Source organism: Chenopodium album, chromosome 26, assembly GCF_948465745.1.
Source record: "Chenopodium album chromosome 26, dcCheAlbu1.1, whole genome shotgun sequence".
In the NCBI taxonomy this organism is placed as follows: Eukaryota; Viridiplantae; Streptophyta; class Magnoliopsida; order Caryophyllales; family Amaranthaceae; genus Chenopodium; species Chenopodium album.
In genome coordinates this window covers 26,232,620-26,304,708 of record NC_137859.1, presented here as the reverse complement: position 1 = coordinate 26,304,708, position 72,089 = coordinate 26,232,620, and the positions used below count along the sequence as shown (strand labels likewise).

General features: G+C 40.2%; 1 non-coding gene and 1 pseudogene across 1 annotated transcript; one reads left to right on the top strand and one right to left on the bottom strand.

Moving 5' to 3' along the window:
• Nucleotides 1-17,698: 17,698 nt before the first annotated feature.
• Nucleotides 17,699-17,804, bottom strand: LOC145618798 (small nucleolar RNA R71). Its single transcript, XR_014108043.1, has one exon. It is a non-coding gene; the product is annotated as a small nucleolar RNA R71 (small nucleolar RNA).
• Nucleotides 17,805-49,001: 31,197 nt separating this feature from the next.
• On the top strand, nucleotides 49,002-49,100 carry LOC145618807 (small nucleolar RNA R71; annotated as a pseudogene).
• The last annotated feature ends 22,989 nt before the right edge of the window (nucleotides 49,101-72,089 follow it).

Sequence of the window (72,089 nt, the reverse complement as noted above, 5' to 3'; positions counted from 1 at the left end):
CTCAAGCGTGATTCCTCTACTTGGTCCACGGGCACAAGTTAAGACCTCCACTAATGTTAGTTTGTTGCAATTGAAACCTTCAATTGACCTTCTACGGAGAAGAGCGACATACTAACCAAGCACCACACGCGCCACCAAGGGGTGGCCGGCCGTGAGTCCAAAGGGGAGGAGAGGGACCCGTGAGTTAGAGAGAGGATTGGGGTTTTAGGATTGGTTGCCTTGATGTCAAAATTCACAGTGTATAAATTATGACTGCTTACTACAAACCCTAGGCATGGATCTTATTTATAGATCTCATCTCTAAATAAGAGCCCATGTCAAAAGCCAAAAACCTAATTCCAATCTAACTATGCTAGCCCAATCCAATTCATGATTAGTTAATTTCTCATGAGGCCCATTAATGGGCCTCTTACTTGCTTAACCCAATACCCTTGTGTGTGACCAATATAGGATCCATTCTAAAGGGCTTTGGACTATTTGACTAGCCCAAAGATCATCTCTCATAGTCTAGCAACAGAGGATGACGCCCCAATAGAATGAACTTATTATCTCCATAATAGTGATCCTTGATATATCAAGTAATTGCACTTATCGAAGACACAATTCCTTCAATCTCCCACTTGTCTGAGAGAAGTGCGCAATATTCAAATTCCTTAAGTCAATGTGTGTCAATTTGATAATATGATTGCATCTTATGTCGTGAAATCTGAGTTAGAATTACAAAACAAATGGTTACTATGTAACACATTTGAGCACGGCCATGCATTTTCTTAATTCCCCCTCTTCAAGGGGCCAAGACACATTCCTAATTAAATAGGTAGACTCAATCCAATCTTATGGCAACCAAAGCTCCCACTCAACTTTTGAAATAACTAGGAAACACCCTTTATAATCTCCAATTACGGGAAGACGTTTGAATGTACCATAGTTATAACATCCATTGAATGAGATCAATGTTCCACTCATGTCAAAGGAATCCACTAATATATCCGGAAGCTCTATACTTGAACTTCAAAGTAGGTCAATAGTTCGATTATGCATCATTCATGCATATCCATGTGACTGACCAAGCATCACTACGCTCCTATAGCCCATGAAACTGCGTTATCCAATCAATCTTAACATGCTAGTCCATTATTGGAAATCATTTATGTCCAGTTTAATGATTCCGAACTAGGAACTTAAATAATATATGAATTTAGTTCACCTGTGGGGTTTCATTCAAAAGGTCATTAACCTAGTGAGCCCATCAATTCATAATTATTTTGGACATTTTATTTAATCTTGTAACCACGATTAAATAAGATTGAAACTTTGTTTCAATTAATAAACATAATTCTGCAAGCTAATGTATTTACTTTTGTAATATGCTTTCTCAAAACATACACAACTAAAATTACATAACTTGCTTCAATCCAAAAATCTTAGTATGACTCTCATACCTTGGTTATGGAAGGGGTTTATTAAGTAGAGTTCATGAGACATTCTCATAAACATGAATTTTGCAATTTCTAAATTTTTATAATCATTTTCATCTCCATACACTAAGAATTTTCCTTCGCCTTTTCGCAAGGAACTTTGGAATTTCTAATTTGTATTCCAACGTTACATTGGATTTCGATTAAAATCTACCATCACTTGTTCTAAGAACACGTGAATCAAATAGACGAGTATAGTCCATGACATACATGATGTATCTTTTGCAAAATGCATAAGGATCATCACTCAAAATCTTAATTTCATCAACCTTTCTCAAGGTATTAAATCATTAAGCAATGTGCCATGTTACATGGGATTGAAACTCCTTTCAATATAATGTTGAACCTAATAAGAATCTTATCAATATAAGCTTCTTAACCAAAAATCAAACATCCTTCGAAACCTATCTCAATAGATCTTGAATCCCAAATTTACTCATCATCCTCTTCAAGGTTTTTTCATACAAAATGCATTACCCACCACTTGACTCTTCAAGCGATGAATAATTGCTCTTTATACTAGACCATGAAGACTTCATAGCTCCCACTATAGGTCTTGTACACATAAGACCTTTTCTTCATTTTACGAGAACATCAAACGATTTGATTAACTCACAAAATTAAGAACATTAACTCCCTGATGCTAACTTCAATCCATTATGGATCTTTTAGGCATCCCTAGGATTATTGGATCTCCAAACTTTTGACTATATCATATACAAATCTTATTTCATGAACAATTTCAAGAAAGTGTTTTGAAATCCATCTACCAAATCTTATAAGGTAGAAATCACTAAAGTATCTTTAATAGATCTTTGTAACATGACTAATGTAAAGGTTTCATCGTCGTCATAGTCATACTATGAATTTGTTAAATCCTTTAACAAGTCTTTGCTTTAGTTAGAAAACATTTTTCTTTCTTGTCTGCTTTGCTTATATTGGGTTTCACCCAATTTAGGCAAATTACTTAAGTGTCATACACTTGCTTACAGACTTAGAATCTATTTCAGATTTCATGGTTTTAAAACCCCTTGGAGTTATAACTTGTCAAATCATCCTTATTACTTGCATAATCATCATGTTCTAAAATAAACATTTTAGGAATCTTAGTCAATATGAAATCATATTTCTTTAGCTAATTTTTACATATGCTAGTCATCATTGTGGGTTTGATGCAACAATTGAAACTCATACAACAACTTTGTTTAGCTTTCAATGAGAAACGACAATTGAGGATGTGCACTTGGAATGTACTACCTTCGACACATGGTTATTAATCCCATTACACATAATGAGACCACGCGTTGTCATTTGTAATATGAGGTGAATCATGCTCATATTGTTGCTTTTATTCGATAACTTCTCAAGTTTCTTCGAGATTTTCGAAATCACTTTTCTTGAACTCTTTCAAGGCTCTCAAACTTTTCGAGGTTCTTATACTCCCACTTACCTTTTGAGGAGGCATATTTAGCATATGGTGAACCAACCATGGTTTTGAACCATGTTTGGTTGTTGCTTTTCTCAAACTCTTTTGAGATTTACACTACACCCACTTGACCTTTTGGAACAATTTCCATAAGGGCATCTACTTGAGCAACAAACATTTTGTGCTAAGTGTGGTTTGTGTAGTAGTACCCCGCGCTCTATATAGGAATCGAACGTGTATTAAACGGTTTAATACATCTTTTATTCCTTGCTTTGTAGAAAGACTTAATAAAAACTCTTCTTATCCATATCACATATGAAGCCTTTGCTACATTTGATTTGACGTATGTAGTTTATTTAGTTTTATAGCTTATCTTAAAAGTATATCCCTTGAAAAATGGTTAGAAGATAGGTATTTTACATCCATTATCAAAATATATCTCATCTAGATTGATGGCTTCTTTCATAAACACTTCACAAGGTTTTCTTTCGGAGTTTGTTGTAAAACATTTTCACAACTCTTGGATGTTTATCAAGGTCTTGGCTTAAATTCTTATTATTACGATCATATCACAATACTTTGAATGTGTTGCCAATACATGTCTCGACTTAAATTTTCACAATTACAATCATATTGTAGTGTAATCATTATCTTGTCAAATTGATACTGAACTTCATACTGAACATTTTGAACTTTTCAAAATTTTCACTTCCATGCTTCAACTAAGTATAAATAGTGATCGTATCACAAATGAAGTTTCATTGTCCGTCTCTAGTCTTTGAACCTTTGGTTTTCTTACATCGATATGTATTCGACCTTGAGTTCACATCATCATTTCTCTAAATGGTGACTTTGTCAAAATTTCAAATTAGAATGATAATTACATATATCAATGGATTCATAATCCAATGATATTGAAAGTCCATCCCTTTGGATCTTCCTCATGCAATTTTCATTTTCATTCGAATTAATCGACATATTAGAGACAATTTATATAGAAATGGTTTAATTATTTCTATCATATAGAATGTTAAACTTATTTAGCAATTCAAAGCACATTATGACTCAATGAAGCATAGAATAACATTTATTCCATGTTTTTGAATCTTCGATGTTTAGTCATTACTAACATTGAATGGTGTTTTGATAATGGCAAGAATGAATAACATTTATTTAATTCTAGCCAATTTATTAGTGGTGAAATACTGGTTCTACTTGTAAAGTTGCAACTTTTGCTTCCAAACTTGTAGATTCTACTTGTGAAGTAGCAACATTTCCTTATAAACTTGTAGATTTATTCCTCCTTTAGCTAATTTCTTCCTTTAGTTCAACCAAATTGTGCAATTAGTGATCTAAACAAGACATCATATGTCCAAGAAGTAACAATATGCTAAATCAATTTCTATAATATTATTCTTAAATTGGAACATTTCCATTATTTTACCTTCCAACTATATGAGGTAGTATCTAATCAATTGGAATTGGTCTATTTAATTTGAAACATTTGTTGTTCATAACAACTTTTAGCATGCAAGTAGTTCTAGGTTTGAGAAGTAGCAACTTGTTTGCATTTCTTAGCCTATAACATCTTAATGCAATCCTCATATATTCCTAAACCTTTCCCTTTGAGCCACTTAGAACATTTCTCTTAGGTTCAAAATGATACCTTGCTCAACTACTTTAAGCTTTTTTCATGATTTTGCTAAGTCTATTCAATCATGTTTCATATTTGAGTTTAATCAAATATTAAACTCTATATGAAATGGATGAAAAATAGTGTCATTTGATCAACTTTTGATCAAAGATATTTCCAATCACTTTCTTGTATTCAATCATATTGAAGATAAGAGATTTTATTGGTCTTTTATTCTTGTCTTTTAGAGGGTTTGCACCTCCCATCTAATTATATCCCTTGAAAAACTTTTCAAAATGAAGATGTGTTGGCATTTTACTCAAACATTTTGAATAAAACCAACCTTAGACACGTGACATGGATTTCTAAAACTTGCCTTTTAGAACAATCTTAGCAAAATTGGAATATAGGTTTATGAATTATCTTTTAAACTTTTGAGAACGTTTCTCAACTTTATTTTCAATCGAGGAGATTATATATAATAATAAAATTAGAACGATATGTTACTTATAAGTAAACGCAAAATTCAATTATGTTTATTAAATTTAAAGTACCAGAAGCGAATTAAATTGGTAACTTTAAAGCACTCTATTCAATTTGAGTGATCCTAACTTGAATTAAGTGATTCCAAGATCCTTTATTTGTGCAATAATTGACCGGACTGAGGCCTTGCCATCAACCATTACATTTTCAAGGTGAGTAAACTCTTTACTGATTACAACTCTTGTAACTCTTGGTTGAATTATTAACCATCACATGTTTAATTATTACCCTTAGCTTCAAGGTTCTAAACTTTATCTTTAGGTAACCTTGTTGAGTATAACCAATTAAAAGTGTAGAATTTGTCCTACCCCCACTCCCCAATGAAAATTATGATGCCCAGCTTTGGCATGACCCATCATAAATGTCAAAGGTTTCATCGGGTTTTTAATTGGAAAAGCTGCCTCAATATTACTGGGATCTAGATTTATTATGTTGTGATTATATAGTGAACTCTAATGCATCGTCAAGCAACATAAATAAAATCTAACAGGCATAAAGTACTGAATGCATAAATAAGACATAGCATGGCCCCTAATCCTAAGAAAACTAATAAAGTAAATGCTCCAACTTGAATCTTCATGGATCTCATCCACCTTGCTCCTTTGGGCCTTCACTTAATGGGCTTCTTGGATTAACTGCAACCTGTAATTCTACTCTATTCTATCTACTAATTAAATAAAATAAAATAAAATTACAAAATACTTTATCGGTTCGTAGACCGTACTAAGATTACAAAAATCCATCACGATGCGCAGATCGTATTTAGTAATCTACAGGGCCATACTAGTTATAATATAGCAATAAACAACATCATATATTATAAAATTGCCACATAATAAATCACTCATCATGCTTTCCTAAACTACAACATCGAATGTTCACAATTAAGGAAACATGGCATCTAAATATCTCATATTTTAATTAGTGCAATTAGATAATATCATATATTATTCATGATCATCAATAAAATATCATATATTCTAAAAAAGTCATGAGATAGAATCAAATCTTATTTTAATCTTAAAAGATAAATCATATTTATCCTTAAAGATTATCCTAACAAGTTAGGAAATTCTATCCTAATTACTAGCCAATCACAATATTTTAAATCAATCATATCCAAAAATAATTATGGGATAATCACATTATTTAAATCAATTATTATCATTTTGGAATATGCTCAGAATATCCTAACAAATCTTATCCAAAATTAACCACTTTAATTAGGATAATTCCCAATTTAACAATTTAAATATGGATAATATCTAATATAACAACTTTTGAATATTTGATTTTATCCTAAAATAAAAGATTTTATCCAAATAAAACCAATTTTACCTTTTAAAATAAAAGATCATATTTTCAAAATATTTTAACTTATCCAAAATAAAACTGATTTTATCCCAAAATAATTCATAATTATCTTGAAATAAATTTTCAAAAACTGTATTTTTTTTTTTTGAAAAACCGTGTACGCTGCCGAAGCAGCGGTGCAGTAGCAGCGGCAGTAGTGCCGCGCAGCCCTTGCACGGTGCTGCTGTCGTTGCCCTTGCTGATCCGACGTCCTGCCCCACCCCACCCCTCCCTTCGGACCACCTGCAGCGGCAGCCGCCGTGGCTGCGCCACCCAGCCGCGGTTGCCGCTGCTAAAATCCTTTTATATATATATATATATATATATATATATATATATATATATATATATATATATATATCAATTTTAAACAACAACTTTTGTTAAATAAAATTCACGTGGTCCATGATAAATTAAAACATAACTTTTATGCTAATTCATCCAATTAAAATTAAATTCGCAATCTAATTTTAAAATCTAGGGTTCTTCATGAAAATAATCCCTAATTTAATTTAACTTGTAAATCGAATCATTGATCATGCAAAATTCATAATTTATACATGAAATCAACTAGATTAAAATCATGAAGCATGAAACAATCGAAATCGAACAAAATCAAGCACAAAAGAAAATAAGATTTTAGGGCTAATTAGGTTCGAAAATTTTCGAAAAATTAGGGTTAGGGTTTTGGGATACAAACCAAGAAAAATTTTCGAAAATTTTCGAAAAATTTTCGAAGAGCGACATACTAACCAAGAACCACCACATGCGCCAACAAGGGGTGGCCGGCCGTGAGTCCAAAGGGGAGGAGAGGGACTCGTGAGTTAGAGAGAGGATTGGGGTTTTGGGATTGGTTGCCTTGATGTCAAAATTCATAGTGTGTAAATTATGACTGCTTACTACAAACCCTAGGCATTGATCTTATTTATAGATCTCATCTCTAAATAAGAGCCCATGCCAAAAGCCCAAAACCTAATTCCAATCTAACTATGCTAGCCCAATCCAATTCATGATTAGTTAATTGCTCATGAAGCCCATTAATGGGCCTCTTACTTGCTTAACCCAATACCCTTGTTTGTGACCAATAAAGGATCCATTCTAAAGGGCTTTGGACTATTTGACTAGCCCAAAGATCATCTCTCATAGTTTAGCAACAGAGGATGACGCCCCAATAGAATGAACTTATTATCTCCATAATAGTGATCCTTGATATATCTAGTAATTGCACTTATCGAAGACACAATTCCTTCATATATGACCCTAGAATGTATCCCCTATGGTCTCAAGGCTTTTCGCCACCGGGCCCCGTAACCTTAAAATTCCTCAAAATTCGTGGATTATAGCCTTCAATTTTGGAATTTTTTGACCTTTTTTCGCCAGGAAATAAAAATTGTCGAGATATTTACCATGGTTCCTAATACCCTCGGGGAGTCCAATTGAGTGGGTGGAACTATCCAATATGTCTTTAAACAGTCAATTCACTCGTTCCAAACTTGCACCGATAATGTGACCTCAAGCCTACCACGGACATTTATGGCAACATATAAGGGTCATATATGGTTCCAAACGTCTTTATATGACCCTAAGATGTATCCCCTAGGGTCTAAAGACTTTTTGCCACAGGGCCCCGTAACCTCAAAATTCCTCTAAAAGCATGGATTATAGCCTTCAATTTTGGAGTTTTTTACCTTTTTTCGCCCAGAAATAAAAATTGACGATTTGTTTACCATGGTTCCTCAATCTCTCCGATAGTCCAATTGAGTGGGTGGAACCGTCCAATATGCCTTTAAACAGTCAATTTACCCATTCCAAACTTGCAACGATATCGTGACCTCAAGCCTACCACGTACATTTATGGCAACATATAAGGGTCATATATTGTTCCAAACGTCATTATATGATGTTTTGACCACTGGGCCCCGTAACCTCTAAATTCCTCAAAAAGCGTGGATTTATAGCCTTCAATTTTGGAATTTTTTGACCTTTTTTCGCCCGGGAATAAAAATTGCCGAGACGTCTACCAAGGTTCCAAATACCCTCCGGGAGTACAATTGAGTGGGTAGAACTATCTAATATGCCTTTAAACAGTCAATTTTCTTGAACCTAACTTGCACCGATATCGTGACCTCAAACCTACCAAGGACATTTATGGCAACATATAAGGGTAATATATGGTTCCAAACGTTATTATATGGCCCTAAGATGTATCCCCTAGGGTCTCAAGACCTTTCGCCACTAGGCCCTGTAACCTCAAAATTCCTCAAAAAGCGTGGATTATAGCCTTTTTTGGAATTTTTTGACCCTTTTTCGCCCGGAAAAAAAAAATTGCCGAGATGTTTTCCATGGTTCCTAATACCCTCTTGTAGTCCAATTAAGTGGGTGGAACCATCCAATATGCCTTTAAACAGTCAATTTACTCGTTCCAAACTTGCACCGATATCGTGACCTCAAGCCTACCACGGACATTTATGGCAACATATAATGGTCATATATTGTTCCAAACGTCAATTATATGACCCTAAGATGTATCCCTCAGGGTCTCAAGACCTTTCGCCACCGGATACCGTAACCTCAAAATTCCTCAAAAAGCGTGGAATTTTTTGACCTTTTTTCGCCCAGAAATAAAAATTGTCGAGATGTTTACCATGGTTCCTAACATCCTCCGGTAGTCCAATTGAGTAGGTGGAACCATCCAATATGCCTTTAAACAGTCAATTTACCCGTTCCAAACTTGCACCGATATTGTGACCTCAAGCCTACCACGGACATTTATGGCAACATATAAGAGTCATATATGGTTCCAAACGTCATTATATGACCCTAAGATGTATCCCCTAGGGTCTCAAGACTTTTCGCCACCGGGCCCCGTATCCTCAAAATTCCTCAAAATGCGTGGATTATAGCCTTCAATTTTGGAATTTTTTGACCTTTTTTCCCCCGGAAATGAAAATGGCCGAGATGTTTAACATAGTTCCTAATACCCTCTGGGAGTCCATTTGAGTGGGTGGAACCATCCAATATGCTTTTAAACAGTCAATTTACCCGTGCTAACCTTGCACCGATATGGTGACCTCAACCCTACCACGGACATTTATGGCAACATATAAGGGTCATATATGGTTCCAAATGTCATTATATAAACCTAAGATGTATCCCCAAGATCTTAAGGCTTTTCGCCACCAGGCCCAGTAACCTCAAAATTCCTCAAAAGGCGTGGATTATAGCCTTCAATTTTGGAATTTTTTTGACTTTTTTTCCCGCAAATAATAATCGTCGAGATGTTTACCATGTTTCCTAATACCCTCAGGAGTCCAATTGAGTGGGTGGAACCATTCAATAGGCCTTTAAACAGTTGATTTACCCGTTCCAAACTTGCACCGATATCGTGATCTCATGCCCACCACGTACATTTATGGCAACATATAAGGGTCCTATTTGGTTCCAAACGTCATTATATGACACCAAGATGTATCCCCAAAGGTCTCAAGATTTTTCGCCACAGGGCCCCGTAACCTCAAAATTCCGCAAAAAGCGTGGATTATAGCCTTCAATTTTGGAATTTTTTGACCTTTTTTCGCCTGGAAATAAAAATTGCCGAGATGTTTACCATGGTTCCTCATACCCTCAAGGAGTCCTATTGAATGGGTGGAACCATCTGATATGCCTTTAAAAAGTCAATTTACCCGTTCTAAACTTTCACCGATATAGTGACCTCAAGCCTACCACGAACCATTATGGCAACATATAAGGATCATATATGGTTCCAAACGTCATTGTATGACCCTAAGATGTATCCCCTAAGGTCTCAAGACTTTTCGCCACCAGGCCTCGCAACCTCAAAATTCTTTAAAAAGCGTGGATTATAGCCTTTTTTCGCCCGGAAATAAAAATTGCCGAGATTTTTACCATAGTTCCTAATACCCTCCGCGAGTCCAATTGAGTGGGTGGAACCATCCAATGTGCCTTTAAACAGTTAATTAACCCGTTCCAAACTTGCACCGATATTGTGACCTCAAGCCTACCAAGGACATTTATGGAAACATATAAGGGTCATATATGGTTCCAAACGTCATTATATGACCCTAAGATGTATTCCCTAGGGTCTCAAGATTTTTCGCCGCCGGGCCCCGTAACCTCAAAATTCCTCAAAAAGCGTGGATTATAGCTTTCAATTTTAGAATTTTTTGACCTTTTTTCGCCCGAAAATACAAATTTCCGAGATGTTTACCATGGCTCCTAATACCCTCCGAGAGTCCTATTGAGAGGGTGGAACCGTCCAATATGCCTTTAAACAGTCAATTTACCCGTTCTAAACTTGCACCGATATCGTGACCTCAACCCTACCACGGACCATTATGGCAACATATAAGAATCATATATGGTTCCTAACGTCATTATAAGACCCTAAGATGTATCCCCTAGGGTCTCAAGACTTTTCACCACCGGGCCCCGTAACCTCAAAATTCCTCAAAAAACGTGGATTATATCCTTCAATTTTGGAATTTTTTCGCCCGGAAATAAAAATTGTCGATATGTTTACCATGGTTCCTAATACCCTCCGCAAGTCCAATTGAGTGAGTGGAACCATCCAATATGCCTTTAAACAGTCAATTTACCCGTTCCAAACTTTCACCGATATCGTGACCTCAAGCCTACCACGTACATTTATGGCTACATATAAGGGTCATACATGGTTCCTAACAGCATTATATAACCCTAATACGTATCCCCTAGGGTCTCAAGACTTTTCGCCACTGGACCCCGTAACTTCTAAATTCTTCAAAAAGCGTGGATTATAGCCATAAATTTTGGAATTTTTTTACCTTTTTTCGCCCGGAAATAAAAATTGCCGAGATGTTTACCATGGTTCCTAATACCCTCCGGGAGTCCAATTAAGTGGGTGGAAACATCCAATATGCCTTTAAACAATCAATTTACCTGTTCCAAACTTTAAATAGTCAAGTCACCCGTTCCAAACTTGTACCTATATCGTGACCTCAATCCTACCACGGACATTTATGGCAACATATAAGGGTCATATATTATCCCTAACGTCATTATATTACCCTAATATGTATCCCCTAGAGTCTCAAGACTTTTAGCCACCGGGCCCCGTAACTTCAAAATTCCTCAAAAAGCGTGGATTATAGCCTTCAATTTGGAATTTTTTTACCTTTTTTTGCCCGGAAATAAAAATTGCCGAGATGTTTACCAAGGTTCCTAATAATCTCCGGGAGTCCAATTGAGTGGGTGGAACCATCCAATATGTCTTTAAATTGTCAATTTACCCGTTCTGAAGATGCACCGATATCGTGACCTCAAGCCTACCACGGACATTTATGGAAACATCTAAGGGTCATATATGGTTCCAAATGCCATTATATGATCCTAAGATGTATCCCCTAGGGGTCTCAAGACTTTTCGCCACCGGGCCCCGTAACCTCAAAATTCCTCAAAAAGCTTGGATTATAGCCTTCAATTTCGGAATTTTTTCGCACAGAAATAAAAATTGCCAAAATGTTTACCATAGTTCCTAATACCCTCCGGTAGTTCAATTGAGTGGGTGGAACCATCCAATATGCCTTTAAACAATCAATTTACGCGTTCCAAACTTGCACCGATATCGTGACATCTAGCCTACCACGGACATTTATGGCAACGTATAAGGGTCATGTATGGTTCTAAACGTCATTATGTGACCGTAAGATGTATCCCCTAGGGTCTCAAGACATTTCGCCACCGGCCCCCCTAACCTCAAAATTCCTCAAAGACCTTGGATTATAGCCTTCAATTTTTGAATTTTTTGACCATTTTTCGCCCGCAAATAAAAATTGCCGAGATGTTTACCATGGTTCCTAATACCCTCCGAGAGTCCTTTGCGTGGGTGGAACCATCCAATATGCCTTTAAACATTCAATTTACCCGTTCCAAAATTGCACCGATATTGTAACCTCAAGCCTACCACGGACATTTATGGCAACTAATAAGGGTCATATATGGTTCCAAACGTCATTATATGACCCTAAGTTGTATCCCCTAGGGTCTCTAGACTTTTCTCCACCGGGCCCCGTTACCTTATAATTCCTAAAAAAAAAGCGTGGATTATTGCCTTCAATTTTGGAATTATTTCGCCCGAATATAAAAATTGCCGAGATGTTTACCATGGTTCCTAATACCCTCCGGGAGTACAATTGATTTTGTGGAACCATCCAATATACGTTTAAACAGTCAATTTACCCGTTCTAAACTTCCACCGATATCGTGACCTCAAGCCTACCACGGACATTTACGGCAACCTATAAGGGACATATATGGTTCGAAACGTCATTATATGACCCTAAGATGTATCCCATAGGGTCTCAAGACTTTTCGCCACCTTGCCCTGTAACCTCAAAATTCCTCAAAAAGCGTGGATTATAGCCTTCAATTTTGAATATTTGACCTTTTTTCGCCTGGAAATAGAAATTGCCTAGATGTTTACCATGGTTCCTAATACCCTCCAAGATCCAATTGAGTGGGTGGAACCATCCATTATGCTTTTAAACAGTCAATTTACCCGTTCCAAACTTGCACTGATATCGTGACCTTAAGCCTACCATGGACATTTATGGCAACATATAAGGCTCATATATGGTTCCAAACGTCATTATATGTCCCAAAGATGTATTCCCTAGGGTCTCAAGACTTTTCGCTATCAGGCCCCGTAACCTGAAAATTCCTGAAAAAGCGTGGATTATAACCTTCAATTAAGTGGGTGGAACCATCCAATATGCCTTTAAACAGTCAATTTACCAGTTCCAAACTTGCACCGATATCGTGACCTCAAGCCTACCACGGAAATTTATGGCAACATATAAGGGTCATATATGGTTCCAAGTGTTATTATATGACCCTAAGATGTATCCCCTAGGGTCTCAATACTTTTCGCCACCGGGCCCTGTAACCTCAAAATTTCTCAAAAAGCGTGGATTATAGCCTTTAATTTTGGAATTTTTTGACCTTTTTTCGCCTGGAAATAAAAATTGTCGAAATGTTTACCATGGTTCCTAATACCCTCCGGGAGTCCAATTGAGTGGCTGGAAACATCCAATATACCTTTTAATAGTCAAAATTACCCGTTCCAAACATGCATCGATATCGTGACCTCAAGCCTACCACGGACATTTATGGCAAGATATAAGGGTCATATATGGTTCAAAACGTCATTATATGACCCATAGATGGATCCCATAGGGTCTCAAGACTTTTCACCACCGGGCCCCATAACCTCAAAATTTCTCAAAAAGCGTGGATAGCCTTCAATTTTTGAATTTCTTGACCTTTTTCCCCCGGAATAAAAATTGTCAAGATGTTTACCATGGTTCTTAACACCTTCTGGGAGTCCAATTGAGTGGGTGGAACCATCTAATATGCCTTTAAACAGTCAATTTACCCGTTCCAAACTTTCACTGATATCGTGACCTCAAGCCTACCACGGACATTTATGGCAACATATAAGGGTCATATATGGTTCCAAACGTCATTATATGACCCTTAGATGTATCCCATAGGTAGGGCTGGCAAATGGATCAGGTCGGGTCGGGTTCGTGTTCGGTTCAGCTACCCCCCAACCCGAACCCGATCCATTTATGTTTTCGGGTTGAAAACCCCAACCTGAACCGGATATTTTCAGGTTCGGGTCAATCTGAAATTGACCCACTTTGACTTGTTTTTTTTTTCCTTTCTATTTTGGGTTTTAAACTTTAAATCGGGTTGCAGATTATCGGGTTGGGGGTTGGCCAACCCGAACAACCTGATTATTTCAAACAACATAATTTTTTAAAGAAACAACAATTCAATCCATATCATTCTCACAATATAAAAGAAATTAATCAAAAACACAACAGTAATACAAGTGAAAATTTGGGTTAAATTTGTAACAAAAAAAGGCAAACAAGTGGCTATTAAGATGAACTTCCCATATAGATCTATTAATGATAGTTTTATAATAAATTTGCATGAACTCCATACTTATTTCTCATCATTATGTATTTATGTATAAATGAAAAAGATGAATAAAAAAATTGAAAGAAACCCATAACAGTAGTAACGAGTAATGATTATGCATGTACATTGTAGATCAACTAATAGTCTAATACTAATTTCCAGAATACTGATTAAGACCGAAGCTTGAGGATTAGATACATTGAAGCTTGAAGGAGGTTGATTGGTGGAGCAACCAAGTGACCCAACCAGAGTTGCAGACCATGACTCTTCCTTGACAAATTGAGAGGATCAGATATTTAAAGGTGTTTTCAGGTCGGGTTCGGGTCGGGTTATCGGGTCGGGTCAGATTTTGCCACCCCTACCCATAGGGTCTCAAGACTTTTCGCCACCGGGCCCCAAAACCTCAAAATTTCTCAAAAAGCGTGGATTATAGCCTTCAATTTTTGAATTTCTTGACCTTTTTCCCCCGGAATAAAAATTGCCAAGATGCTTACCATGGTTCTTAACACCTTCCGGGAGTCCAATTGAGTGGGTGGAACCATCCAATATGCCTTTAAACAGTCAATTTACCAGTTCCAAACTTGCACCGATATCGTGACCTCAAGCCTACCACGGACATTTATAGCAACATATAACGGTCATATATGGTTCCAAATGTTATTATATGACCCTAAGATTTATCCCCTAGGGTCTCAAGATTTTTCACCACCGGGCCCCGTAACCTCAAAATTCCACAAAAAGCGTGGATTATAGCCTTCAATTTTGGAATTTTTTGACCTTTTTTCAGCCGGAAATAAAAATTTCCGAGATGTTTACCATGGTTCCTAATACCCTCCGGGAGTCCAATTGAGTGGGTGGAACCATACAATATGCCTTTAAACAGTCAATTTACCCGTTCCAAACTTGCACCAATATCGTGTCTCAAGCCTACCACGGACATATATGGCTACATATAAGGGTCATATATGGTTCCAAACGTCATTATATGACCCTAAGATGTATCCCTGATGAGTTTCATTTATGGCACTCATAGGGTAGTCTTTTAGGTTATTTCTTTCCCTCTTTGTTGCTTTCTTCTCTTAGTTTTGGTTCTTTTTCCTTTAGTTTCTCCCTTTTCCTCTTTTCTCTTTGTTTCTCGTGTTTTTATCGTGTTTTCCTTTATTTTGCACTTTTTCCCTTTTATTTCCTTCTTTTGTTTACTTGTGTAGGTATTGTGAGTTTCACCTCGGCAAAGGATACAATTCGGGACCTCAAAGATCAAGCAAGGAAGAAGCATTGGGCTTAGAGAGGGCTTAGAGAGGCCTCGGAGAGGTCTCTAAGGCATTGCTGCAGGCCGCGGGCGCGGGTCATCAAGCCGCGGGCGCGGGTCTTTTGGAGAGGAACTGCCAAAAATTGGCAGGAACTCCCCGCGGTTGCACCGAGGGCTTCCGCGGGCGCGGGCAAAATGGAGAGGTCTCTCCACTCAGAGAGACCGCGGCCCCCTGATCTGCCTTTGGGAGCAGGGGATTTAGCCGCGGGCGCGGATCTTCTACCCGCGGGCGCGGGCCCCTGATGCCGCGGGCGCGGGTTCTGCCCAGATGGCCGCGGAGGGTTCCGTACCCATTTTTCCGCGGGCGCGGGTTTAGCGGGAGAGACCGCGGGAGCTGCCGATTTCTTCTTTGTTTATAAATAGAGTTGTATTTCCTTTTTAAAAAACTAACTTTTAGATAATATTGATTAGCTTAATTTTAGAGAGAGAAGTTAGAGAGAAGATAGAGAGAACTTGTTAGCTTTGGATTTGTAACTCAACATTTGATCAATAAAGTTTGGATTTCTTCATCAATTTTAGTGAGATCTTCTTCTTTCCTTAATCTTTACTTACTTGTTAATTGATCCTTTTGCTTGATGTTTGTTTTTCTTGGAATTGAGTTGTGATAATATTGAATACTTTGATTTCTATTAGATTTTGATTTAGAATGATGATCAATGCAATTTCCAGTTATTTGTTCTTGAATTTCATCATGTTTAGTGAGTAATTTAGTTGCTAGGGAAGGGGGGAAGCATGTTTGATTGATGGAAATGCTAGTTGAAGCTCTTGATTGGTTGATTTGTTGCAATTAATTTGGTTGACATAGTTTTGCATGAGATTGATTAGACTAGGATTGATCACCCTATAAGATTAATCTAGATTGCATTGCAACTCTTAATGACATGACCAATTGATTTAAAAGTTGCTTTAATTGATTGAGTTTGTTTATGATTCTTCTTGGTTTGCCTTTCATAGTGACCACTAGATTGGCCTATAGGAGATAGTATTTAAACTCTCTTGATTGCTACTATCGTTTGTCCATTGCAAACACTTGAACTAATTGAATGAGTTTTAATCTAGCATTATCATTGGTTTTGCATGTGGAACCCATCTCCCTAGTGTTTAGACTTTTGATCTAATTCATTTAGTACCAACCGATATCTCATTCTCATCTCCGAGGTAGCTTGACTTAGACTTAGGTTTTCATCATTGCATTCCCTTGGGATCGACCCTTAACTTACCCTATATTCATATAAGGTTGGTTTGGTGTTTACAAATTTAGTTTGGCTAGGGGAAAGGGTAGGAACGACATGCATTTTCCCCTTGTCAAAATGGCGCCGTTGCCGGGGAACGCTTTTGATGCTTAGCTTTTGTTGTTGAGTCTACTTCAATTAAAAAAAAAACAAAAAGATTTTGTTTCTTTAGGCTACACTTGTAGCCGTGCTACTAATATTGTTGTTTGAGTTTTTGCATGCACAGAACCCGTGATCGTCCCCTTCTTCCCCTTGATCTGGAAATAGAAAGGACTATTTCAAGAAGAAGAGTGGATATTAGATCCTTGGCTTACAGCTCTTCAAGTGAGGAAGAAATTCAAGAAGGACAAGGAATGGGTGAACATCCTAGATTAGCCTTGAAGGAGCTTGGAGTCCCCGGGGCTTATAGATTTGAAAGTGGAATAGCTCCTCCCACTACCCCGGCAAATGACTTCGAAATCCGTCCGGCAATGATCACCTTGATCGAGAGAAGGCAATATAGTGGGGCTAAGAATGAGAGCCCATTGAACCATTTGAAAGAATTTGAAAAATATTGCAATACCATTAAAGTCAATGGGGTTTCTCAAGAATTTATCCGCCTCAAGTTGTTCCCTTTCTCTCTAATCGGAAGATCCTTGGAATGGCTAGACAAGGAAGTGAAGCCCAACTCCTTGAGAACTTGGGACGATGTCACAAAGGCTTTCTTGTCCCGCTTCTACCCCCAAAAGAAGACGGCGGAGGCAAGAGCCTTGATTCAAGGGTTCAAGCAAAGGCCGAGTGAAAGCCTTTATGAAGCATGGGAGAGATTCAAAGAGTATCAAAGGGAGTGCCCTCATCATGGAATCCCCACATACCAAGTGATCCAAATCTTCTATGGCGGTTTAAGTCCCCAAGGCAAGTCATGCCTTGATGGAGGGGCCGGGGGCCCTATCATGAACAAAACCAAAGAAGAAGTTGTGGACATCATTGAGGATGTGGTGACTTATTATAGGGATTGGCAAGATGGAGAGAGGGACTCTTCAAGCAAACAATCTTCATTGTATTCGGTGGACCATCTCAATGCAATCAACAACCTTTCCTCTCAAATGATAAATTTAGGGAAAGAGGTCACCGCAATCAAGGCTAAGTTGGAGAGCACTTCTTCCTCTTCTCAAGCTTCTAATCTTCCCTCCCAATTTAAGGGGAGAGGTACTCTTTCTAACTCTCAACCCCCTCCTTCTTCGCATAATATGCCTTTGGGTTGTTTGTTTTGTGATGCATGTGGATCGTATGATCATGATTCTAGTGTTTGTCCTAATGAATGTGTTGATGAGTTTGATAACCATGAAAGTGAACATGTGAATTATGTGTCAAATAATAATGGTCAACGGTTTGAAAACCAAAGGGGTCAATGGAATAGGAACTTCCAAGGCCAAAGCAATTTTGACAACTATAACCAAGGCGGTGGTTATAGAAACCAAGGGAACCAAGGTTCCCGTGGTAGCTATAATGGTCAAGGTTATAGTGGCCAAAATCAAGGCCAATATTATGGTAACCAAGGCCAAAGCTATGGTTCTCAAAACCAAGGTTATGGAAATCATAACCAAGGTAGTGGGAACCATAATCAAGGTGGTGGAAACCATAATCAAAATTATGGCCAAAATCAAAATAGGAGTAGTTGGAACAACCAAGGTCGGGGCAATTTTCAAAATAATTCTCAAAGAGGTCCCCCACCCGGGTTTGTTCCAAAAACTCAAGGGGAAAGTTCCTATTCTCAACCCTCTTCACCTAGGACTAATTTGGAGGAGATAATTGAGAATCAAACCAAGTTGTTGAACACATACATGGCCGTGAGCGATAAAAAATTCAATGAAATGATGACTCATAATAAAATGCTTGAAAACCAAATCTCTCAACTTGCTAATGCCTTGAAAGATCATGCTAGCCCTTCTTCTTTACCTTCCCAAGGCCTTGACCCAAAGAAATCCGTGAATGCTATTGTTACTAGGAGTGGAAAGGTTCTTGAGGAGGTATTGCCTAGAAGTGGTGTAGATAAGGAGGTTCCTAGGGAGATTTTGGTTGAGGATGAGGCAAGAAAGGCATCTTTGGATGAGGTAGTTGTTGAGACACCTAGAGAGGTGAGAGTAGAGAAAGAGATTGTAAGACCCAAACTCCCCTACCCACAAAAATTCATGAGACACAAATTGGATGAACAATTTGGGAGATTTATTGAAATGTTAAAACAACTTCACCTTTCTCTACCTTTTACCGATGTGATCAACCAAATGCCAAACTATGCCAAATTCCTCAAGGACATTTTGAGTGGGAGAAGAACTTGTGAGGTTGTGGAGACCATCAACTTGACCGAAAATTGTAGTGCTATCATCATGAACAAAATGCCACCCAAGTTGAAAGACCCCGGAAACTTCTCCATCCCTTGTGCAATCAACAAAATGCAAATTGATAATGCCTTATGTGACTTGGGAGCTAGTGTGAGCCTAATGCCATATTCGGTTTATCAAAGACTTGAGTTAGGGGAACTTCTACCTTCTAACATTACCTTGCAATTAGCGGATAGGTCTATCAAATTTCCAAAAGGTAAAGTAGAAGATGTCCCTTTGAGGGTAGGGAAGTTTGTGTTTCCGGTAGATTTTGTTGTTCTTGAAATGGATGAGGATGCCACCATTCCAATCATTTTAGGTAGACCCTTTCTTGCTACCTCGGGAGCTATGATTGATGTGAGAAATGCTAAGATCTCCCTTAAGGTGGGAGAAGAGATTATTGAATTTGATTTGAATGAAAGCATGAAATATCCATGTTCTTCTTTGGAAAATTGTATGATGATTGATTCTCTTGATATTGTTGTGTCTTCCATGCATGAGCACTTGCTCACTTCTAACGATGCTCTTGAGAATGTATTGTTGAACAAAGACAAGGTACGTGTTTCATGCAAGGAGATGAATTTCTATGAGGAATTACTTGATAGAAGTGTGGAGGATGTGGATGAGCAATCATGTTTTTGAATCTCAAGCAATGAAACTTTGCAAGCAACCATATCACAAGAAGGTAATGGTGTGCCTATGGTAGAGCTCAAACCTCTACCATCACACCTTAGGTATGAATTCTTGGGCCCTCATTCTACTTACCCCGTGATAGTTAGTGCATCCTTGAGCAAAAGCCAAGCTCAAGCGTTATGTGGTGTTTTGAGAAAACACCAAAGTGCTTTGGGGTACACAATTGATGACCTTAAAGGTATAAGCCCCGCTTTGTGCCAACACCACATAACGCTTGAGGAAGGCGCCCTTCCTTCTATTGAACGACAACGGAAACTACATCCCCAAATGGGAGAAGTAGTTAAGAAAGAGATCACCAAGCTCTTGAATGCGGGAATCATATTCCCCATCTCAAGCTCAAGGTGGGTTTCCCCCGTGCATGTCGTTCCTAAGAAGGGGGGTATGACCGTAGTTGAGAATGAGAAAGGTGAGCTCATTCCAACTAGAACGGTCACCGGTTGGAGGATGTGTATAGACTATAGACGTCTAAACACATCAACCAAAAAGGATCACTTCCCTCTCCCTTTTATTGACCAAATGCTTGAAAGGTTGACTAGGCACAAATTCTATTGCTTCCTTGATGGATATTCGGGATTCTTTCAAATTCCCATTCATCCCGAAGATCAAGAAAAAACAACCTTCACATGCCCCTATGGTACTTTTGCATATCGAAGAATGCCCTTTGGATTGTGTAATGCTCCGGCAACCTTTCAAAGGTGTATGATGAGCATTTTTGGGGACATGCTTGAAGAGGAAATGGAGGTTTTCATGGATGATTTTTCTGTGGGAGGTGTTTCATTTGAGGATTGCCTCAAAAATCTTGAGAGGTGCCTAGAAAGATGTGAAAAGGTCAATTTGGTGCTTAATTGGGAGAAGTGCCACTTCATGGTGGAGGAAGGGATAGTGCTTGGGCACAAGATTTCACATAAGGGCATTGAGGTGGATAAGGCAAAGATTGATGTGATAGAAAAGCTTCCACCTCCAATAAATGTCAAGGGAGTGAGATCGTTCCTTGGTCATGCCGGTTTTTATAGGAGATTCATCAAGGACTTCTCACTCATTGCTAAGCCCCTAAATGACCTTCTTCAAAAAGATGTTGAGTTCAATTTTGATGACAAATGCTTGAAGGCATTTGATACATTGAAGAAGGCCCTAATCTCTACTCCTATTGTTCAAGGCCCAAGGTGGGACCTACCTTTTGAGTTGATGTGTGATGCAAGTGATTGGGCAATTGGAGGTGTTTTGGGACAACGGGTAGACAAGAAACTTCATGTCATTTACTATATGTCCAAGACTCTCAATGGGGCTCAAAAGAACTACACAACAACGGAGAAGGAATTTTTGGCTATTGTGCACTCTTTTGAGAAATTCCGGTGTTACTTGTTGGGTTCCAAAACCATAGTCTTCACGGATCATGCGGCCCTCAAGTATCTCTTTGCTAAAAAAGAGTCCAAGCCACGGTTGATTCGATGGGTACTTGAATTACAAGCTTTTGAGATTGAGATTAGGGACAAGAAGGGTGCGGAGAATGTAGTGGCGGATCATCTTTCTCGCCTTGAAGGGGATCATATTCATGATGATGGTTTTCCAATAGAAGATAAGATGCTTGATGATTTCTTATATGCCATAGAGGTGAAGGAACTCCCATGGTATGCCGATTTGGTCAATTTTCAAGCATGTGGGGAGTTTCCACCCTCTTTCTCCAAGAATCAAAAGAGGAAGATCAAAAGAGAAGCAAGGCACTATTTGTGGGATGAGCCTATCTTATACAAACGTGGGGTTGATGGTTTACTTAGGCGTTGTGTTCCAAATGAAGAGGTGCCTAGTGTTTTAAAAATGTGCCACTCGGACCCTAGTGGTGGACACATGGGTGTTTCCAAGACCGCTACTAAAGTCCTTCAATGTGGTTTTTGGTGGCCTAATCTATTCAAGGATTCATGGGGCTTTGTTAAATCATGTGACCAATGTCAACGAGTTGGGAACATTTCCAAGCGACATGAGATGCCTCAACAACCTATCCTTGAGTTGGAGGTGTTTGATGTGTGGGGAATTGACTTCATGGGACCATTTCCCTCCTCATATGGGAACCAATATATTCTTGTGGCGGTGGACTATGTTTCTAAGTGGGTTGAGGCCATCGCCTCTCCAACAAATGATCACAAGGTTGTATTGAAGTTATTCAAGAAGATCATTTTTCCAAGGTTTGGTGTTCCAAAGGCGGTGATAAGTGATAATGGATCCCATTTTGTCCATAATGCCTTTCAAAAGATGTTGAGGAAACATGGTGTGCATCAACGATTTGGGCTCCCCTATCACCCTCAAACGAATGGCCAAGTTGAGGTTTCAAATCGTCAACTCAAGCTTATTCTTGAGAATACGGTTGCTCGTAATAGAAAGGATTGGGCGGACAAATTGGATGATGCTCTATGGGCTTATAGGACGGCTTTCAAGATACCAATCGGTACCACTCCATATCGCCTTGTCTATGGCAAATCATGCCATCTCCCGGTTGAGCTTGAACATTGTGCCATGTGGGCTATCAAGACGATAAATTTTGACTTAGCAAGTGCGGGAGAGAAGAGGTGGTTGGACCTTCATGAATTAGAGGAACTTCGACTTGATGCCTATGATTGTGCTAGCACTTACAAAGCTCGATCCAAAGAGGTTCATGACAAGTTGATTGAGAAAAAGGAGTTTTGTGTAGGTGACAAAGTCCTCCTCTATAATTCTAGAATGAAGTTGTTCCCCGGAAAACTCATGTCAAGATGGAGTGGTCCGTTCTTGGTAAAGGCTGTTTTTGGTAATGGTGCCGTGGAAATTTCTCCTTTGGATTCCTCCTCATCGTTTAAGGTTAATGGTCATCGGCTCAAGAAGTACTTTGACAAAGTTTTTGTTGGTCTTGTCCACCATATGATTCTTTTCCAACCACCTTGAGTGGAGTGAAGCACGTCGAGCTAACGACGTTAACCAAAAGCGCTTACGGGAGGCAACCCGGATTCTCATCTCATTTTTCTTTTCTTTTCTTTTCATTTTCCTTGTTTCGTTTTTGATTTTATTTTGTGTTGGCTTTATGTTTGTTTTGTAGGTTGCCTATTGTCATCACTTGTTGAAAAAAAAGGGGTTTTATGAAGAGTTTAGAGTGCAGGGGAGAGGGCTCCCCGAGGGCTTGGAGAGACCTCGGGGGCCTCTCCAGTTTTCAAAGGCAATTACAATCAGGAACTCCCCGCGGTTGCCCCGCGGTCTCTCCGCGGGCGCGGGGGAGTATAGAGAGGCCTCGGGAATTTGGAGAGGGCGCGGCCCATTAAAACAGCCAAAATCGTGTAAACAGATCAGGAACTTCCCGCGGTTGCCCCGCGGTCTCTCCGCGGGCGCGGGAGGTTTCGGAGAGGGCGCGGCAAATATGGAGAGGGCGCGGCCATCATCAGGTAAATTTTCTTCCAATTTGGTCAGGAACTCCCCGCGGTTGCCCCGCGGTCTCTCCGCGGGCGCGGGAGAGTTCCCGAGACCGCAGCAGTATCGGGAGAGGGCGCGGGTTCCTGGGTTATTTTTACCCGGACGCTCCTCCCTCTCTCTCTCTCCTCTCTTATTTTCAACTTTCCTCTCTAATTTTCCCCTTTCTCTCTCTACATACTCTCAAACCCTAACCCCAAATCATCAAATCCTTACTCCTTTCTTCAAATTTCCATCAAATCTTCACAAAATCTACCTTATTTCTCCATTTTCATCACTTCTACTCAAGTTTCTCGTGGTTTTTCGGCAAATTTTGGTAGTGTGTGGTGTTCTATGCTTGATTTGAGTCTCCAATCTTGGTATACTTCTAACCTTTGTATTATTCTTGTCAATTTTGCTTGATTTCTGTACATTGGTTGGTATTATCTTGCTTTTGAGCATGATTTTGTGTTTCATGGCTATTTTTTGTGAAATTTGGTATTTTTGAGTGATGCTTGTTTTTCTTGATAAATCTTGCATATATTTGATGGATGATTGTTAATATTGGTATTTGTTGTTGGAATTTTGGTTGTTGTGTTGATTGAAACAGGTACCTTGTAGTTTTTGGGGGTTTTGGTTGGATTTGAAGGAGGATTGTGCGTGTTTGAGGTGTTTGTTGTTTGATTGAGGGAGTTGGACTATTTCTTGAGCATTTTTTGTGTAAGTTTGTGTGAAAAAAAAAGAAACAAAATGAATTTGTTGAGACGTTCCAAGAGTAGCAAGAACCGCTCCTCCCAATCCCCCGGCCAATCTTCTCAAGGCCAATCCTCTAACCCTAACCCACAAACACACTCTTCTAACCAAGATGACGCCCCTCCTCCTCTACCTCCTCTAAAATTGTGGAATCGGTCTAAGCAATTGCCCATTTACAACAAAATGAAAGACCGTAGGTTTAGACCCACCCGCCACTACTTCCGTGATGATATGGCCAAGCTAGGGATAGATAATGATCTTGAGGTTCTTCTCAACATTCTTAGCTTAGGTGAATTTTTGAAGTACAACCCCCGAACTTACTTGGAACCCTCGATTGAGTTTTTCTCCACTTTCGAGTTCAATAGGGTTGGGGACACCGACTACATCATCTCCTTCCAACTTTTCAACATTAAACACACAATGAACCTAGCCGAGTTTAATGTTGCCCTAGGTTTCAACCCGGATGGTGATATTTTCGAACCCCTTATCACCCTTGCCCAAAGTGAGTACAATGAGGTTTCTTGGTGGAGAACCATAGCCCACAAAAGACATTTCGACTCTAAAACTTCCCTTGCTAGTGAGATCATTCATCCGGCCCTTAGGATCCTCCATATAATTCTTGGGTACTCGGTTTATAGTAAGCAAGACTTGGGTAAGTTGTCTCGAGAGGAGATAATGGTTTTGTGGATGGCTACTAAGCCGGAATTGGGTTCTAGGATTAACTTTGGGTACATTTTCATGGAAGGGTGCAAGGAGATCATGCACGGGGTGAAAACGGGGGAGGTTCATTGTGGGGGAATGGTGACCCGGTTGGTGAGGTATTTTAACCAAGAACGTTTCTTGGAGTCTTGCACTCCGATTGGAGGGAGTGAAGACATTTGGATCAACTTGAGGCAAGTTAACACCCTCCGTTTCATCACTAGTACTAAGAGAGCCGGTACTTACTCTTGGCTAGTAAGGAATACCCACCATTGCCTTCTCCCTAACCCGGTCGCTACCTCCATTTTTCGCGAGGCTAGGAATGTGTGGATGGTCCCTAGGGACAATGGTAGGGTTGATGAGGATGAGATGGAGGAGGATGCTGCTTTTGTTGAGGGGGTCGGGTTAGAGGAAGTGAATGAGGAGGAGGAGGAAGGTAGAGGAGAAGAAGATGAGGAACAACAACAACAACAACCATTTCAACAACAACACCAACAAGGAAGGAGGAGAAGACAACAACGACAACAACAACAACAAGAACAACAACAACAACCGTCATACGACATTGAGCAAGATATGGCGGCTATGTGGGCGCAAATGGACCGCATGAGACTTTCCATGCATGGTATGTATTCTGACCACCAAACTCTTTCTTATCAAACTAGCGCTTTATATGATGCTAGTGTACGTAGGGGGGAGGTCGCACCCCCGGTCAACTATCCTTATGTGCCGCCCCAACAAGGGCCGGTACCTTCCCGGGGTGGTGATGGCCTCCCTACGTACCCTTATTGGCAAGGGGTTGAGAACCCCGATGTGCCAAGGCGCAACTTCCCGCTTTATGACTATAGGGCCCCGGGGGGGAGTGATTATAGGGGTGACCCCGCCTATTATTATGTTGACCCCCGTCACCCCGAGCCCCTTGTTCAACAACCGCCCTTTGACCAATTGACCCCATCCCAACAGGACCTATTTAAGGGTTATTACGGTTTTCCACCCGGTTTCACCGGAGGTTGGGATGGGGGCGATGGTTTTGGGGGTGATGATGGTGCCAGCCCGAGTGGCCATTAGTCCTTTTATTTGCATTTTTGTTTCCCTTTTGCTCTCCCCTTTCCCTATTTTGGCATGGTAGACGGCATCGGGGTCGATGCTTTCATTTTGTGAGGGGGGAGGGTCAAAAGGATGTGTTAGCATGGGGACGGCACCTTTGGCTCGGTGGGAAGTCTTTGATAAGGTTTTTGGTGGATCTTGCTATTTGGTCTTGTTGTTTGTTGTTGATTATTTCTTTGGATGGTGCTGTTGGGTTCTTCTATACAATTTTTGATGATGATGGGTTCTTCTAGGTTTTTGTATATAGTTAGTGTTTTCGTTTTCCTTATTGTTTGCTTTTGTGTGGAAGTTACTAACAATTTCACTTTGTATATATATAGCTTTCTTTTCTTTTACTCACCTTGTTCGTAGCTCATGCTTTGGATTGCGGAGCCCTTTGGAGAAGCTTCTGCGAACTCTTTGGGTACTTTAATCTAGCACGGACACTTGGTGAGACCTTTCTTATTTTACTTCTTTTTATCTTTCACTCCTTTTTTTTTATTTTTCTTGGTTGCTTAGATTAAGATTAGACTTAGGGGAAGTTGAACGGTTCGAGGATGTATGAATTTAACACCTAGTGTGTTTGGGGTCTTTGGCGATGTGGCCATTAGACCACTTGTATGTCGATTGGGATAAATTTGTTATGATTGCATCTTTGCCTTTTCCTCTTTCTCTTTTCTTATCTTTGTCTAGGTTTTCCGTCTTTTCCTTTCTTTTCTTTTCTTTTATTCTTGTTGGTGTGAATATCTTTTTGAGGCTTTCCTTCTTACTATTTCTCTTTTTGAAAGTCGGACTTGTATGCAATGGACTTTTGCTCTTGAATAATAGTCTTCCTAGGTAATTATGGTATGCACGGTTTGAGATTACGTTTGGTTGATTCTAGGATAAAGCATGCTAAGGTAGATGTCTAGAACTAGAGGGATCATGAAGCCGGATTCTACTTGTTTGTGGCATGTTTGGTAGTTGCTCCCTATCTTCGATTTGACAACCTTAGTGAGTTTTTGCTACAACCATGTGAGGTGTATATTTGTTCAAGCTTTCATCACATTCTTGCATGAGCGGCATGGATCCTTGATTTTCGCAAACCTAATCTAGAATCTTAGCATATGATTCCCGAGACCGCGACCGAACTTCCTAGGAAGGGCAAAGGCACCTTTTTCGGGGTGGTATTTTCATTTTAGGATAGTTTGATTCAAATTTGTTTTTTTTTGGGTTTACATTTGCCTTCTTGCAACCATTTGAGCCTTTTCCCTTCTTTTCAAGCCACATCTTTAGATATTTGGCCTTTTGTTTCATTTCCGTTCTTCCTTGTTTTTGTGAAGCAAATCAATCATATTTGTTGGAGTTTGTGGTGGAAAAGTTGGATATTGGGTTTCCATAAGTGCAAGATTACATCTTTGTGAATAATGGCAAGTGCTATTGTAAAAGCCGTCCTAATTCATAAAAGGCATGGACTAATAAATTGCATTATAGAAAGAAAAAAGCTGTCCGAATTTAGCAAAAGGCAAGGACATTGCAAGTTTAAGCTTTAAAAATGAAAAAAAAAAAGTTAAAAAAAGTAAAATTCCAAAAATATTTTGTTGAATTCTTCCCTTCTAAGCATTGAGGACAATGCTTCCTTTAGCTTGGGGGGGAAAGCGTTTTTCCTTCACGCTTTTTGGTCTTATTCTTGTAGAGTATAGCGTTGAATAAGCTTGGGGGTGTTAATTCATTTTTGTTTGGTGATTACTTAAAGTTTGGTGTTGAGATTTGGCCGGTCTTTGCTTCACATTTTAGGATAACCACCAAATTTTAAAATTTTTAGCCTACCTTAACCCTTCTTGCCCTACGTTACAACCTTGGGGAAAGACCTTTGGACCTAGGAGTTGAGTCTTTCATCGGTGGAGGGAATCATAAGTTGTGGACTAAGGAAAGGGGATGCGAAATCAAGATGTCGAGTAGCCTAAAACTTTGATCTTTTTCCGGTTCCTTCGCGGAATCTATGAGATGCTCACTAAGGGGAGATATGAGATTAGTAGGGGGAACGCGGTAAGATTGTATGGGATGAAGGTGGAGTGTGATAACTAGTTCCTATGCTTAGCATATTTATGTTTCAATCAACCTTAGGTATCTTTTAACGTGCATACCATAATTCGCTTTAGAAAGGGTGTTATTCATTTGTACTATAGTCTCTTTGTAAAGTCCATTTCATAAAGATTTTATTTCCTTTTTCTTCTTTGTGCTTTTTCCTTGGTTTGCCTCTTGGGGGTTTGGTGGAGAGTTATGGGTAAACTCTTTGGAAACCCTTACGAGAGCATCACTCGTCCTCTTGAGCGATCTAGGGGTTCAAAATGGCTTGTTGTAGCTAAAAACAACCGTGATTCCTACGACAGTGAGTCCTAGTGTAAATTCTTACCCCTCTTTTTCTTTTTATTTGTCCCCTCTTATTCCTTCTAGGCCTTTGTTTTTCTCGGGACGAGCAAAAGTCTAGCTTGGGGGAATTTGATGAGTGTCATTTATGGCACTCATAGGGTAGTCTTTTAGGTTATTTCTTTCCCTCTTTGTTGCTTTCTTCTCTTAGTTTTGGTTCTTTTTCCTTTAGTTTCTCCCTTTTCCTCTTTTCTCTTTGTTTCTCGTGTTTTTATCGTGTTTTCCTTTATTTTGCACTTTTTCCCTTTTATTTCCTTCTTTTGTTTACTTGTGTAGGTATTGTGAGTTTCACCTCGGCAAAGGATACAATTCGGGACCTCAAAGATCAAGCAAGGAAGAAGCATTGGGCTTAGAGAGGGCTTAGAGAGGCCTCGGAGAGGTCTCTAAGGCATTGCTGCAGGCCGCGGGCGCGGGTCATCAAGCCGCGGGCGCGGGTCTTTTGGAGAGGAACTGCCAAAAATTGGCAGGAACTCCCCGCGGTTGCCTCGAGGGCTTCCCGCGGGCGCGGGCAAAATGGAGAGGTCTCTCCACTCAGAGAGACCGCGGCCCCCTGATCTGCCTTTGGGAGCAGGGGATTTAGCCGCGGGCGCGGATCTTCTACCCGCGGGCGCGGGCCCCTAATGCCGCGGGCGCGGGTTCTGCCCAGATGGCCGCGGAGGGTTCCGTACCCATTTTTCCGCGGGCGCGGGTTTAGCAGGAGAGACCGCGGGAGCTGCCGATTTCTTCTTTGTTTATAAATAGAGTTGTATTTCCTTTTTAAAAAACTAACTTTTAGATAATATTGATTAGCTTAATTTTAGAGAGAGAAGTTAGAGAGAAGATAGAGAGAACTTGTTAGCTTTGGATTTGTAACTCAACATTTGATCAATCAAGTTTGGATTTCTTCATCAATTTTAGTGAGATCTTCTTCTTTCCTTAATCTTTACTTACTTGTTAATTGATCCTTTTGCTTGATGTTTGTTTTTCTTGGAATTGAGTTGTGATAATATTGAATACTTTGATTTCTATTAGATTTTGATTTAGAATGATGATCAATGCAATTTCTAGTTATTTGTTCTTGAATTTCATCATGTTTAGTGAGTAATTTAGTTGCTAGGGAAGGGGGGAAGCATGTTTGATTGATGGAAATGCTAGTTGAAGCTCTTGATTGGTTGATTTGTTGCAATTAATTTGGTTGACATAGTTTTGCATGAGATTGATTAGACTAGGATTGATCACCCTATAAGATTAATCTAGATTGCATTGCAACTCTTAATGACATGACCAATTGATTTAAAAGTTGCTTTAATTGATTGAGTTTGTTTATGATTCTTCTTGGTTTGCCTTTCATAGTGACCACTAGATTGGCCTATAGGAGATAGTATTTGAACTCTCTTGATTGCTACTATCGTTTGTCCATTGCAAACACTTGAACTAATTGAATGAGTTTTAATCTAGCATTATCATTAGTTTTGCATGTGGAACCCATCTCCCTAGTGTTTAGACTTTTGATCTAATTCATTTAGTACCAACCGATATCTCATTCTCATCTCCGAGGTAGCTTGACTTAGACTTAGGTTTTCATCATTGCATTCCCTTGGGATCGACCCTTAACTTACCCTATATTCATATAAGGTTGGTTAGGTGTTTACAAATTTAGTTTGGCTAGGGGAAAGGGTAGGAACGACATGCATTTTCCCCTTGTCAATCCCCTAGGTTCTCAAGACTTTTTGGCCGCCGGGCCCCGTAACCTCAAAATTCCTCAAAAAGTGTGGATTTAAAGCCTTCAATTTTGGAATTTTTTGACCTTTTTTCGCCCGGAAATAAAATTGCCGAGATCTTTTCCATGGATCCTAATACCCTCCGGGAGTCCAATTGAGTTGGTGGAACCATCCAATATGCCATTAAATAGTCAATTTACCCGTTCCATACTTGCACCGATATCGTGACCTCAAGCCTACCACGGACATTTATGGCAACATATACGGTTCATATATGGTTCCAAACGTCGTCATATGACCCTAAGATGTATCCCCTAGGGTCTCAAGACTTTTTCGCCACTGGACCCCGTAACCTCTAAAATCCTCAAAAAAGCGTGGATTATAGCCTTCAATTTTGGAATTTTTTCGCCCGGAAATAAAAATTGTCGATATGTTTACCATGGTTCCTAATACTCTCCGGGAGTCCAATTGAGTGGGTGGAACCATCAAACATGCCTTTAAACTATCAATTTGCCCGTTCCAAACTTGCACTGATATCGTGACCTCAAGCCTACCACGGACATTTATGGCATCATCTAAGGGTCATATATGGTTCCAAACGTCATTATATGACCCTAAGATGTATCTTCTAGGGTCTCAAGACTTTTCGCCACCAGGCCCTCTAACCTCAAAATTCCTCAAAAAGCGTGGATTATAGCCTTCAATTTTGGAATTTTTTGATCTTTTTTCGCCCGAAAATAAGAATTATCGAGATGTTTACCATCGTTCCTAATATCCTCCGGGAGTGAATTGAGTGGGTGGAACCATCCAATATGCCTTTAAACAGTCAATTTACCCGTGCCAAACTTGCACCGATATCGTGACCTCAAGCCTTTCACGGACATTTATGGCAACATATAAGTGCCATATATGGTTCCAAACGTTATTATATGACCCTAAGATGTATCCCCTAGAGTCTCAAGACTTTTCGGCACCAGGCCCCGTAACCTCAAAATTCCTCAATAAGCGTGGATTATATAGCCTTCAATTTTGGAATTTTTTGACCTTTTTTTGCCCGGAAATAAAAATTGCCAAGATTTTTACCATTGTTCCTTATACCCTCTGGGAGTCCAATTGAGTGGCTGGAACCATCCGATATGCCTTTAAACAGTCAATTTACCCGTTCCAAAGTTGCACCGATATCGTGACCTCAAGCCTATCACGGACATTTATGGCAACATATCAGGGTCATATATGGTTCCAAACGTCATTATATGACCCTAAGATGTATCCCCTAAGGTCACAAGACTTTTCTCCACCGAGCCCCGTTACCTCAAAATTCCTCAAAAACCGTGGATTTAGCCTTCAATTTTGGAATTTTTTGACCTTTTTTCGCCCAGAAACAAAAATTGCCGAGATTTTTACCATGGTTACTAATACCCTACGAGAGTCCAATTGAGTGGGTGGAACTATCCAATATGCCTTAAAACAGTCAATTTACCCGTTCCAAACTTGCACCGATATCGTGCCCTCAAGCCTACCACGGACATTTATGGCAACATATAAGGGTCATATACGGTTCCAAACGTCATTATAAGACCCTAAGATGTATCCTCTAAGGTCTCATGAGTTTTCGCCACCAGGCCCCGTTACCTCAAAATACCTCAAAAAGCGAGGATTATAGCCTTCAATTTTGGAATTTTTTGACCTTTTTTTCCATGGAAATGAAAATTGCCGAGATGTTTATCATGGTTCCTAATACCCTTCGGGAGTCCAACTGAGTGGGTGGAACCATCCAATATGCCTTTAAACAGTCAATTTACCCGTTCCAAACTTGCACCAATATCGTGACGTCAAGCCTATCACGGACATTTATGGCAACATATCAGGGTCATATATGGTTCCAAACGTCATTATATGACCCTAAGATGTATCCCCTTGGGTCTCAAGACGTTTCTCCACCGAGCCCCGTTACCTCAAAATTCCTCAAAAACTGTGGATTTAGCCTTCAATTTTGGAATTTTTTGACCTTTTTTCGCCCAGAAACAAAAATTGCCGAGATTTTTACCATGGTTACTAATACCCTCCGAGAGTCCAATTGAGTGGGTGGAACTATCTAATATGCCTTTAAACAGTCAATTTACCCGTTCCAAACTTGCACCGATATCGTGACCTCAAGCCTAAAACGGACATTTATGGCAGCATATAAGGGTCACATATAGTTCCAAACGTCATTCTATGACCCTAAGATGTATCCCCTAGGGTCTCAAAACTTTTCTCCACCGGGCCCCGTAACCTCAAAATTATTCAAAAAGCGTGGATTATAGCCTTCAATTTTGGAATTTTTTGACCTTTTTTCGCCCTGAAATAAAAATTGCCGAGATGTTTACTATGATTCCTAATACCCTCCGCGAGTCCAATTGAGTGGGTGGAACCATCCAATATGCCTTTAAACAATCAATTTACCCGTTCCAAACTTGCACCGATATCTTGACCTCAAGCCTACCGCAGACATTAATGGCAACATATAAGGGTCATATATGGTTCCAAACGTCATTATATGACCCTAAAATGTATCCCCTAGGGTCTCAAGACTTTTCGCTACCGGGCCCCGTAACCTCAAAATTTCTCAAAAAAGCAGGGATTATAGCCTTCAATTTTGGAATTGGTTGACCTTTTTTCACCCGAAAATAAATATTGCCGAGATGTTTTACATGGTTCCTAATACCCTCAGGGAGTCCAATTGAGTGGGTGGAACCATCCAATATGCCTTTAAACAGTCAATTTACCTGTTCCAAACTTGCACTGATATCGTGACCTCAAGCCTACCACGGACATTTATGGCAAAATATAAGGGTCATATATGGTTCCAAACGTCATTATATGACCCTAAGATGTATCCCCTAGGGTCTCAAGAGTTTTCACCACCGGGCCCCGTTACCTCAAAATTCCTCAAAAAGTGAGGATTATAGCCTTCAATTTTAGAATTTTTTGATCTTTTTTCGCCCGAAAAACAAAAATGGCCGATATGTTTCCCATGGTTTCTAACATCCTCCGGGAGTCCAATTGAATGGTGGAACCATCCAATATGCCTTTAAACAGTTAATTTACCCGTTCCAAACTTGCACCGATATCGTGACCTCAAGCCTACCACGGACATTTATGGCAAAATATAAGGGTCATATATGGTTCCAAACGTCATTATATGACCCTAAGATGTATCCCCTAGGGTCTCAAGACTTTTTTGCCACCGGGCCCCGTAACCTCAAAATAACTCAAAAAGCGTGGATTATAAGCCTTCAAATTTGGAATTTTTTGATATTTTTTCGCCTGGAAATAAAAATTGCCGAGATGTTTACCATGGTTCCTAATACCCTCCGGGAGTCCAATTGAGTGGGTGGAACCATCCAATATGCCTTTAAACAGTCAATTTACCCGTTCCAAACTTGCATCGATATCGTGACCTCAAGCCTACCACGGACATTTATGGAAACATATAAGGGTCATATATGGTTCCAAACGCCATTATATGACCCTAAGATGTATCCCCTAGGTTCTCAAGACTTTTTGGCCGCCGGGCCCCGTTACCTCAAAATTCCTCAAAAAGCTTTGATTTAAAGCCTTCAATTTTGCAATTTTTTGACCTTTTTTCGCCCGGAAATAAAATTGCCGAGATCTTTTCCATGGATCCTAATACCCTCCGGGAGTCCAATTGAGTTGGTGGAACCATCCAATATGCCATTAAATAGTCAATTTACCCGTTCCATACTCGCACCGATATCGTGACCTCAAGCCTACCACGGACATTTATGGCAACATATACGGTTCATATATGGTTCCAAACGTCGTCATATGACCCTAAGATGTATCCCCTAGGGTCTCAAGACTTTTTCGCCACTGGACCCCGTAACCTCTAAAATCCTCAAAAAAGCGTGGATTATAGCCTTCAATTTTGGAATTTTTTCGCCCGGAAATAAAAATTGTCGATATGTTTACCATGGTTCCTAATACTCTCCGGGAGTCCAATTGAGTGGGTGGAACCATCAAACATGCCTTTAAACTATCAATTTGCCCGTTCTAAACTTGCACTGATATCGTGACCTCAAGCCTACCACGGACATTTATGGCATCATCTAAGGGTCATATATGGTTCCAAACGTCATTATATGACCCTAAGATGTATCTTCTAGGGTCTCAAGACTTTTGCCACTGGGCCCCGTAACCTCAAAATTCCTCAATAAACGTGGATTATAGCCTTCAATTTTGGTATTTTTAGACCTTTTTTCGCCCGGAAATAAAAGTTTCCGATATGTTTACCATGCTTCTTAATACCCTCTGGGAGTCCAATTGAGTGGGTGGAACCATCCAATAAGCCTTTAAACAGTCAATTTACCCGTGCCAAACTTGCACCGATATCGTGACCTCAAGCCTACCACGGACATTTATGGCAACATATAAGGGTCATATAAGGTTCCAAACGTCATTATATGACCCTAAGATGTATCCCCTAGGGTCTCAAGACTTTTCGCCACCAAGCCCCGTAACCTTAAAATTCCTAAAAAAGCGTGGATTATAGCCTTCAATTTCGGAATTTTTTCGCCTGGAAATAAAAATTGCCGAGATGTTTACCATGGTTCCTAATACCCTCTGGGAGTCCAATTGAGTGGGTGGAACTATCCAATAAGCCTTTAAACCGTCAATTTACCCGTTCCAAACTTGCACCGATATCGTGACCTCAAGCCTACCACGGACATTTATGGCAACATATAAGGGTCATATATGGTTCCAAACGTCATTATATGACCCTAAAATGTATCCCCTAGGGTCTCAAGACTTTTCGCCACCGGGCCCCGTAACTTCAAAATTCCTCAAAAAACGTGGATTATAGCCTTCAATTTTGGAATTTGTAGAGATTTTTTCGCCCGGAAATAAAAATTGCCGAAATGTTTACCATGGTTCCTAAAACCCTCCGGGAGTCCAATTGAGTGGGTGGAAACATCTAATATGCCTTTAATTAATCAATTTACTCGTTCCAAACTTGCACCGATATAGTGACCTCAAGCCTACCACGGACATTTATGGCAACATATAAGGGTCATATATGGTTCCAAATGTCATTATAGGACCCTAAGATGTATCTCCTAGGGTATCAAGACTTTTCGCCACCAGGACTTGTAACCTCAAACTTCCTCACAAAGCGTGGATTATAGCTAGTGGTGGGCATGGGCCGTGCCGGGCCTACCGTGGGCCGTGCCTAGGCGGGCCATGAACAGTGTCGTGCCGGGCCGTGCCGGCCCACGGTGGAGGCGGGCCGTGCCGGCCCACGGTGGAGGCGGGCCGTGCCGTGCCGTGCCGGCCTTCAAGCTTCCCCTGTCCACGGCACGGCACGGCCCACCGTGCCGTGCCGGGCCGCCCGTCGTGCCGGCCCACGGCTTACCCTTTTTTCTTTTTCTTTTTTAAAAAAAAAATTAAAAAAAACTTTAAAAAAACTTGAATTTTTTTTATGAAAGAAAAAATTGAATTGAATAATTATACAATTTAATATTTGAATTTAATAATTATTAAATTTTTTATGGAGTTAAGTTATATTAAATATTGTTTAAATTATATTAATATTTATTGTTCATTCATAATTTACTATATATCATATTATTCATATAACTATATAAGTATTAGACAAAAATTAAATAACAATATAACATATTCCATAAAATTAAAAGTTGAAAAAATTCATTCATAAAAATTTATTAAGTAAAAGATAATATGAAGTACAAGTGTACAACTAGCAATAATTGATGAATAACTTATTTTGTTATTTTATTATACGGCTAATGTTAATAGAGTACATAGCCAACATAGGAAATACTAACATTTTCACTAATTAATAGAGTACATAGGAAATACTAGAATTTTCGCTAATTAATATTAATTCTCGAGTTGTTGGTAATCTTCAATCAAGGTCTTCATTATCTTCTTCGTCTTCATCTTCGGCTTCATGTTCACTAGCTAATGCGGAGGAGCTAGTTGAACCAGAACGATCGGAACCATCGATGTTGTCGTTGGCCGTAAAAGTACGATCTTGGATGCGTTCTTGGGCATCCATCCAATCCTTCAAGCAAACACACATTTCTAGTGTTTCGGGCTTCAAACTTGTTCTTCTATCGTCTAGAACCCTTCCCGAAGCACTAAAAGCTCGTTCCGAGGCAACGGAGGAGGCTTGGATGCTGAAAATATCACGTGCCATTGCCGCCAAAATTGGATGTTTTGTGCTTTGGGATTTCCACCAATCTAGGATGTCCATCCCCAACCTCGAATCTTCGTCCAAGCCTTTCATGAAGTCGTAGTTTAAGTACATTTGCAACTCTGAAACATCGCTTTGTGTTCGCCTTGATGATGATCCACTACCTGAAAACTTAGATAACATGTTAGCAGCTTGGGCCGCCAAACTTTTGCCCGTTTTACTTACGCTTTTGGATGTTTGAGAAGGGGCAAAATGAGTGACGGTTCCATATTTAGATTCATAAACTCTATATAACTCAAAAAATTTATCTTTCACATGATTTTTATATTGTTCGATAAGTGCAATTACTAGATATATAAGGATCACTATTATGGAGATAATAAGTTCGTTCTTTTGGGGCGTCATCCTCTGTTGCTAGACTATGAGAGATGATCTTTGGACTAGTCAAATAGTCCAAAGCCCTTTAGAATGGATCCTATGAGGTCACAAAACAAGGGCATTGGGCTAAACAAGTAAGAGGCCCATTAATGGGCCTCATGAGGATATAACAAGCCATGTAAGGAATAAAGCTAGTGTAGTTAGAAGTGGGCTAAGTGTTTGGGCTTCACATGGACTCTAATTATATATGTGATATATAAATAGAGGCCATGCCTAGGGTTGCATTAAGTCACAACTCACTCATACAGTGAATTATGAAACAAGCAACCAAACACTCTAAAACTCTCTCTCACACGCCTCTCTCTCCTTCCCCTCATCCGTACAACTGTACGGACTACCCTAGCAAGGTGGTTGCTTGTGGTGGTGGTGGTGGTTCGTGGCTCGTTTGTCTCCTCTCCTCTCTGTTGAAGGTTGATTGATGCGTTCAGTCACGACTAACTAGCATTGGTGGAGGTTTAACTTGTGCCCGTGGACCAAGTTGAGGAATCACGCTTGGGGTTCTTTATCTCCTTTTGTTCTTGCTCGATCGCACGTGGAATCACGCTTCAAAGGTACAAATATTTGTTCTTTATGTGTTATGCATTAGATCCTTGGATTAGGTACTGTATGAATATGATTCATGTTTATTTCCGCTGCGTAGTACCTATAAACTCCTACAGTGGTATCAGTTAGCATTTACGCATATTGCCAATAATTCTTTGATAATCCACAATTTTAATTCAATTATGAGGGAGAATAATTAATTATGGGTCAATTATTATATTAAATATGATTTAACTCTTGGAATTGATTAAATGTGATTTAATAATGCTCAAAATAGCCATGAAGTGATCAGATTTTTTCCTATTATGCTCGAAAATTTCGACCCCCCAAACCCTAATTTCGAAAATTTCGAAACCCTAACCCTAAATTATGAATTTTATGTTTTGGTTTTGATTTAATTCGTTTACTAAGTAATTTAATGAATTTAATCTATTTGATTTCATGATAAATTATGAATTTTTCATGATCAAATTATTTAATTTAAGAGTTAAATTGAATTGGGGATTATTTTCATGAAGAACCCTAGTTTTAAAATTAGATTGTGAATTTATGATGGGAAGGAGAACGGTAGGTCGTTGGGCTACCACCCCACCCTATCAAACAAAATTTGTAACTTAACTAACCCCTATTTAGCGTAGTGGTAAGTCAAGGTCGAACCCAAGGGAATGGAGATCAAATGCATGATGCCTAAATCAAGCTATTTCGAAGTCAAGAAGGGGTTTGAGGTAGAACTTAGGCTAACTAGGTAATGCAAAACTTATATGAAATCAATCTAAAACACTAGGGCAATGGATCCACATGCAATCATAATGGAAACGGTAATTTGGGAGGTTTAACCGACTAAGTCAAGCGATATGAAGGAAAATCATCATGTATCCAAAAGAGCATACTAAGATGGTTCACCTAGAGGTCTAACTAGCGTCAACTACGCTAAACACTACCTAGGGAACGTCACAAAGCACCTCAATCGTGAAATTGCAAGTTTACTAATCAATGGTCCGTATCATAGCAAGCTTACAATGCAATCTAGTGTATTAATCAAAGATGGCCAAACCTCAATTAATCACACACATGCACATGAAATATCAACCAAATTTAATCATATCATCAACTCCATCAATTATCCCCAAATTACACTATTCCATCATTCATACATGCTTCACCATTTCCCTAGCTAGGAAACTACTCACTAGCCATAGGAATTAAGATCAAAACTACACCAATCATCAATTTCATCATTAACATAATTGAAATCAAAGATTAAACCAACAATCAATCAAAATCAAACAAAATTCAATCAATAACCAAATCAATCATCAATAACATGAAAAACTAATGAAATCAACTAAAATCAAACTTGTATTGAAATCAAGAAGAAGATCCTTACAAAACTTTGATCCAAAGATCAAATACAATGAGGAAACCTTGAGCAATCACCAAAAATCATGAATTTCTCTCTCTAGTTCTTGAGTTTCTCTCTCTAAAATTCTCCCAAAAACTAACTATCCAATTCCATCTAAAACTAAAACTCTTTTTCTAAAAATAGGTAGAAATAACTATATATACAAAGAGGAGGTCGGTAATGACGCCCAAAAATAGACCCTCGTAAGTGCGGGCGCTCGGAGGAGAGAGAATGGCGCGCACGGGACACACCCAGACTGGTGCGCCCGCACGCACCTGGTGTGCGGCCGCACACGACCAATGTGCGGCCGCACACTCCCTTAGTGCGCCCGCACATTGCTGGGTCTTTCCCCCTTCTTCTCTTCGTCCTAGCTCAAGTGGTGCACACATCCAGGATGATGATGATGGAGGACAAAGTAGGCAGGAACTTTCTTGAATTTCTTGAAGAGTATAAGCCATGAGGAAGGCATAAACAAAGCCTTGAAGCTTGCCCCTTGGATCCACCTTTGACTTGGAACTTCTTGCACCTTCTTTAGGCATAAAAACAATGAAAACTCGTAGAGAAAAATAACAAGTAAACTAGAAAAAGACATGAAAAAGTGAAACTAACTACAAAAAGCATAAAATGAAGAAAACAAGAATAAAACTAAGGAAAACTAAAGAAAAGAGAGATAAAATGAAATAAAAATCATCCAAAAAGGAACCAAATGAGTGCCAAAAATGTCACTCATCAAATTCCCCCAAGCTAAAGTTTTGCTCGTCCTCGAGCAAAACAAAGCAAGAAAGAGAGAGGATGAAAATTTTTATTGAAAACGAAAAAGAAAGACTCAAGATAAGAATATACACTAAAACTCATTGTCGTAGGAATCACGGTTGTTTTTAGCTACAACAAGCCCTTTAATCCCCAAAGTCGCCTATGAGGACGAGTGAGGTCTCGTAAGGGTATCCTAAGAGTTTGACCCATAACTCTCCACCAAACATCAATGAGGCAAACCATAAAATTAAAAGAAAGAAAATGAAATAAAAACAAACCTTTGCGAAATGAATCAACATAAAGACTATAATGCAAGTGAATGACAATCTTTCTCAAGTAGTTAAGGTATGCACGTTTCAAGATATCCAAAGTTGATTGAAACATAGGGTATGCTAGGCATAGGAACTAGTTATCACAATTCACTTTCATCCCAAACAATCTTACCGCGTTCTTCCCACTAGTCTCAAATCTCCCCTTAGTGAGTGTCCCAATGATTCCTCGAAGGAACCGGAAAAGAAATATTTTAAGGCTACTCGACAATCTTGACTATGCATCCCCTTTCCTTAGGCAATGACCCATGATGCCCTCCCCCGAATAGTGAATCAACTATCTAGGTCGAAAGGTCTTTCCCCAAGGTTGTAACGTAAGGCATAAATGGTGAAGGTAGGCTAAAATTTAAAATTTGGTGATTTTCCTAAAAAAGTGAAGCAAAAGGGTGATCAATCCTTAACACCACAATCAGGAAATTACCAAACAAAAACAACCCCCCCAAGCTTACTTGAAGCTATACTCACAAAAATATATACAAAAAGCGTACACGCTTCTCCCCGAAGCTAAAATGGAGCATTGTCCTCAATGCTTAGTAGGAGAAAAGAATACAACAAAATATTTTTGAATTTTTTACTTTTCATGTTTTTTTTGTGTTTTTATATTGTAATTGCAAAGTCCTTGCCTTTTGCTAAATTCGGACGGCTTTTTCTAAATGCAATATATTAGTCCATGCCTTTTGAGAAGTAGGACGGCTCTACCAAATATATTTGCCATTATTCACAAAAAGGAAGAAATCACAAACTTGCTTTCATAAAAACCAAAATTCCAACTTAACCACCACAAACTTCATCTCAAATGATCATATTGCTTCACAAAAATCAAGAAAGGTAGAAAATGAAACAAAAGGTCAAATAACTAAAGATGTGGCTTGAAAAGAAGGGATAAGGCTCAAATGGTTGCAAGAAGGCAAATGGAAACCCAAAATAAAAGAAAATAACAAAATATAACAAAAATGAAAAATACCACCCCGAAAAATGTGCCTTTGTCCTTCCTAGATAGTTCGGTCTCGTGTTTGAAAATCATAAATCAAGCTTTATTAGATTAGGTTTGCATAGTCAAGGATCCACGCCGCTCATACAAGGAATGTTGAAGGCTAGAAAAACAAGTAACCTCACAAGGTTGTGGCAAAAACTCACCAATGGTGTCAAATCAACTATAGGAAGCAACTACCAACATACCACAAACAAGTAGAATCCGGCTTCATGATCCTCCTAGTTCAAACCAACTACTCTAGCATACACTATCCTAGAGTCAACCAAACATAATCTCAAACCGTGCATACCTTTACAACCTAGGAAGAAAGTCATGCAAAAGACAAGTCCAATGTACAAGGTTCATCTCAAAAGAAAAGAAATGAAAAACAATGCCTCAAAATCACATCAAAAATAAAAAGAAAAATAAAAGAAAGAGAAAAAGGTAAAATAAAAGAGAGGAAAAGAAAAGGAACGGAGACATAGAAAAGGAAAACATAGGAGAAAAGCATGCAAAGGACTAGAAAGCATGTTAAACACATAAAAATCCCAATCGACAAACAAGTGATCGATAGACAACAAAGTCACCGATCCCAAACACATGACGTGTTAACAAGCATCCATCCTCGAACCATTCAACTTCTCCTAAACTAATCCTATCCTATGCAACCAAGGAAAATAAAGAGAAAAATAAGAAAGGTCTCACCGGGATTCCAAGGTTAGCAAAAATAAGGAAGCGATTATAAACCACCTCGTAGCATGCCATATCCATAAGCTCTTCAAGGAACCAAATGAGAAAAAGAAATAAAAGAAACTATGAACAAAGAAAATGGTTAGTAACTTCAAAACAAATAAAAGAAAACAACAAATAAATGAAAATAAACAAAGCAAGAAGTATATACAACTAAAGGAAAGAAAAGCTAAAGGAACCCAAGAAAAGAAAGAATAAAAGAAAAAAAAAAGTCTAGACTAACTAAAGAACTACTCTAAACTACAAGATTTGGATTTAAGGGATTTGGATTGAGGGATTTGGATATAAGGGATCATCAACAACAACATGCCAAGCAAAACATCTCCACAAACAACAAACATCCAAGCAAATAGGGCAAACAAGCTAGCTACAAGGAAAGTAGCCTAGAGATCAAGAAAATGAGGAAACCAAAAAGAGGAATGAAAATAAACATGCAAACAACTAAGATATGTACACAACAACAACATGGTCACCGAGCAAGTTACTAGTTCCCCCAAGCTAGATAGAAAATACATCTCAACATCCCGATCAAAACAAAGCAAATATCAAAAATATGAGGGATGGAGGTAAAAAGCATGAGAAGCTAAAAGGGAACTAATAACTACTACCATCACCACCACCACTCCCACTTGGCCCGGCCCAATCGGGGTCTCTGTTGCGCTCGGGGTCATCGAAGGGATGAGGGTAAGTCTCCCATCCTCCGGTGTACCCCTCGGGCCACCCATAATGCCCCTTGAAAAGATCGTGTTGCCAAGGAGCAAGAGGGGTGAAGTTATCGGGCAAAGTGAGTTCAAAGGGGTGGTTGGGATGGACATGGGGGTAGTTAGGATCCCCCCTATAGTCACTACCACCCGGAGCCTTGTAATCATAGTTACCATGCTCGTCCGGGTAATAGTGACGCTCGGTGTCGGGGTTAGAAGGCCCCGACCAATAAGGATGCCCAAACGAAGGTAGAGGACCTTGTTGGGGCGGGAAGTACGGATAGTTAACCGGGGGAGTAATGTTCCCACGGTTAACTTCCGCCTCATAAATTTGTTGTTGTTGTATAAACATACCTTGTTGCATCTCTTGAATACCTCTTATTTGGTCATAGAGGGCCCCAAAGTCTTGATCGTACATGCCATCTACGTGGATTTTCAATCCACTCATTTGCTCACTAAGAGCCCTCAAATCTTCATTGGCAAAAGCATGTTGCCCTTACTCTTGTTCTTGCTCATGAGGAGCTTATTGTTGTGGAGAAAAATGTTGTAGTTGTTGATGTTGTTGTTCTTGATTTTGTTGTTCTTCTTCATCATCTTCTTCTTCATCCTCCTCGGAATCAAAGTTGGGATGCCGGAAGGACTTGGGAACATGCCACACATTGTCGGCAATCCTAGCCAAAGAAGTCAAGCTAGGGTTAGGCAAGTAGCACCAATGCTCGTTGCCCCTAAGACACTCATATCTCCCTTCACTAAAGCCCTTGGAGATAAATTGGATTTGACCCAATTGTTGCATATCGAGGTAGATGGAATCTGCATCCCCGATCTCCTTACAAAATGGGAGATAATCATCGAGGCGAAGGCGAGTCAAAAGCCTAGTTACCATACCCCCACATGGGATCTCTCCCGTCCTCCTTTTGCGAAGTTCCAAGCAATATTGGGCGAAGATATAACCCAAGTTCAACCGGCCCACAAACTCCAGGCGAGTAGATAACCAAAGGACCTTGAGCTCCAATTTACTCAATTTCCCCATTTCTTGCTTGGGGAACAAAACATATCCCAAAAGTCGGTGTACAACCCTAAGGCAAGGTTGGTACACGTCTGAGATCTTAGCCCTGTTGGTGATAAACTCATTACCACCGGAGATGTCTTCCCACCATGAGTTTTGATCATACTCCGGGAAGATGAAGTGTTCAACGTTGACAATATCCCCATGGGGATCAAAATCCAAAGCGGCGTTGAACTCTTCCAAAGATTGGTCAAAGATGTGGTTGAACAACTGGAAACGCACCCTATATACCCCTCCTACGGGTACAAGCTCTAAGGTAGCCAAGAACTCCAAAGTAGGCTCCTTATAGGTGCGGTAGGCATCGGCGATGAAAGAACCCAATCTGAGATTTAAAAGCAACGACCGCACATCATTATCAATCCCCAACTTCAGCATATCGGGTTGGAAGTAGTGGCGGGTTTGTTTTAGGGTTCTTTCATCTTTCAGATTTTGGTAAAAGGTCTTTTGTTTATCGGTGAAATTTTTCTTTTTGGGAAGAGAGGTTGGAGGTCGTGTTTGAGTGGAGGAAGGGTTGGAAGTACTAGGCCTTGAAGATGTACTAGGCCTAGAGGAGGTACTTGGGGGAGGAGGTTCATCGATGCTAACATCGGTTTTTCGCTTTTTGGTGAGTTTCTTGAGGTATTTAGACATTGTGAGAGGTTAAGAAGATCACCAACAACCAACAAGTAGCAAAACCAATGAACCAAGAGCACCACACCCAAATTCACCACTTACTACCAAAATCACCAAACTCCAATTTCACAATTCTTTTCAATCAAACCAATTCCAAACCAATCAACAATACCAATGATCCAAGAAAAACTCCTTTTCAACAATCCAAGAGCAAACACAAGACCAATACCAAAATCACCATATACTACCAATGTTCCAAAAATTCAACTCACAAGAATTCAACCAAAATTGATGAGAATCACTACAAAATCAACAAACAACACAATGTTATGCAAAATCAATCAACAAAAATCACCAAATCACAACCAAAATCAAGATCAAGCATCAAAAAATCACAAAATCAATACTACACTATTCATGCTCATGCAAATTTGTAATTCATGCAAATTTATGATATAATTGTCAAAATTAAAGCAAGGATTAGTGATTATACCATAAAAGAAGCAAGATTAACCAATTTCGAGCAAGCAATTTGAACTCCTAACAAAAGCCCCAATTTTCGGCCACCAAGAGTAGGAGAGAGAGTGAGTGAAATTTGGGTCAATTTGTAAGGAATTTGTAGTGTAGAAAGATTTGTGAGTGATTTTGAGTGAAAATGGAGTGATTTTAGTGAGGATTTGAGTGATTATTGATGGTGAATAAGGGAGGAAGAGGTGCGCACAAAGGAGGGTTTGAATGAGAGTGTGCGTGAGGAAGATGAAGGAAGTGAGAAAATGAAGGGAAAATGGAGGAAGAAGGAGGTATATGGCCGTCCAGCCCATGTGCGGCCGCACAGAGCTGATGTGCGCCCGCACACGCAGGCTGTGCGCCCGCACATGCCTCGTGTGCGGCCGCACATCCCTGTGCGTGCCCCTTCCTTCCTTTTTCTCAAAAATTTGATACTTACTGCCTATTTTGGTGCACACATGAATCATGATGGTGATGAGGAACAACATAGGCAGTAGCTAAAATCATTTTCAAAGTCCTCAAAGTTGAAAATTCATGTGTACACCACAAAAATTCACTAAGTATCAATTTCCTCCAACTTTCAAAATATGAATTTCCTATCTTACCTCTCTAAAATTCTTCCCCTTTTACCTCAAATTCCGACGAGAATCGAACAAAATATGATTTGTGCCATGAACACCTTCCATCCATCATGCATACTTGTTGAATTCCAATCCCGCAAACGGACATCCTAAAAATCCAAATAAGTAGAAAAGTAAAAGAAAGGACAAAGTAATAAAAGAAACAAAAAATGAGAAAATTCAAAAATCAAAGAGAAAAGTTAGAAACTCCGGGTTGCCTCCCAGGAAGCGCTTGCTTAAGGTCCTAAGCTCGACCTTTCCTCCTAATCATGGAGGATCAAAGAACACCACCTTCTTCAAGGTGGTTGATAGAGTAAATTCTTCTTCAACCTTGGGCAACTTCTCATTATTGCTTGATGAAACTCTCACAAAATTCTTTTCAAATTCTTCTTTTTCACTTCTCAACTTCTTCATTTTCCTTGTTTTCTTCGAGTCACGGGCCTTTTTCTTAGGCTTGACTTCAACATCCTTAATCATGGAAGCTTTCTATTCCTCATGAGAATTAAGCTTGAACCAATTTGGAAACCCAATATCTTTCTCATCCTTTGGCTTTTGAATCACAAATTCCTCTTCACTAACATCATCAACAATCTCAAAAACATTGTTAGTAGAAGAATCAACCATGAACATACCATCAATGGAACGAGAAAGACTAGCACATGCGATATCCTGCACACAAGATAAAGACTCATGCATTGGTTTCAACTTAAAACTCTCTTCTAATTTCCCACACCTCAAAGTAATTTGACATCCTTTGACATCTATTAAAGCTCCCGAGGTAGCTAAGAAAGGCCTCCCTAAAATGATTGGAATATGTTCATCCTCCTCAATTTCTAAAACAACAAAATCTACGGGAAAGACAAACTCTCCAATCCTTAAAGGGACATCATCAATTCTTCCCTTAGGAAACTTAATAGAACGATCGGCCAATTGAAGTGTTATCTTAGATGATTGAAGCTCACCTAGATCAAGCCTTTCGAAGACCGAAAAGGGAATAATACTCACACTAGCCCCAAGATCACACAAAGCATTTTCAAAAACCATTCTCTTAATTTGACAAGGGACTGAAAAATTCCCCGGATCTTCCATCTTCTTTGGAAGTTCACCATGGATAAGAGCACTAAAGCACTTCCCTCCTTCCACCGAACTACCCTCATCAAAATCCTCCTTCTCCTCTAAGATCTCCTTAAGAAACTTGGAGTACTTAGGCATGTCGGGAATTGGCTCGGTAGGGGTGTAGAATCATGAACATCCTTAAGAACTTCAAGGAACTTCCCAAATTGCACTAGTAGAAAAAACTAAATGGGAAGCCTCAAATGGCAATCGGTTTTTAAAATCCGCTTCGAAAAACCCACCCAGAAAAAAAAAAGACCTCAGATATGTAATGGCAAGCGGTTTTGGATTGAACCGCTTGCCATTATACATAATGGCAAGCGGTTCAACCCAAAACCGCTTGCCATTCCAAAAAAAACCCTAAAACTAAATACGGGCCTCATTCCTCCTCTCCTTCATTCTTTCACGCCTCCTCTCTCATCCTCATATTCTCTTTTCTCTCTCCTCTCATCCCCTCCCTCCTTCACGATTCTCCATTCTCATCTCCTCTTTCTCACTCTCTTCTATCTCTTTCTCATTCTCTTCATTTCTCTATTAGTTTCTCACCTTTTTTTTTTTTTTTTGCGATCTCTTTCTCACTCTCTGTCTCCCTCCTCTCCTCTCTTGGATCTCAAGTAAAATCGAGTAAAATCAAGTAAAATTTCGAGCAAATTCAAACCAAAAACACAAATTCTAGGAGGCGATGGTTCAAGCTTGTGGTTTTCAAGTTTTTTGGGTCAAATTCGACTATGAAAACTCTAGATCTAGAGTTTTCATGGTCGAATTTGACCTTTAAAACCATAGTTTCAAGCGAAAATTGACGTTTTCATGGCCCCAGGTCTGATTTGGGTGGAGGTCGTGGTAGGTTTGTTGTTGTTTTTTTTTTTTTTTTGTTTTTTTTTTAAGGTCGTGGTGGGTTATATGGTGCTTGGTGGTGGTGGTGATACGGGATAAAGGCGGTTGTGGCGGGTGGGTTGTGGGTTTTGTTTGGGGTGTGTTTAGCCGTTTAGGTGATAGATCTGGGTTAGGGTGGGTGGGTTAGGGAGGCTGGAGGTGTGGGGTGGTGGGTGGGTTCGGGTTAGGTGGGCAGGGGTTCTGGTGGCTAGGTACGCGTATGTTGGTGGGTGGGTTAGGTGGGTGAAGGTGGTTCTGGTGGCAAGGTACGGGTTAAAGAAGCAAGAGGTGGTGGCTGGTGGTGTGGGCTGGTGGTGGTGGTGGTAACAGGTGTTTGTTTATTAATATATTTTTTTGTTAATTTATTTATTTTTGTTTAAAAACAGAAATTTGTAAAATTACAGGATTGATTAACGAAAAATAATGTTGTTAATACATATGTTTTGTTTATGGATCGATTTAACTGAAAAAAACCAAAAAAAAAAAAAAATTTTTTTAAGGCGTAATGGGAAGCGGTTTGGCGCCAAAACCGCTTCCCATTCTCTACAAATGGCAAGCGGTTCTGAACCGCTTGCCATTTAAGAGGCTAATGGCAAGCCCCCCAATAGCATGAGGTTCAAAACCGCTTGCCATTAGGGGGTTTGAACCGCTTGCCATTTAGTATTTTCTACTAGTGTTGCTCATCCATTTTGAATCTCAAATATTTTTGGGGATATGGTAGATCGGGAAATCTCTCTATCTCACTCATCTTTTCACCAACACACTCTTCTCTTTTGTCAACCTCACAATAGATTTCCTTAGACTCAACCCTTTCCACTTCATTCTCCTTAGCACCACTCTCATCTCTTCCCTCTTTTGAACAAGAAACTCCCTCATCAAAATCATTTCCACCACTTGTGGCAATAGAGTACACGGGTTTCTTTGGTTCAACACCTTGGGAAGGCAAAGATGAAGGACTAGCAAAATCCTTAATAGTGCTTGCTAATTGGGTAATTTGAGTCTCAAGCATCTTATTGTGGGTCATCATCTCATTGAATTTCTTATCACTAACCGCCATATAGGTGTTAATGATCTTGGTTTGATTATCAATCAACTCTTCCAAAGTAGTCCTAGGAGAAGAAGGTTGTGAATAGGAATTTTCACCTTGAGTCTTTGGAACAAAACCGGGTGGGGGACCTCTTTGAGCATTGTTTTGAAAATTTACCCTTCCTTGATTGTTCCAATTACTCCTATTTTGATTTGAACCATAACCTTGATTATGGTTACCACCACCATGATTATGGTTTCCATTACCTTGGTTATGATTTACATAACCTTGGTTTTGATTACCATTATTATGATTTTGATTACCATAGTTTTGGCTTTGATTTTGGCTACTATAACCTTGGTTATGGTTACCACAAGAACCTTGATTCCCTTGGTTCCTATAACCACCATTATGATTATAGTTGTTAAAATTGCCTTGGTTTTGGTAATTCCTATTCCATTGGCCTTTTTGATTATCGAACCTTTGAACATTGTTGTTTGACACAAAATTAACATTTCACACTCATTGTTGTCAAATTCATCAACACATTCATTAGGACAAACACTAGAGTCATGATCATACGATCCACATGCATCACAAAACAAGCAACCCAAAGGCATATTATTTGAAGAGGGAGGGGGTTGAGAGTTAGAAGGAGTACCTCTCCCCTTAAATTGGGAGGGAAGATTAGAAGCTTGAGAAGAGGAAGAAGTGCTCTCCAACTTAGCTTTGATTGCGGTGACCTCCTTTCCTAAGTTTGTCATTTGGGAGGAAAGGTTGTTGATTGCGTTGAGATGGTCCACCGAATACAATGAAGATTGCTTGCTTGAAGAGTCCCTCTCCCCATCTTGCCAATCCCTATAATATGTCACCACGTCCTCAATGGATGTCCACAACTTCTTCTTCGGTTTTGTTCATGATAGGGCCCCCGGCCCCTCCATCAAGGCATGACTTGCCTTGGGGACTTAAACCGCCATAGAAGATTTGGATCACTTGGTATGTGGGGATTCCGTGGTGAGGGCACTCCCTTTGATACTCTTTGAATCTCTCCCATGCTTCATAAAGGCTTTCACTCAGCCTTTGCTTGAACCCTTGAATCAAGGCTCTTGCCTCCGCCGTCTTCTTTTGGGGATAGAAACGGGACAAGAAAGCCTTTGTAACATCGTCCCAAGTTCTCAAGGAGTTGGGCTTCACCTCTTTGTCTACCCACTCCAAAGATCTTCCTATTAGAGAGAAAGGGAACAACTTGAGGCGGATGAATTCTTGAGAGACCCCATTGACTTTGATGGTGTTGCAATATTTTTCAAATTCTTTTAGATGGTTCAATGGGCTCTCATTCTTAGCCCCACTATATTGCCTTCTCTCAATCAAGGTGATCCACTCTCAAACCTATATGCCCCGGGCACTCCAAGCTCCTTCAAGGCTATTCTAGGATTTTCACCCATTCCTTGCTCTTCTTGAATTTCTTCTTCACTTGAAGAGCTATAAGCCAAGGATCTATTATCCACTCTTCTTCTTGAAAGAGTCCTCTCAATTTCCGGATCAAGGGGAACAAGGGGACGATCGCGGGTTCTATGCAGGCAAAACTCAAACAAAAATATTAGTAGCACGGCTACAAGTGTAGCCTAGAAAAACAAAATCTTTTTGTATTTTATCAAAATGAAATAGACTCAAAAACAACATGCACTCAAGCACCATTCCCCGGCAACGGCGCCATTTTGATGGGAAGGAGAACGGTAGCTCGTTGGGCTACCACCCCACCCTATCAAACAAAATTTGTAACTTAACTAACCCCTATTTAGCGTAGTGGTAAGTCAAGGTCGAACCCAAGGGAATGGAGATCAAATGCATGATGCCTAAATCAAGCTATTTCGAAGTCAAGAAGGGGTTTGAGGTAGAACTTAGGCTAACTAGGTAATGCAAAACTTATATGAAATCAATCTAAAACACTAGGGCAATGGATCCACATGCAATCATAATGGAAACGGTAATTTGGGAGGTTTAACCGACTAAGTCAAGCGATATGAAGGAAAATCATCATGTATCCAAAAGAGCATACTAAGATGGTTCACCTAGAGGTCTAACTAGCGTCAACTACGCTAAACACTACCTAGGGAACGTCACAAAGCACCTCAATCGTGAAATTGCAAGTTTACTAATCAATGGTCCGTATCATAGCAAGCTTACAATGCAATCTAGTGTATTAATCAAAGATGGCCAAACCTCAATTAATCACACACATGCACATGAAATATCAACCAAATTTAATCATATCATCAACTCCATCAATTATCCCCAAATTACACTATTCCATCATTCATACATGCTTCACCATTTCCCTAGCTAGGAAACTACTCACTAGCCATAGGAATTAAGATCAAAACTACACCAATCATCAATTTCATCATCAACATAATTGAAATCAAAGATTAAACCAACAATCAATCAAAATCAAACAAAATTCAATCAATAACCAAATCAATCATCAATAACATGAAAAACTAATGAAATCAACTAAAATCAAACTTGTATTGAAATCAAGAAGAAGATCCTTACAAAAATTTGATCCAAAGATCAAATACAATGAGGAAACCTTGAGCAATCACCAAAAATCATGAGTTTCTCTCTCTAGTTCTTGAGTTTCTATCTCTAAAATTCTCCCAAAAACTAATTATCCAATTCCATCTAAAACTAAAACTCTTTTTCTAAAAATAGGTAGAAATAACTATATATACAAAGAGGAGGTCGGTAATGACGCCCAAAAATAGACCCTCATAAGTGCGGGCGCTCGGAGGAGAGAGAATGGCGCGCACGGGACACACCCAGACTGGTGCGCCCGCACGCACCTGGTGTGCGGCCGCACACGACCAATGTGCGGCCGCACACTCCCTTAGTGCGCCCGCACATTGCTGGGTCTTTCCCCCTTCTTCTCTTCGTCCTAGCTCAAGTGGTGCACACATCCAGGATGATGATGATGGAGGACAAAGTAGGCAGGAACTTTCTTGAATTTCTTGAAGAGTATAAGCCATGAGGAAGGCATAAACAAAGCCTTGAAGCTTGCCCCTTGGATCCACCTTTGACTTGGAACTTCTTGCACCTTCTTTAGGCATAAAAACAATGAAAACTCGTAGAGAGGAAGCTCGACAATTCTTGGACAATCAATTACCACCTACAAGCAAAAGATAAAAAGCAAGTAAAAGAGAAAAATAATAAGTAAACTAGAAAAAGACATGAAAAAGAGAAACTAACTACAAAAAGCATAAAATGAAGAAAACAAGAAAAAAACTAAGGAAAACTAAAGAAAAAAGAGATAAAATGGAATAAAAATCATCCAAAAAGGAACCAAATGAGTGCCAAAAATGTCACTCATCAATTTAATTTTAATTGGATGAATTAGCATAAAAGTTATGTTTTAATTTATCATGGACCACATGAATTTTATTTAACAAAAGTTGTTGATTAAAATTAAAACAAAAAAAAAAAGGTTTTAGCAGCGGCAACCGCGGCTGGGTGGCGCAGCCACGGCGGCTGCCGCTGCAGTTGGTCTGGAGGGAGGGTTGGTGTGGGGCAGCAGCAGCACCGTGCAAGGGTTGCGCGGCACTGCTGCTGCTGTGCACCGCTGCAGTGCAGCGTACACCTCACAGTGTACGGCCACCGTAGCCGGCTTAGGCTGGGCACACAACGGTGGCTGGTGCACGGTTTTTTCAAAAAAAAAAAAAAAAAAAAATCAGTTTTGAAAATTTATTTCAAGATAATTATGAATTATTTTGGGATAAAATCAGTTTTATTTTGGATAAGTTAACATAATTTGAAAATATGATCTTTTATTTTAAAAGATAAAGTTGGTTTTATTTGGATAAAATCTCTTATTTTATGATAAAATCAAATATTCAAAAGTTGTTATATTTGATATTATCCATATTTAAGTTGTTAAATTGGTAATTATCCTAAATTAAAGTGGTTAATTATGGATAAGAATGATTAGGATATTCTGAGCATATTCCAAAAGGATAATAATTGATTTAAATAATGTGATTATCCCATAATTATTTTTGGATATAATTGATTTAAAATATTGTGATTGGCTAGTAATTAGAATAGAATTTCCTAACTTTGTTAGGATAATCTTTGAGGATAAATATGATATATCTTTTAAGATTAAAATAAGATTTGATTCTATCTCATGACTAATTTAGAATATATGATATTTTATTCATGATCATGAATAATATATGATATTATCTAATTACATTAATTAAAATATGAGATATTTAGGTGCCATGTTTCCTTAATTGTGAACATTCGATGTTGTAGTTTAGGAAAGCATGATGAGTGATTTATTATGTGGCAATTTTATAATATATGATGTTGTTTTATTGCTATATAATGACTAGTATGGCCCAGTAGATTGCTAAATACGATCTGCGCATCGTGATGTATTTTTGTAATCTTAATACGGTCTACGTACCGATAAAGTATTTTGTAATTTTATTTTATTTTATTTAAGTAGTAGATAGAATAGAGTAGAATTACAGGTTGCAGTTAATCCAAGAAGCCCATGAAGTGAAGGCCCAAAGGAGCAAGGTGGATGCGATCCATGATGTTTCAAGTGGGAGCATTTACTTTATTAGTTTTCTTAGGATTAGGGGCGATGCTATGTCTTATTTATGCATTCAGTATTTTATGCATGTTAGATTTTATTGATTTTTTGTGATGATGCGCTAGAGTTCACTATTTAATCACAACATAATAAATCTAGATCCTAGTAATATTGATGCAGCTTTTCCAATTAAAAACCCGACGAAAACCTTGATCGTTTTTGATGGGTCGGCCTCAGCAGAGTATCATAATATATCTTGGGGAAGTGGGGGTAGATCACGTTCTACACTTTTAATTGGTTATATTCAACAAGGTTACCTAAAGATCAGTTTAGAACCTTGAAGCTAAGGGTAATAATTAAACATGTGATGGTTAATTATTCAACCAAGAGTTACAAGAGTTGTAATCAGTAAAGAGTTTACTCACCTTGTAAATGTAATGATTGATGGCAGGGCCAAAGTCCGGTTAATTATTGCACAAATAAAGGATCTTTGAATCATTTAATTCAATTGGGATCAATTAACATTGAATAAATGCTTTAAAGTTATCAATTTAATTCGCTTTTGGTACTTTAAATTTAACAAACATAATTGAATTTTGCGTTTACTTATTAGTAACACGTCGTTCTAATTTTATTATTATATATAATCTCCTCGATTGAAAAATAAAATTGAGAAACGTTCTCAAAAAGTTTAAAAGATAATCCATAAACCTATATTCCAATTTTGCTAAGATTGCTCTAAAAGGCAAGTTTTAGAAATTCATGTCACATGTCTAAGGTTGGTCTTATTAAAAAATGTTTGAGTAAAATACCAACACATCTTCAATTTGAAAAATGTTTCAAGGGATATAATGAGATGGGAGGTACAAATCCTCCAAAAGACAAGTATAGAAATCCAATAAAATCTCTTATATTCAATATGATTCAATATGAGAAAGTGATTGGAAATCTCTATGATCAAAAGTTGATCAAATGATAGTATTCTTCATCTATTTTATATAGAGTTTAATACTTGATTAAACTCAAATATAAATAATGATAGAATAGACTTAGCAAAATCATGAAAAGTGCTTAAAATAGTTGAGCAAAGTATCATTTTGAACCTAAGAGAAATGTTCTAAGTGGCTCAAAGGGAAAGGTTTAGGAATATATGAGGATTGCATTAAGAAGTTATAGGCCAAGAATTGCAAACAAGTTGCTACTTCTCAAACCTAAAACTACTTACATGCTAAAAGTTGTTATGAACAACAAATGTTTCAAATTAAATGGACCAATTCCAATTGGTTAGATACTACCTCATATAGTTGGAAGGTAAAAGAATGGAAATGTTCCAATTTAAAAAGTATATTATAGAAATTGAGTTGGCATATTGCTACTTCTTAGACATATGATGTCTTGTTTAGATCATTCATTGCACAACGTGATTGAACTAAAGGAAGAAGTTATTGCTAAAGGAGAAATAAATCTACAAGTTTAGAAGCAAATGTTGCTACTTCACAAGTAGAATCTACAAGTTTGGAAGCAAAAGTTGCAACTTTACAAGTAGAACCAGTATTTCACCACTAATAATTGGCTAGAATTAAATAAATGTTATTCATTCTTGCCATTATCAAAACACCATTCAATGTTAGTAATGACTAAGCATCGAAGATTCAAAAACATGGAATACATGTTATTCTATTCTTCTTTGAGTCATAATGTGTTTTGAATTGCTAAATAGGTTTAAAATTCTATATGATGGAAATAATTAAACAATTTCTATATATATAAATTGTCTCTAATATGTCAATTAATTCAAATGAAAAATTGCATGCGGAAGATCCAAAGGGATGGACTTTCAATATCATTGGATTATGAATCCATTGATATATGTAATTATCATTCTAATTTGAAATTTTGACTAAGTCACCATTTAGAGAAATGATGATGAGAACTCAAGGTCGAATACATATCGATGTAAGAAAACCAAAGGTTCAAAGGTTAGAGATGACAATGAAACTTCATTTGTGATATGATCACTACTTGTGCTTGGTTGAAGCATAAGAGTGAAGATTTTGAAAAGTTCAAAATGTTCAGTATGAAGTTCAGTATCAACTTGACAAGAAAATGATTTCATTACAATATGATTGTAATTGTAAAAAATTTAAAGTCAAGACATGTACTTGGCAACACATTCGAAATATTGCGATATGATCGTAATAATGAGAATTTAAGCCAAGACCTTGATAAACATCCAAGAGTTGTGAAAATGTTTGACAACAAACTCCGAAAAACCTTGTGAAGTGTTTATGAAGGAAGTTATCAATCTATATGAGATATATTTTGATAATGGATGTAAATTACCTATCTTCCAACCATTGTTCAAGGGATATACTTTTAAGAAAAGCTACAAAACTAAACAAACTACATACGTCAAATCAAATGTAGCAAAGGCTTCATATGTGATATGGATAAGAAAAGTTCTTATTAAGTCTTTCTACAAAGCAAGGAATAAAACATGTATTAATACGTTTGATTCACGTTCGATTCCTATATAAAGCACGGGGTACTACTACACAACCATACTCAGCACAAAATGTTTGTTGCTCAAGTAGGTGCCCTTATGGAAATTGTTCCAAAAGGTCAAGTGGGAGTAGTGTAAATCTCAAAAGAGTTTGAGAAAAGCAACAAACAAACGTGGTTCAAACCATGATTGGTTCACCCTATGCTAAATATGCCTCCTCAAAAGGCAAGTGGGAGTATAAGAACCTCGAAAAGTTCGAGAGCCTAGAAAGAGTTCAAGAAAAGTGATTTCGAAAATCTCGAAGAAATTTGAGAAGTTATTGAATAAAAGCAACAATATGAGCATGATTCACCTCATGTTACGAATGACAACGCGTGGTCTCATTAAGTGTAATGGGATTAATAACCATGTGTCGAAGGTAGTACATTCCAAGTGCACATCCTCAATTGTCGTTTCTCATTGAAAGCTAAACAAAGTTGTTGTATGAGTTTCAATTGTTGCATTCAAACCCACAATGATGACTAGCATATGTAAAACTTAGCCAAAGAAATATGATTTCATATTGACTAAGAGTTCTAAAATATTTATTTTGGAACATGATGATTATGCAAGTAATAAGGATGTTTTGACGAGTTATAACTCCAAGTGGTTTTAAAACCATGAAATCTGAAATAGATTCTAAGTCTGTAAGCAAGTGAATGACACTTAAGTAATTTGCCTAAATTGGGTGAAACTCAATATAAGCAAAGCAGACAAGAAAGAAAAATGTTTTCTAACTAAATCAAAGACTTGTTAATGGATTCAACATATTCATAGTATGACTATGATTACGATGAACCTTACATTAGTCATCTTGCAAAGATCTATTAAAGATATTTGAGTGATTTCTACCTTATAAGATTTGGCAGATGGATTTCAAAACACTCTCTTGAAATTGTTCATGAAATAAGATTTGTATATGATACAATCAAAAGTTTGGAGATCCAATAATCCTAGGGATGCATAAAAGATCCATAATGGATTGAAATTAGCATCAGGGAGTTAATGTTCTTAATTTTGTGAGTTAATCAAATCGTTTGATGTTCTCGTTAAATGTAGAAAAGGTCTTGTATGTACAAGATGTTTAGTGGGAGCTATGAAGTCTTCTTGGTCTAGTATAAAGAGCAATTATTCATTGCTTGAAGAGTCAAGTGGTGGGTAATGTATGAAAACCTTGAAGAAGAAGATGAGTACATTTGGAATTCCAGATCTATAGAGATAGATCTCGAAGGATGTTTGATTTTTGGTTAAGAAGCTTATATTGATAAGATTCTTAAAAGGTTCAACATTATATTGAAAGAATTTCAATCCCATGTGACATGGCACGTTGATTAATGATTCAATACCTTGAGAAAGGCTGATGAAATTAAGATTTTGAATGATGATCATTATGCAATTTGCAAAGGACGCATCATGCATGTCATGGACTATACTTATCCATTTGTTTCACGTATTTTAAGAACAAGTGATGATAGTTTTCAATCGAAATCCAATGTAACGTTGGAGTACAAATTAGAAATTCCTAAGTTCTTTGCGAAGGGGCGAAGGAAAATTCTTAGTGTATGGAGATGAAAATGATTATAAGGTTTAGAAATTGCAAAGTTCATGTTTATGAGATTGTCTCATGAACTCTACTTACTGAACCCCTTCCACGACCAAGGTATGAGAGTCATACTAAGGTTTTTGGATTGAAGCAAGTTATGTAATTTTAGTTGTGTATGTTTTGAGAAAGCATATTACAAATGTAAATACATTAGCTTGCAGAATTATGTTTATCAATTGAAACAAAGTTTCAATCTTATTTAATCGTGGTTTCAAGATTAAATAAAATGTCTAAAATAATTATGAATTGATGGGCTCACTAGGTTGATGACCTTTTGAATGAAACCCCACAGGTGAACTAAATTCATATATTATTTAAGTTCATAGTTCGGAATCATTAAAGTGGACATAAATGATTTCAATTTGGACTAGCATGTTAAGATTGATTGGATAGCGCAGTTTCATGGGCTATAGGAGCGTAGTGATGCTCGGTCAATCACATGGATATGCATGAATGATGCATGATCGAACTATAGACCTACTTTGAAGTTCAAGTATAGAGCTTCCGGATATATTAGTGGATTCCTTTGACATGAGTGGAACATTGATCTCATTCAATGATTGTTTTAACTGTGGTACATTCAAACGTCTGGCCGTAACTGGAGATTATAAAGGATGTTTCCCGGTTACTTCATCAGTTGAGTGGGAGCCTTGGTTGCCACAAGATTGGATCGAGTCTACCTATTTAATTAGGAATGTGTCTTGGCCCCTTGAAGAGGAAGAATTCAGAAAATGCATGGCCGTGCTCAAATGAATTACATAGTAATCATTTGTTTTGTAATTCTAACTCAGATTTCAAGAAAAGATTTGTAGATTAATATGATCATGACATGAGATGCAATCATATTATCAACTCGACACACATTGACTTAAGGAATTTGAATATTGCGCACTTGTCTCAGACAAGTGGGAGATTTAAGGAATTATGTCTTCGATAAGTGCAATTACTAGATATATCACGGATCACTATTATGGAGATAATAAGTTCGTTCTTTTGGGGCGTCATCCTCTGTTGCTAGACTATGAGAGATGATCTTTGGACTAGTCAAATAGTCCAAAGCCCTTTAGAATGGATCCTATGAGGTCACAAAACAAGGGCATTGGGTTAAACAAGTAAGAGGCCCATTAATGGGCCTCATGAGGATATAACAAGCCATGTAAGGAATAAAGCTAGTGTAGTTAGAAGTGGGCTAAGTGTTTGGGCTTCACATGGACTCTAATTATATATGTGATATATAAATAGAGGTCATGCCTAGGGTTGCATTAAGTCACAACTCACTCATACAGTGAATTATTAAACAAGCAACCAAACACTCTAGAACTCTCTCTCACACGCCTCTCTCTCCTTCCCCTCATCCGTACAATTGTACGGACTACCCTAGCACGGTGGTTGCTCGTGGTGGTGGTGGTGGTTCGTGGCTCGTTTGTCTCCTCTCCTCTCCGTTGAAGGTTGATTGATGCGTTCAGTAACGACTAACTAGCATTAGTGGAGGTTTAACTTGTGCCCGTGGACCAAGTAGAGGAATCACGCTTGGGGTTCTTTATCTCTTTTTGTTCTTGCTCGATCGCACGTGGAATCACGCTTCAAAGGTACAATTATTTGTTCTTTATGTGTTATGCATTAGATCCTTGGATTAGGTACTGTATGAATATGATTCATGTTTATTTCCGCTGCGTTCAATTTTGGAATTTTATGACCTTTTTTCGTCCGGAAATAAAAATTGCCGAAAGGTTTACCATGGTTCCTAATACCCTCCGGGAGTCCAATTGAGTGGGTGGAACCATCCAATATGCCTTTAAGCACTCAATTTACCCGTTCCAAACTTGCACCGATATCGTGACCTCAAGCGTACCACGGACATTTATGGCAACATATAAGGGTCATATATGGTTCCAAACGTCATTATATGAACCTAAGATGTATCCCCTAGGGTCTCAAGACTTTTCACCACCGGGCCCCATTACCTCAAAATTCCAAAAAAAAGCGAGGATTATAGCCTTCAATTTTGGAATTTTTTGACCTTTTCTCGCCCGGAAATAAAAATTGCCGAGATGTTTACCATGGTTCCTAACATCCTCTGGGAGTCCAATTGAATGGTGGAACCATCCAATATGCCTTTAAACAATTAATTTACCCGTTCTTAACTTGCACCGATATCGTGACCTCAAGCCTACCACGGACATTTATGGCAACATATATGGGTCATATATGGTTCTAAACGTCATTATATGACCCTAAGATGTATCCCCTAGGGTCTCAAGACTTTTCGCCACCGGGCCCCGTAACTTCAAAATTCCTCAAAAAACGTGGATTATAGCATTCAATTTTGGAATTTTTTGACCTTTTTTCGTCCGGAAATAAAAATTGCCAAAAGGTTTACCATGGTTCCTAATACCCTCCGGGAGTCCAATTGAGTGGGTGGAACAATCCAATATGCCTTTAAACAGTCAATTTAAGGGTCATAAGGGTCATACCACGGATATCGTGACCCCAAGCCTACCACGGATATCTATTGCAACATATAAGGGTCATATATGGTTCCAAACGTCATTATATGACCCTAAGATGTATCCCCTAGGATCTAAAGACTTTTCGCCACCGGGCCCCGCAACCTCAAAATTCCACAAAAAGCGTGGATTAAGCCTTCAATTTTGGAATTTTTTGACCTTTTTTCGCCCGGAAATAAAAATTGCCGAGATGTTTACCATGGTTCCTAATACCCTCCGGGTGTCCAATTGAGTAGGTGGAACCATCCAATATGCCTTTAAATAGTTGATTTACCCGTTCAAAACTTGCACCGATATCGTGACCCCAAGCCTACCACGGATATCTATTGCAACATATAAGGGTCATATATGGTTCCAAACGTCATTATATGACCCTAAGATGTATCCCCTAGGATCTAAAGACTTTTCGCCACCGGGCCCCGCAACCTCAAAATTCCACAAAAAGCGTGGATTAAGCCTTCAATTTTGGAATTTTTTGACCTTTTTTCGCCCGGAAATAAAAATTGCCGAGATGTTTACCATGGTTCCTAATACCCTCCGGGTGTCCAATTGAGTAGGTGGAACCATCCAATATGCCTTTAAATAGTTGATTTACCCGTTCAAAACTTGCACCGATATCGTGATCTCAAGCCTACCACGGACATTTATGGCAACATAAAAGGGTCATATATGGTTCCAAACGTCATTATATGACCCTAAGATGTATCCCTTAGGGTCTCAAGACTTTTCGCCACCGGGCCACGTAACCTCAAAATTCCTCAAAAAGCGTGGATTATAGCCTTCAATTTTGGAATTTTTTTTACCTTTTTTCATCCGGAAATAAAAATTGCCGAGTTGTTTATCATGGTTCCTAATACCCTCCCGGAGTCCAATTGAGTGGGTGCATCCAATATGCCTTTAAACAATCAATTTAGTCGTTCCAAAGTTTCATCGATATCGTGACCTCAAGCCTACCACGGACATTTATGGCAACATATAAGGATCATATATGGTTCCAAACGTCATTATATGACCCTAAGATGTATCCCCTAGGGTCTCAAGACTTTTCGCCACCTGGCCCCGTAACCTCCAAATTCCTCAAAAAGCGTGGATTATAGCCTTCAATTTTGGAGTTTTTTGACCTTTTTTCGCCCGGAAATAAAAATTACCTAGATGTTTACCATGGTTCTTAATACCGTCCGCGAGTCCAATTGAGTGGGTGGAACCATCCAATATGCCTTTAAACAGTCAATTTAACCGTTCCAAACTTGCACCGATATCGTGACCTCAAGCCAACCACGGACATTTATGGCAACATATAAGGGTCATAAAAGGTTCCAAACGTCATTATATGACTCTAAGATGTATCCCCTAGGGTCTCAAGACTTTTCACCACCGGGCCCCGTTACCTCAAAATTCCTAAAAAAGCGAGGATTATAGCCTCTAATTTTGGAATTTTTTGACCTTTTTTCGTCCGGAAATAAAAATTACCGAATGGTTTACAATGGTTCCTAATACCCTCCGGAAGTCCAATTGAGTGGGTGGAACAATCCAATATGCCTTTAAGCAGTCAATTTACCCGTTCCAAACTTGCATCGATATCGTGACATCAAGCGTACCACGGACATTTATGGAAACATATAAGGGTCATATATTGTTCCAAACGTCATTATATGACCCTAAGATGTATCCCCTAGGGTCTCAAGACTTTTCACCACCGGGCCCCGTTACCTCAAAATTCCTAAAAAAGCGAGGATTATAGCCTTCAATTTTGGAATTTTTTGACCTTTTCTCGCCCGGAAATAAAAATTGCCTAGATCTTTACCATGGTTCCTAACATCCTCCGGGAGTCCAATTGTATGGTGGAACCATCCAATATGCCTTTAAACAGTTAATTTACCCGTTCTTAACTTGCATCGATATCGTGACCTCAAGTCTACCACGGATATTTATGGCAACATATATGGGTCATATATGGTTCTAAACGTCATTATAGGACCCTAAGATGTATCCCCTAGGGTCTCAAGACTTTTCGCCACCGGGCCCCGTAACTTCAAAATTCCTCAAAAAACGTGGATTATAGCATTCAATTTTGGAATTTTTTGACCTTTTTTCGTCCGGAAATAAAAATTGCCAAAAGGTATACCATGGTTCCTAATACCCTCCGGGAGTCCAATTGAGTGGGTGGAACAATCCAATATGCCTTTAAACAGTCAATTTACCCGTTCCAAACTTGCACCGATATCGTGACCTCAAGCCTACAACGGACATTTATGGCAACATATAAGGGTCATATATGGTTCCAAACGTCATTATATGACCCTAAGATGAAACCCCTAGGATCTAAAGACTTTTCGCCACCGGGCCCCGCAACCTCAAAATTCCTCAAAAAGCGTGGATTATAGCCTTCAATTTTGGAATTTTTTGACCTTTTTTCGCCCGCAAATAAAAATTGCCAAGATGTTTACCATGGTTCCTTATACCCTCCGGGTGTCCAATTGAGTGGGTGGAACCATCCAGTATGCCTTTAAATAGTTGATTTACCCGTTCAAAACTTGCACCGATATCGTGACCTCATGTCCACCACGGATATTTATGGCAACATATAAGGGTCATATATGGTTCCAAACGTCATTATATGACCATAAGATGTATCCCCTAGGGTCTCAAGACTTTTCGCCACTGGGCCCCGTAACCTCCAAATTCCTCAAAAAGCGTGGATTATAGCCTTCAGTTTTGGAATTTTTTAACCTTTTTTCACTCGGAAATAAAAATTTCCTAGATGTTTACCATGATTCCTAATACCCTCCGGGAGTCCAATTGAGTGGGTGGAACCATCCAATATGCCTTTAAACAGTCAATTTACCTGTTCCAAACTTGCACCGATATCGTGACCTCAAGCCTACCACAGACATTTATGGCAACATATAAGGGTCATATATGGTTACAAACGTCATTATATGACCATAAGATGTATCCCCTAGGGTCTCAAGACTTTTCGCCACTGGGCCCCGTAACCTCCAAATTCCTCAAAAAGCGTGGATTATAGCCTTCAGTTTTGGAATTTTTTAACATTTTTTCGCTCGGAAATAAAAATTGCCTAGATGTTTACCATGATTCCTAATACCCTTCGGGAGTCTAATTGAGTGGGTGGAACCATCCAATATGCCTTTAAACAGTCAATTTACCTGTTCCAAACTTGCACCGATATCGTGACCTCAAGCCTACCACGGACATTTATGGCAACATATAAGGGTCATATATGGTTCCAAACGTCATTATATGACTCTAAGATGTATCCCCTAGGGTCTCAAGACTTTTCACCACCGGGCCCCGTTTGTTTGGGGCTTTTTTAATCCTTTGACAAATGGACCATTGAGGAGGTGCCACGTGTCAGAGGCTGGCAAGTCACCTTTGACCAATCTCCAGCTGACACGTGGCCTCTCCAGATACTCTCTCAGAATTGCGGCCTTCAAGGTCCCAATTCCCAAGAATCCGCTATTTGGCGGCGTAGCCCATCAATCTTAGGTTAAAATAACCTAGGAAATGGCACCTTTCCCAAGGACCCTATAAATAGGGAGATCCTCCCCCAAAATGGGGGACATTCAGAAATTCACCAAACATTTATTACACTCTACTTTCTCTCTCATCAGAGAACACCTGAGCTTGGAATCCAAGCAGATCCCCACCTTAAATTCCGCACTTTTTTTTACTCTCCTTCAAGTTACTAACTTGAGAGTTGGAGGCGGAGCACCACCCAAACGGTGTCTTCCTTGATTTTGCAGGTACAGAAACCCTCCGGACTAATCTTCTAGTTGTAACTCTCCCAAGGGACAAAAACACCCAAAACATTTGGCGCCGTCTATGGGGAGAGTACCTCAAGATGGTTCAAAATTCTGTACCAATTCTCAATTCTACCTCTGTACATCCGGGTACTCAGGCGGGTAACCCGGAAGACTTGCAACCGGTTAATCAGCCGGTAGGATTTGAAATCCCCCAGCCTCCACCTCAGCCTCAGCCCGAGGTATTCACTGAGGAGGAGGATGAAGAAGAAGACAATGATGTTGACACTTACATCTCTAGGGATGGTTCTCTCATCTCTAAATCCATTCGTTCCAGAGATCAGCTGGAACGAAATCTGGATCAGGTGGGCCCTAGTAGCCGGCCCACTGGGAGGTCAGACGGGGAAACCCGGAAGGCCAGAGGAGAAGCTCCAGTCACCCGGAATGAGCTCATGAAATTCATGAACTCCTTCAAGGGTGAGATCAAAGAAATGATCAACAACAAGGCAGGCTCTTCCAAGAGTCAGCCGGCTAAAAAGACTCCCAATAATGGGAAGAAGAAGAAGTCGGTCAAGGACAGGCAGCCAACTCCTCACCCAAAGGAGAAGGCAGCCGCAAAACTTGACTGGTCTAAGATTCTAATGCTCCGGCGACCCCAGCCGGATGGAAAAAAAGCCTCCACATTTGATGCTCGAGAAGTCATCAATCGAAGGAGGCAGGAGCAGTCTGAGTCAGCTTCTACCTCAAGCTTTCCTGACAGCTTCAAGCAAGCTTCTGCAAGGAACTCTATGTCCTTGCATGAGAGTCGGACAGGCGGTAAATCCGTCAACACCGAACCTCATCTGATGATAGGGTCTATGCCATACGCACCTCAGGCGCATTATGGGCAATATGGCCTCCTATTCATGCAGCCACCTCCATTCGGAGGTCAGGCGGCATATACTAGTGCCCAGCCACTGGACTAGCAGCTCCGGCTGATGAGGCTAGGCGAACAGTCGTCTGCCTTTGCATCCAATATAACCGAGGCGGCTCAGCCGGCCAAGGTTAAAAATATCTTGGTTGGTGCTTATGATGGCACCACCAACCCTGAAGATCACCTGATGGCATACACCAACCTAATGTGTTTACAAGGTTGGGATGATGCTACCTGGTGCCGTTGCTTTCCGGCTACATTGAAGGGCATTTCCCAACAATGGTTTGGCAACTTGCCAGCCGGATCTATTGATTGCTTCATTAAGCCTTCTTGTTTGCCACCAACTTCTCAATGAACATCCTTGCTAAGAAGACAAGTTTAGACTTGATCACCATTAAGCAGGGAGAGAGAGAAGGGCTACGCTCATATGTCAGGCGGTTCAACCTGGTTAGAATTCAAATCCAGGGGCTGTCTGACGAGGTAGCATTTACAGACTTTTTCAAGGGTCTGAGAGACGGGTCGGCTTTTAAGTTCGACCTTGTCAGAAAAGGGGCTTTTACGCTACAGGCGGCCCTGAGGGAGGCGGAAAGCTATATATAAGCAACGGACCTCTGTACGCCTGGTAATCAGTCGGACTCCAAGAAGTCTGACAAGCAAAAAGAGAGCTGGTCTGCTCAGCCGGCGAAGAAAAAAGAAGAGAGCAAGAAAAGAAAAGAAGTCCAGGCGGTCAGTGATTCTGAGCAGCCGTCCCAGAAAAAGAAAAAAGAGTTTAAACCGTACGTTCCCCGGTACGAGTTTAACAAGGATTGTAACTCCATCCTCATGGAGGTAAAGGACCGGCTATCCATTGAGAAGCCGAATCCAATGAAGAGTTCCGTCGATTCCCGGAACAAGAGCAAATATTGTCAATTTCATGAGGAGGTTGGCCATGACACCAACGACTGCTTCAGTTTACAGCGGACGTTGGACCGTCTGGCTGACAAAGGACATCTGAAGTCCTATATTTCTAAGTCCCCAGCCGGGGCAAAGAAGAAGAACAAGGGTCAGTCCTCTAAGGCTGCCTCCCAGCCTGCAAGTAGTTCGGAAACCGACAAGGATCCGGTCTACACCATAGCAGGCGGATTCTTTTGTGGTGGCCCTACCATGCGGGGCACCAAAAGCCATATTCGAAAGATGGATAAGGATGATGAGGAGCAGGCGTCTGCCAGCTCCACTTTTCCGGATGTCCTCATTACTAAGAAGGACAGGGGCATGACGATCCGGTTGTCAATGAATGCAAAGTCGCCAACCAGTTAGTTGGGCGCATCCTTATTGACACCGGCAGCTCGTCAGACATCATCAGCCTCCGGTGCTTGCAGAAGCTGAAATACAACTCCAGCAGCATGCATCTGGTCACCCACCCCCTGGTTGGTTTTGGGGGTGGGATGGTCTATCCAGCCGGCAGAATTGACCTACCCATCCGGCTGGGTGAGAAGGGCCAGGGACGACATATGGTCGTCAGATTCCTGGTCGTTGAGGAGTTGACCGCCTACAACATCATTCTTGGGAGGCCAACCCTCAACGAAGCAAAGGCTGTAATCATCCCTTCTCTCATGCTCATCAAGTATGAGAGGGATGATGGTTCTGTTGGTTCCCTGAACGGGGATCAGAAGACGGCTAGGGAGTGTTATCTCTCAGCCGTCAAGGATAATGTGGCCGCAGACGGCCAAGGGAAGGAACCAATAGACCTTGACAATGTCAAGGATGCTTCCTCACCTCCACCAGCAGCCGGAAAAAAGAGAAAAGCTGCAGAGCTGGTGGTGGTGAAGAAATAAAAGAAATAGCAATCAATGACTGGTGAACGGTCAGAGGAGCTCCGTCCCCAACCGGCTGGTGAGAGTATTGATCTCGTTCTAGACGACAGCCGTCCAGAGCGAACTGTTAAGGTTGGGACGGCTGCTAACGCTGTTCTAGGTGCAGACTTGCACCTCCTGCTGAAAGAATTCAAAGATGTGTTTGCCTTTGAAGTGGAAGAGATGCCAGGCATCAGCCCGGATCTTGCTGTCCACAAACTCGCCGTGGATCCAAAAATGAAGCCCATCCGGCAAAAGAAGAGAAATCACGGTGAGGAAAGAAGACAGGCGGCAGCTGCCGAAGTAAAAAAGCTGTTGGATGCCAGGTTCATTCGGCCTTGTAATTTCCCCGACTGGGTGGCAAACGTTGTGCTTGTAAAGAAGCCGAATGGTACCTGGCGGATGTGTGTAGATTACACAGATCTCAACAAGGCATGCCCAAAGGATAGTTATCCACTTCCAAAAATTGACAGTTTGGTCGATTCAACAGCCGGTCATGCCTTGATGAGTTTTGTGGATGCCTATTCCGGCTTCCATCAGATACCTCTGTGGAAAAAAGATCAAGAAAAGACGGCCTTCGTCACTGATCAGGGGTTATTCTGCTATATTGTGATGCCGTTTGGCTCGAAGAATGCGCCGGCTACATTCCAACGGATGATTAATACAGTCTTCATTAATCAAATTGGGAGGAATGTAGAGGCGTATATTGATGACATGATAGTCAAATCCAAGCAGCAGGCGGATCATCTTGCTGATCTCCGAGAAACCTTCACCACACTCAGGCGGCATAAGGTTATGTTAAATCCTAAGAAATGCGTCTTTGGTGTTGAGTCTGGGAAGTTTCTCGGATTCCTAATTGATCAAAGGGGGATAGAGGCTAACCTTGAGAAGATACAGGCGGTAATAGACATGAAGTCACTTCGCACTGTCAAGGAAGTTCAGAGACTCACCGGTTGCCTGGCCGCCTTGGGGAGGTTCCTCAGCCGGTCAGGTGACAAATGCCTTTACTTCTTCCAAGCAATCAGGAAGAAGACTAGATTTGAATGGGGGGATGATGCTGAGGCGGCATTTCAGAAGTTGAAAGAACACTTGCACTCTTTGCCAAGGCTTGTTAGTCCTTTGCCAAGAGAGAAGTTGTACATGTACCTAGCCGTCTCAGACCATGCTCTCAGTGCCGTTCTCCTTGCTGAACGAGACGGTACGCAGCTCCCGGTATATTTCATTAGTCAAGTGTTAAAAAATGCTGAACTCCGGTACCCCATGGTGGAAAAATTTGGTCTTGCTCTATATATGGCCTTCAAAAAGTTGAAGCCATACTTTCTGGCACATCCGGTGGTAATCTACACCGACCAGCCCCTCAAGCGGCCAATGTCCACTTTGGAGTCATCCGGCAGAACGCTGAAATGGGCTATTGAAATGCAAAGTCTTGAAATTGCCTTCGAACCAAGGAAAGCAGTGAAAGGTCAGGCGTTTGCCGACTTCATTTTTGAAATGACTCGTCTGGTTCTCCCGGATAATGTTGATCAGGTTTGGAAGGTGTATGTAGACGGGAGCTCTACAAAGAACGGCTGTGGTGCAGGCATAGTTTGTGAATCTCCAGAAGGAGATAGATATGAGTATGCACTACGGTTCAAGTTTCAGGCCTCGAATAATGAGGCGGAGTATGAAGCCCGGCTAGCCGGAATCCGTATGTGTAAGGCAGCAGGGGCAACAAAGATTGACGCCCACTCTGATTCTCAGTTGGTTGTTAGCCAGTATGAGGGCACTTATGAAGCGACCCATCCGGCAATGATCAAATATCTTCAGGCTGTAAAAGATGAGGCTGGGACACTTGAGGAGTTCAGATTGAATCAAGTGCCCCGGTCAGATAACCACCCGGCGGATGCAGTATCAAAATTGGCATCATCCGCCTGCCATGATACGCCTCGGTCAGTCTTTTGGGAAGTTCTTGAAAAACGAAGTATTTATGAAGAGCCCATTGGAATTCTGGATCGAAGTTCTACCTGGATGGATGGCATCCGGGCGTATCTTGCAGACGGCACGCTCCCTGATTCACCTCAGGAAGCATTACTTTTGGCCTACCCTTGAGGGAGATGCCAAGGAATTTGTGAAGAAATGTGATAAATGCCAGAGGTTTGGCAAGCTAATACATCGCCCGGCTACTGATCTGACGGCAATCCACAGCCCAGTCTCATTTGCTAAATGGGGCATGGACATATTGGGTCCATATACGCCTACTCCAGTCGGAAAGCGCTATATTTTGGTGGCTGTGGATTACTTCACCAAATGGGTGGAGGCGGAGGCAGTTAAGAATATCAAGACAAAGGATGTCATCTCCTTCATATGGAAGAATATTATCACTCGGTTTGGGGTACCTATGTCTATGGTGTTTGATAATGGCCCTCAGTTTGAAACGCCTCAGCTCAAGACTTGGTTAGGAGACCAAGGCGTCTCAAGTTACTTCGCCTCAGTCGGTCGTCCTCAAGCAAATGGTCAGGTTGAGGCATTCAACAAACTCATCTCAGATGGAATCAAAAAGAAAATTGAAAGAGCCGGTGGCCTATGGGCTGAAGAGTTAATTCATGTGTTATGGGCCATCCGGACAACTGCTAAGGGGTCAATCGGAGAAACCCCGTTTCTCATGGTATACGGGGCTGAAGCCGTTTTACCCATTGAACACTATGAGCCTACGCTCAGAGTGATGCTCTATGATGAAGAGGCAAATTGGGAGGCCATGCGGCTGACATTGGACTCCCTCCCGGAACGTAGGGGCAATGCTGCCCTGCGACATGAGATATACCGTCTGAGAATGACGAGAGCCTACAACAAAAGAGTGCACAAACGCCCTTTGAAAGTGGACGATTTTGTGTTACGGAAAATGGAGGCAACCGGTAGGGCCAATGAGCTTGGAAAGCTAACTCCTAACTGGGAAGGCCCCTACCGGATCTATGAAGAAGTTAGGGACGGCACATACCGCCTGGAAACCCCAGACGGTAGACGCCTGCCTAGAACTTGGAATGTAGACAACTTAAAAAAGTACTACTTCTGAGTATTGTAAGTTTTTTGTAACAAGAAGTATTAATGAGAAATGCTTTTGTTTCATTTATTGTCTTTTTATTTCCGTTTGGGTTTACCCATGCTAATGTTGAAAAAGTACAGTAGTAATTTTAACGTGTGAATAACTTGAGGCCAATGGCCAGATAAAAACTAAGTTTGATACTTAGTATATGAAATCAAAAAAGTCCATAGTGACAAGAGGCTAACAGTCGGAAACTAAAGCTAAGCACAAAACCGTTTAGCAGCTAGCAGCCGGTCTAATAGCTGGACCTGAGGCCAAGGGCCAGATGGTTGTCCATTTTCTCAAAATTCGTCTATTCCAATATGGCTATAGGCGTCCGGCGACACCCCTCCGGGTGCAATCGTCGCAGAGAACAGCCACCATGCCTGTTCTATAAGCCCATGCAGGCGGCAACAATTGAGTGGCTAAAGTAGTCAACTCATAGCTGTCTGTTCATATTATTTCTCCTAAGTAATCTTTAGTTGAAAATTTTCTGGCTGTATACAAGTATTAGCCGGAGCAACATCAAAAGTCTCTTACTTAGAGAAATTTTCCTCAAGTTGCGTACTTCTAGGGCAAACCCCTTTTTTGCGTAATGGCTATGAAGCATACCCAGACGGTTAAACACCGACTGGGGCAGAGGTTGCATGCCTGTTATTTGGCCGGCTGTGTACTTGGTTTGGGGCAATCACTATTGTGATTGATTGCCTTACGAACATCCCAAACTCTTTTAAGTATGAGAAGTTTCCAAAGCAATCAATCCCCTCTTTGTTTGGATTAAACCAACCACAGAGCCGTCCAGGGGCAAAGACAGCCGGATATGTGCCTGCCGCATGCTTTTTATAAGATAGGCAAATTCACAATCACAAGTGTATATTGAGTATATATGCAAAAGTGAAAAATTGCAAAAACTGAAAAATTGCAAGCATAAGAAAAACCGACTGAGTCGGTATACTTCATAAATTGAATTGGCTCAAAAGGCCAAGATAATTGTTACCCGGAAATACATCCGGTAAAGAAACCAGTGTTACCCGACCCCATGGTCGATAAAAGATACACCAGTTACTCGGCACGCAGGCCAGAAATTCAAAGGAAAAGAAAAAATTAAGCTTGATTGGTTGGCATACTACCGCTGAATCCAAGAGTTTGATTACTCTTGGGGAGGTTGTTGTTCCGGCTGCTGCGCTGGCTGCTGGAGTTCCGGCTGGTCTTGCGCCGGGGGAAGGTCTTCTTCAGCATTCACAGCCTCCTCGGGCTGGTTCTCTTCGATCTGACCTTCTGCCTGCTCTCCCGCCTGCTCCTCCTCCTCGTCGGAGACATCATATCCTTGCAAATCAGCCCAAACCTTGAAGCGAGGCGGTGCTTCCTCTCCCAGAATTTCAGCATCATACACAGCCGTGGCATAATCGTACCTCAGCTTGTAATATTCGAAGTCCACTTCTGGGTTGAGGAATTTCCAAGCTAGCTGCAGACGGGCCTCTGTGTCTTTTTCATTCTCCTGGACCAGACGGGCCTGCTCCTTGGCAATTTCCTTAACAAGCTCCTCCTGGTGCTCAGTCTTCTGTTTAGTCAGGGCCACCACCAACCGGGAGTTATCAGCCCGGAGTTGGGTATTTTCAGTATCGGCCCCTTCCAACGCCTTGAGGTTAGATTCAGCAGTCTTCAATTTTTGCTCAAGGTCGTTGGCCCGGTTGTTCGCAGCCTCGTTAGCAGCCGTCAGGGTCTGAATCAGCTCCTCCTGTTTCAACTCCACTGCTTTAATTGAAAGTTCAGACATATAATATGCATGTTCAGCAGAGTTGAGATTTTCGATTGCCCTTCTTTTGGCGCCATTTACCTCTTCTTGCTTCCGCCTGAAGGGCACTCGGAGCCCGTCTACTCTCAGCATTACCTGATTAAGCCAGCCGGGAAAGTTAGCACTTAGCACAATGAAATGAAAATTTAAGTCTGAGTTAAGACAGTTTACCTCCGCCAGCTGGCCCATTATCCGGTCAAAGTCCACTACCTGCAAATCAGGTACTAAGGCTTTCTCTGTCCGGGTGAGGGTCCTCACCATCCGTTTGGCAAAGCCCGGAAAGTCAGGTGCCCCGGAGGTAGCATCTGCACCAAAAGAAGTACTTGGTGAGAGGGAAGCGGCATAGGCAGCATTCATCCGTCCACAGCTGCTCACTGAGCCACCGGATGGGTTTACCTTAGTCTTGACCCTCATAAAGTCAAGTGGGTAAGGGATTTCAATGGTAGCCTTACCTTGAGTTCTGGGCTGTGGAGTTTAACCCTCCCCAGCCGCTGCAGTGCCGGCTGCAGCATTGGGCTGAGGCATCCGGCATTTTCTCCTCCGTCTTCTTTGAGCTTTCGCTCAAAGCTTGTACTTTGGAGGGAGACTTGCCACCAGTCGTAGGACGATCTGGTTTGGCAGTAGAGGTTGTCTGGGAAGGGGTCCGCCTGACCTTGGCAGCCGGAGTTTTGAGCTCCTCACAGTCCTTTTTACATGCTTGGTGAAGGAGCGTGGAATAACCTTGTTGGTGCCCTGCAGCAAGGAAAACAAAATGTTAGTAGCCGGCAAAATACTTGAGTAAATCCGTTAAAATGAGCATTGGGGCAGGCGGTCTTACCCCGCCTTTCTTTGCATCCTTGGCCTCCAAGGACGCTTTCTTGGCCATCAGCTGCTCCTTGCGCAGCTGGGCAGCAGGCTTAGCCGGAGTTTTAGCCGGGTCCACCATCCTTTTAGCTTCGGCTGCAAAGTCAGACGGAATGTCAGTTATAGAAAAACATAAGAGAAAAATTATTACTGAAAGCAAGGCAAAGTTTTACAAGTATAGGGATCTACCCTGGGGAAACATTGTGCTAAGCCCACAGGCGGATAGAAGCCTCTCATCCTTGAAAAAATCCGGATGGGGGATCCAATTCTTAGGGACAATTATCTCCGTCCCGTCGTCCATGTGCCCCGTGGTGGTCTCAAAGAAACCAGGATCAATGATCTGCCGGCGGGCTCGTGCAGAAAGCTCCGGGAGAGCGCATTTCCTCCCTAGGAGCGCCGGCTCCTGATTGTACCGGCGCAGAGTCCGGTTGTGTGCAAGGGATGGGGAGGAAATCAAATAAAACCTTTCCCTCCATCCAGCCCATTTGGACACTTTGTCCAAAGTTATTTGATATTGGGGCAAGGTTGTGAGAGTATACCAAGCCCCATGACCGCCTGGGGCCCCGCTCAAATAGTGCATATGAGCAAAGGCCCAAAAACTAGGCTCTATGTCTTGAAACTCGCAGGCAGCAATATACCC